The sequence below is a fragment of the Bubalus kerabau genome, chromosome 7 (assembly GCF_029407905.1).
Source record: "Bubalus kerabau isolate K-KA32 ecotype Philippines breed swamp buffalo chromosome 7, PCC_UOA_SB_1v2, whole genome shotgun sequence".
In the NCBI taxonomy this organism is placed as follows: Eukaryota; Metazoa; Chordata; class Mammalia; order Artiodactyla; family Bovidae; genus Bubalus; species Bubalus kerabau.
Window position 1 is genome coordinate 120,775,971 of NC_073630.1, and position 67,541 is coordinate 120,843,511.

General features: G+C 62.9%; 2 protein-coding genes across 4 annotated transcripts; one reads left to right on the forward strand and one right to left on the reverse strand.

The window, feature by feature from the left end:
* The first annotated feature begins 3,763 nt into the window (after positions 1-3,763).
* LETM1 (leucine zipper and EF-hand containing transmembrane protein 1) lies at positions 3,764-31,177 on the forward strand. 3 transcript variants are annotated; one of them, XM_055589281.1, is made up of 14 exons: positions 3,764-4,041; positions 8,184-8,244; positions 13,000-13,411; positions 14,622-14,765; positions 15,235-15,372; positions 15,929-16,132; positions 20,131-20,250; positions 20,762-20,893; positions 21,148-21,306; positions 21,634-21,768; positions 26,114-26,248; positions 26,968-27,158; positions 28,173-28,311; positions 28,878-31,177. In XM_055589281.1, exons 1-14 carry the CDS (start codon positions 3,963-3,965, stop codon positions 29,025-29,027), a joined length of 2,199 nt encoding a protein of 732 aa, XP_055445256.1. In that variant the 5' UTR covers positions 3,764-3,962; the 3' UTR covers positions 29,028-31,177. The 3 variants fall into 3 exon arrangements, with proteins under 3 accessions (XP_055445256.1, XP_055445257.1, XP_055445258.1); XM_055589282.1 differs by having other exon boundaries at positions 21,637-21,768; XM_055589283.1 differs by lacking the exon at positions 21,634-21,768.
* Positions 31,178-34,696: 3,519 nt separating this feature from the next.
* Positions 34,697-50,035, reverse strand: FGFR3 (fibroblast growth factor receptor 3). Its single transcript, XM_055589284.1, has 18 exons — positions 49,917-50,035; positions 49,345-49,555; positions 43,928-44,194; positions 43,783-43,836; positions 41,720-41,892; positions 41,486-41,609; positions 41,216-41,406; positions 39,627-39,771; positions 38,972-39,162; positions 38,523-38,671; positions 38,040-38,161; positions 37,847-37,957; positions 37,353-37,543; positions 37,144-37,266; positions 36,996-37,066; positions 36,696-36,833; positions 36,498-36,603; positions 34,697-36,409 (listed from the first exon to the last, which is right to left on the reverse strand). The coding sequence occupies exons 2-18, from the start codon at positions 49,451-49,453 to the stop codon at positions 36,263-36,265; spliced, it is 2,412 nt and encodes an 803-aa protein (XP_055445259.1). The 5' UTR covers positions 49,454-49,555; positions 49,917-50,035; the 3' UTR covers positions 34,697-36,262.
* Positions 50,036-67,541: the final 17,506 nt, after the last annotated feature.

Below are 67,541 nucleotides of genomic sequence, written 5' to 3' on the forward strand. Positions count from 1 at the left end.
TTTGTTCTTGTTGTTGGTTTTGGCTGGGTCTTCACTGCCGCATGAGGGCTTTCTCTGGTTGCGGTGCGCGGGGGCTTCTCACTGGGGTGGCTTCTTGCTGCAGAGCACAGGCTCCGGGGTGCCTGGTTCAGCAGCTGCAGCACTGGGGCTGCAGCTGGCGGGCTCCAGGGCGCAGGCTCCGTAGGTGTGGTGCAAGGGCTAAGCTTCCCCGTGGCGCGTGGAATCTTCCCCCACCAGGGACTGGACCTGTGTCCTCTGGATTGGCAGGCCAGTCCTTAACCACTGGACCACCAGGGCAGTTTGCTGAAGTGATTTTTGAGGTTGAAGTTATAACAGAGGTTATTTCTGAGAAGGGGTGACGTTGGAGCAGGCATGGAGAGGTGTCTGCAGGGCTGGTGCCCTTCTGCCTTGATTAGCGTAGGGGCCGAACGGGTGTGTGCATGATGGAAGATGCTTCAGACTGCACACTTGGGACTTGGACACTGCACTACACGCACGCTGAGGTAAAATTAAATTTTAAAATTAAGGCATTTGAAGATTTGTAGAAAGGTTTTCCAGTAAACCCAGGGCTTTGCTATGAAGAGGTGGGGACAGGGTGGGTGTCGCTGTCGGGAACCAGCAGGTGCGACTGCGGCCCCACACTTTCTACCCTTGGGTCTCGGGACTCAAACACACGTCCCTCCCATATCCAGCCCACAGCCACCATCCCGCCTGAGCAGAGGGTGCCCTGCTTGCGCGTGGCAGCCTGCTGCAGGAAGGCACACCTGGGCCCTCTCCCCAAAGGCCGTGCCCTCCAGCCTCGCCTCAGGCCCTTCTCCGGGGCTCACCGGTGCAGGCCACGCCCACCACCACCGTCTGCTGTATTCATAAGCAGGCCTCTTGCCAGCTCATCTGCCCTGGCACCCGACTCAAATTCCCTTCAGGTTCAAAAGGCCCCACAAGGCGGTGACCCTGCAACCTTCCGCTGTCCCAAGCCACCCCCACCTCCTCCAGCCTTCCCCTCCTCCCCAGTTTCGAGCTCCCTCAGGTCTTACATAAAGCCCCTGACTTGCACACACCGTGACTCCGCCCTCTCCCTTCATCACACCTCTGGGCAAAACCGCAACCTGGTTCAATCCAGTTCTGCCCGCCTTCACCTGGGGCGTGGCCGAACAGCACACGGTCCTGACAGTCCTCTTCCGGTATCCTGACCCCTAACCTGATTCCCTAAGCGGATCTCTATTCTGAACCTCTGATCCGATCCCTATTTTGATCCCTAACCTCCCGTGATCTCTAACCTGACTCCTTAACCCGATTCCTAACCTGATCCTCTACCTCCCCGAGTGGAGCAGGTGCGCTTCCCGGACGTCCCTCCTTGTTTTCTCTCCACTGTCACTTGAGTAAAAAGGTGCTGCTGCTGCTAAGGCGCTTCAGTCGTGTCCGACTCGGTGCGACCCCATAGACGGCAGCCCACCAGGCTCCCCCGTCCCTGGGATTCTCCAGGCAAGAACACTGGAGTGGGTTGCCATTCCCTTCTCCAATGCATGCAAGTGAAAAGTGAAAGTGAAGTCGCTCAGTCGTGTCCGATTCTTAGCGACCCCATGGACCGCAGCCCACCAGGCTCCTCCGTCCATGGGATTTTCCAGGCAAGAGCACTGGAGTGGGGTGCCATTGCCTTCTCCGTAAAAAGGTGTAAATTTACACAAATGACACTTGTGTAAATGTGCAGCGACTATGAAAGTTTATGTACAGTGTGTGGGGCGGAAAAGGGAGCCTCCCAAAGAGAAAAAAGCAAAAGGCAGAAAGAGCTCATTTTAAACTCACTGCACCAGCTTCTGCATTCTCGGACTGTAGCCTGAAGAGAGGCGGGGCAGGAAGGCAAACTTCATCTGGCATTAAGGGTGTTCCCAGCCGCCACCAGGACGCCAGATTTCTGTTCGTTTGTACTTGTTTTTATAGACTTGAAATGGCTACAGGGAGCATACATTCTTTCTATAGTAATCAGGAAACCCAGTAAAGCTATTGATGGTTGAAAAACGAGTTTCTCTAACACTGTACCCTGCCCAGTTTGCAGACAGCATCAGAGATGGTGCCCAGAGGCCCCAGACACGGCGCCCCCACCCCTCTATGACGACCCTCGTTTTGGTTTTCTCCTTTCCACTCCACCCGGCTGGGCCAAGGGTGCCATCCCAAGTGCAGGGGAGCAGCATTGCTGTTTGAAGTCCTGCAGACTGACTCTTGTGCCCATTGGCTGGCCACTGCCTCCTGCTCTGCCCGGTCTCAGGCCAGGTGGAACCCTGAAGCATTACCAAGAAGCAGCTTTGACTCTCACCCCCTCTGCCTCTCAACAGCTGGGGGACAGCTTTGGGGCAGAGCCCTCGGAAGCTCAGGGCCAATGTCAGTTCCTAGTACTAAGACACGCCATACTCCTACCCTTTGGGCGTTAAAAGCCCAGTCCTGTCCAACTCTGAGGGCCTGCTGGCCCTGGCTTGGGCCTAGCCCTCGGTTGGCAGGGAAGGGGTAGGACTATCCTTCCTTGTGACCCCCTTCTCCCCTCCCCATCCTGAGGCACGGATAGGAACCCGGCTTTATGGATTGTTGGCAAGGGGGTGAAGGGTCGGGGTGGGGCCTGGATTTCAAGCATCTGTGAGCTTAGATTAACCCTGAATTTAAGGCCACAGCACTCACCGCCCAGGGCCAATACAGGCACGTCTGACATCTTCAAGGTGCCCTGCACTGACAAGCATCACCCTCTCCCGCCTGAGGTGGGGACTGCGGCCAACCTGGCCCAGCACCTGGCAGCTCTGGAAAGCTATTTCCTCTTGACAGGAAGGGCTGAGTGTTGGGGGAGCCTCCTGGGGAGACTGCCATTCCAGCAGCTGCTGAAGACTGGGGCGCCGGCTTTGATGGGGAGCTCCCCACTCCTGCACTGCGGAGCACAGGCGCACACTGTTGCAAAGTGCAGGACCTCGCCAAGTGGCGCCCTCTGCGAACAGGATAGGCAGACAGAGGAGCGAGGACTGAAAAGATCTTCCAGGCGGAGGAGGGCCTGAGAGGGGCAAAGGCTGGAGGTGGGGTGCGGAGCAGGGTGGGGCCTCCCCGGGAAGGGCTGACGTGCAGGCCGGTGGGGCTGACCTGCTGGGGAGGCCACCCCTGGGCCCCGGGAGCCGCCGACCCCCACGGCCCCCAGCCTGCTTTTCTTGCATCACCTCATCGACCCCCCGACGACCAGCTGTGGGGAGGGGGAGGCGGGGCACAAAGATCGGGGGTGCGCAGTCTCTGCCGCCCGGGAGCAAGCGCGTGAGCGGCCAGCGGGGAGGACCCGCGTACCAGGGACGCCGCCCTGAAGCCGGGGTTCTTGGTGTGGCGTGCGACAGCCCGGACTGGGCCGAGCCCGAGCAGGGGGCTCAGCCGGACAGGCCCGGCCGCCGACGCCCCTCGTTCCCCGGCGGGGCCCGACCCCAGAGGCCCGGGAGGGAGGTGCCAGGCGACCCTGCGGAGTCCTCTCCAGCCGCACGGCCACCTCACGCCCGCGCTACCGCCGCGGGGGCGCAGACGCGGAACGACGCAGCGCGCGTGCGCCACGGTCAACCAGCCGGCGAGGCCGAGCGGCCAGCCCAGAATGCAGCGCGGCGCAGGGGCAGCCGGCCGCGGGGCACGCCGGGACGGGCAGGCGGCGGCCGGCCGCGGGGCACGCCGGGACCAGCAGTCCGCGGCAGCGTGGGCCCGCCCCTCAGCTGGCCGGCGCCGAGCGCCCGAGGGGCCCAATGGGAGCGACGACCCGGCCGTCCCGCCCCGCGCAGCCGGACGTCGATGCCGGGACAGGGCTGCTGCCGACGCCGGGTCCTTGAGCTGAGCGCCCGCCGCCTGCCCCCAACCGCCGCCCTCAACCGTCCGCAGGCGGGCCGAGGCGCTGCGGGCCGGCGAGGAGCCGCCGCCGCCACCGCAGCAGGAGGAGGCCGGGAGGCCGGCGCGCTGGGCACATGGCGTCCATCTTACTGAGGAGTTGTCGCGGCCGCGGGCCCGCTCGCCTCCCGCCGCCCCGCTCCGCCGCGCCGAGGGGTAAGCGGCCGGCGCTCGGCCGACGGCGCGGGGCTGGGGCCGGGGGCCGGGGGCCGGGATGGGCGGGTCGCCCCCTCAGACGGGGCGGGTCGCGGGGCTCGGACCCAGCCCAGAGCCGGGGTCCCACGGAGGGAGGGTGCCTTGAGGGGCCTCGCCCGTCCGCCCTGCCCTGGCCGGCCGTTCGCCCCGGGGGTGGGGAGCGCCCGGGCCGTGGGTGCGAGCGGGTGCGGGCCCGTGACCCATTCGCGCTGTGACCTTAGTCGCCCGGCCACCGGCCGCTGTGTCGGGAAAGTTTTGAAGAGAGCGCGCTGACAGCCAGCCTGGGGCGGTGTCGGCGCTCCCACCTCGTGGTCGAGCCGGGCGGACCTGGCGCCTACTCGCGAGGCCAGTCTTGCCCTCGGGCCGCGTTCGGGGCTGCAGAGATGGCGGGGGGCACAGCGGGCACTGGTTCCCGTCCTGGGGGACGTCCGTGGGACCGATACCCTTATGGCGTTCCACATGGGGCCCGGGCCCTTTCTCTCTGTCCTCAGGCAGGTCTCCTTGTCCCTGGAGCTTCAGAGACGCTAGCTGGGACCCGGAGACCGCACCTGAGGCCGGGCTCTCTGGAGCCCACATGCAGGGCGCCTAGACCTGCTCTCCGTGTCCCCTTTTATATTACCCTTTCTCAGTTTGTTGCTTATTATTTTGTCCAAAATAATATTGAGATTCTCGAGTAAAATTACCTGCTTCAAGGTATTTACCCTTTGTAAAGGCACCCTAGAAAACACGGTTCTTGTCATTTTTGACACTGATGGCTGATCAGCTGCTTAGACCTTTGGAGCCAGGAGGAGGGCGTGGAGCCGCAGTGAACACTCCTCTGGGAACCCAGAGTCTGGCTGCCCAGTCCAGCTTGTAGTCCTCGCCTCTCTCTCAGGGCTCTCTCTCTCTTTTCTTCCTGCTTAAGGATGGTAGTAAAGATACTTTGGCCGCACACATTTCTGTAGCATGATTTACAGTTTAAAAGTTAGCTGAATTTGTTTTGGGCTTGAATCATTCCAGGAACACAGGTGTTTCCATAGTAACTAAGCCATGAAGGGGTGAGAGGTGGTCGGGGCCCAGGGCTGGGCTGTAGGGAGCCAGTCCCAGAGCCCTGGAAATGATGCTCCCAGCTGAGCTCGGGGCAGCCTGTTTCTGAAGCACATTTCCCCCATTATTAACATCTTACATCAGTTTGAGTCTTGTCATAATTAGTAAACCCACAGTATTACATAATGCATAAGGTATTCAGGTTTCCCTTATTCCACACATAGTTTATTCTGATGTCCTTTATTTTTGTCCCAGGACCCCATCCAGGACACCCCATTACATTTAGTCACAATTTCTTTTTGGTCTCTTGGCTGTAATGGTTCCCCAGACTTTCCTTGACAGTTTTGAGGAGGTCTGGTCAGGCACATTGTAGGACCCACCTGTTGGGATTTGTCTGCTGCTTTTCTCATGGTTGGACTGAGGTTTGGGGTTTTGGGGAGGAAGATCCCGGAGGTGAAGTGTGTCCTTATCCCTTCTATGTAGGGTGCCTCCTGCAGCAGGACTTACATGGCCCGCTGGCCTTGATCAGCGGGCTCAGGTGGTGTCTACTGTAGAGTTACTTCCTGCCCTTTTGCACACTGTGCTCTTTGGGAGGAAGTTACTGTGTGTGGTGTGGACTTGGGAGTCGGCTGGGACTTGTAGAGGTGGGCTGACCCGATTTGCGGGGGACTGGGTGTGAGACAGAAGGCCTGGCCTCCCGCCATTATTGAAACAAGGGAGCGGGCTGGGGAGCCAGGAGTTCTTAGAGCTGTTGCGTGTGAGGTGCCCGTCGGACCTGAGGGCCTCGTGTACCCACGTGTGTTCAGGTACGGAGTGCCTGGGGAGGATCCTGCTGTAGCTTAGCAGGGAGAACCCAGAGAACGTGTTTCCTGGAAGCCAGGTGAATAAAAGTGTGAGACAGGAAGAAATGAGTTTGGTCTCTTTTCCCCATCCTGGGTTCCTGGCAGAGCCCCTAAAACCCTAGGAATTTCCTGAATGATAAGCAGATCTTTTGCTATTCACAATGAGCCCATTCCCCATACCAGAGTCTGCTTTAGCTGCGAACCTGTAACTAGAGGGTGGGGCCTTCCAGACCCACAAGGAGGGGAAGGGTCTGGAGACGGAGCTCAGCTGCCAGTGACCAAGGGTGTGATTGACAGTACCTAGGCCCTGAAGATAGGATAAGGCAATGGCAACCCACTCCAGTACTCTTGCCTGGAGAATCTCATGGACGAAGGAGCCTGGTAGGGTGCAGTCCGTGGGGTCGCTAAGAGTCGGACACGACTGAGCGACTTCACTTTCACTTTTCACTTTAATGCATTGGAGAAGGAAATGGCAACCCACTCCAGTATTCTTGCCTGGAGAATCCCAGGGATGGCAGAGCCTGGGGGCCTGCGGTCTATGGGGTCGCACAGAGTAGGACACGACTGACGCGACTTAGCAGCAGCAGCAGGTCCTGAAGATAGGGACTCGGGAACAGGAGGCTTGGGGAGCTTTTGGACTGGGGGTGCCTGCCAGGCAGCGGGGACAGGAGCTCCTGTACCCAAGGACTCTCCCAGATCTCACACTATATCCCTTTCCATCTGGTTGTTCATCTGTATCCTTTATAATAAACTGCAGTATTGGCTTGAGTACTTTCCTGGGTTCTGGGGGGCATTCTAGCAAATTATCAAAACTGAAGGGGTCATGGGAACTCCCAGATTTGTAGTTGGCAGAAGTGTGGGTAGCCTGCAGACCCCATTTGCAACTGGCATTTGAAGTGGTGACAGTCTTGTGGGACGGAGCCCTTCACCTGTGGTTCTGCACTCCCTCTGGAGAGTTAGAGTAGAATTGAGTTGTAGGAGACGCAGCTAGGGTCAGAGGTGGAGGGTGGGTGTTGGGGAAGAGACCACAGAAGGGCCCTCAGGAGGACCGAGTGGCCTGGCAGCCTCCTGCAGAGCCTGGAGCCCACTCTGAGTTTACTGTGAAGGCTTCTGAGTGGGGAGAGCAGGGGAAGGAGCTGCCAGGGCCAGGGGAGGGGCAGGCCAGGGGGCGCTGGGTGCTGTGGCAGCTGGTCTGGTTGTTGCAAGGTTGTGGGGAGGCTTCTGTTTGGGAGACAAGGTAGACCTTGGCTGGAGTGAGGGCTTGGGAACTAGAGTTAGAGAAAGCCTTAGAAGTGTATCAGAATCCTAAAATGTGCTGTGTGCTCATCAACATGGTTTATCCAAGAAACGGCTGACTCTTGGTTTTGGTTTTCCTGGTCATTCTCATAACCCCCACCCTTCACATGGGCATGGAGGCTGTTGGGTCATTTGGATGGGGCCCTTGCCATCTAGTCAAAGCTATGGTTTTTCCAGTAGTCATGTATGGATGTGAGAGTTGGACTGTAAAGAAAGCTGAACGCTGAAGAATGGATGCTTTTGAACTGTGGTGCTGGAGAAGACTCGAGAGTCCCTTGGACTGCAAGGAGATCAAACCAGTCAATCCTGAAGGAAATCAGTCTTGAATATTCACTGGAAGGACTGATGCTGAAGCTGAAACTCCAATACTTTGGCCACCTGCTGTGAAGAGCTGACACATTGGAAAAGACCCTGATGCTGGGAAAGACTGAAGGCAGGAGGAGAGAAGGGGACCACAGAGGATGAAAAGTAGAATTGAGTTGAGGAGACAACATGACTTTGAGTAAACTCCGTGAGTTGGTGATGGACAGGGAAGCCTGGCGTGCTGCAGTCCATGGGGTTGCAAAGAGTCGGACACAACTGAGCAACTGAACTGAACTGACCTGATGTGACCTTGCTTGCTCTGTGCAGCTGTCTGCCTGTTGGGGGTCACGTGTGCCCTGCCTCTTCCACCAGAGGCAGCTGGAGTGAGTCAGGGTGGTCCCACCTGGGGAGACCTGAAGGCCCAGGCTCCCTGGGCCCACGGCCACTAGAGTCTGGTCCCCCACTTAAGGTGCGTTCAGCCAGGGATGCTCCCAAGACACTGCATTCCGCCCGGGGCAGAGCCCTCACCTCACAGCACTCAGAGTGGGCTTCCAGAAGCTTGCTCCACAGAAGGAAGAGATGCCTGCATAAAGCCACTGTTTGAGACTGACTTTGTTTTTTCTGTTTTTGTCACAGGTCCTGCTGGGGATCTGGCCTGCCTCAGTGGTGCCAGCGCTGTGGGGTTGATGAGCTATGTGTGAGTAAATGAACGTCACTTTCTGCTTGTTTAAACGTGGGGGCTTGAAAGTGCTCAGGTGTTGTGGTTCTTGGCTTGTGTAGGTGGTATATCCTGCTTTGTTCTCTTAAACCTGTATCTTTGCATCTTGACATATGTAGCCATGTACTTTAGTGAATATTTGGGAAATAAACACTCATAATCCCATACCTGTTACAGGTATTATTAGCCTTTTTGGTGTATTATTCTGGTCTTTTTTTTAAGTGATTTATTAGGCTGTGCTGAGTCTTAGTTGTGGCATGTGGGATTTAGTTCCCTCTCAAGGATCGAACCCGGGCCCCCTGCATTGGGAGCGTGGAGCCTTAGCCCCTGGACCACAGGAAGTCCCTTGTATCTGTGCTCTAAACCTGCAGTGGTGTCTGCTGTCTGCACAGTTGCTGAGTCTCCTCCATCCTCATGCAGCTGCTGTTTCCAGGGGCTTCTCTGTGAACACACACAGACCCTCCCCCGCACCACGCTTGGTCCTTCCCAGAGGACCCTGTGGATTGATCATGGGGCTTTCCCTACTGGCTCTGAGGCCAGATCTGGAGTGTGGTGGGAGGTCTGTGGTACTGCTGAGAGGCGGGAGGGCTTCCTGGAGGGAGTGGCTCCTACAGGCTTCCCCGTTTCTTCCCGTGGGGCTGCTGCACTCTCCCTGTCTGCCATCACCCCTGCCTGCACCCCAGGCTTGGTCTCCTGACCCTCACCTGTGTGGCAGGGCGTCCACGTCCACCTGCCCTGGTGCCTGGAGTGGACACCCACGATCCTTCTTGTGTGAGAGTGTCCAGCCCCTTACAACCCCTTGTCCCTGGAGCTGGGGGTGCTTTGGGTTCTTTCGTTGATCTGTTGCCTCCTCTTGGCTCTGAAACTCCGGGAGGGCGCTTCCTGTGACAGATTTGATTCCCTAAAACAAAGACTGCACAAGTTGCACACGCGTGGCTGTTAAAGCACAAGTGTGTGTAAGCGTATTTTCAGTTTTTGGTTCTAACATCAAGTGCTAGAATGAGGAGCTGGCCCAGCCTCTCTGCCTGAGAGCAGCTCCTTCGTGGAGGGGCAGGGGTGCATGTGCAGTGTGTGATGGGGACATGACGTGGTGTTTTCAAAAGCCCCTCCCTGCAGCAGCCCCTGCCGGCCCCTCTTGCTGCCGGGGTGCTCCCAGCTAGCTCTGGGCTTTGATTTGATTAGGCTTCTCTCCTGACAGTCCCCAGACTTTGTTGCCATGAAATCTCTTTATGATGTGGAGGTATTAGCATACGAGCCTAGAACCTCTCTGCCCTTGCTAAAGTGCGCCCTTCCAGCTGTCAGAGCTCTCAGTGACCTCTGTAACCTGCGGCTGGCATTCCGGGGGCTGGGGGCCCAGGGAGGTGACTGGGGGATTGCTGTGCAGGGTGTGGTCCCGCAGGGTGAGCTGTCGGGTTTTGGCATGAAGTTTTTGGGTTTAAGGTAGTGACTGCCAAACAGGTTAGCGCTGCGTGTGGACTGGCCTCACCGTATGGACCAGCCCGGTGGCGGGGGCAGTGCCTTGGGTCAGCAACCCCAGCGCTTGTGGGGCTGGTGCGCCCGCCGCCCTTGGGCAGGGAGGGTCCACCCCTGGTGGCGCCTCTGTTCTCCACTGCCTTCCAGATGATCTGAATGAGTTCAGTTCTGAAATGGTCTTTTGGGGATTGTAACTGGTATGTCATTAAACTTGTAACATCACTTGGAATATTATTTGTAGTCTTTCCACGGTAAGTTGTTTTCTTTATTTAGACTTTCTCTCTTTGGGAAAAGAGTGTGTCCTGTTCTTTGCGTAGGCAGAGTGCGCGGCCTTTAAGACAGTTCCCAGATGTGCTCCATTTGGAGGTGCTGGGGCTCCCTCAGTGTTAGCTTTCTCGGTGACTGTTGGTGGCATGTATGTCACTCGCTTGGGTGTGGTCTCCGGAGTGGCCACCTTGCACAGCTCTGTGAGTTGTTTTTAGTTCATCTGCTTGTTAATCGCCAAGTGCACCGTAATGTGTTTTTTTGTCTTTTCCTTCCCAATGCATTTGCTTCTGTTGTAGTTTTTTCAGTCTCAGTAGCCAGGTCTGTTATCAGAGAACTGTAGTCATTCGTGCATTATCATGACAGCAGAAAATAGTGACTCTAGCGTCGTATAAATTCACAGCATTTAGAAAGTTAAAGTGCCTAACAAGGCTGTCCTGTGGCCTCCAAGGCTCCAGTGGGTGTTGTGGGCAGTGGTCCCCGGGTCCCAGCCGACGGGCACGTTGTTCTGTGGCCGATGATGGGGTCCCCTTGGGTCCCTGGGCACCTGTACTTTGGGGACAGCTCCTGGGTCATAGTGCCTGTTGCTGCATCCTGCCTTCCCTTTCCTCTTTGCCCTGAGGAGCTGAGGGGGCACAGAGGTTGGCACCCACCTGGCCTGACCTCGGGCCGCTGTCTTGGTACGCTGACCCCTGGGTTGGCAGGTGTGTACGGGGTCAAGTCGTGGCTGTGTGGAGAGCTGGTCAGGTCCCTGTGGCGGGCGCCTTGGGCGCAGGGATGCTCTTCTGGCCCTGCTTCACTTCTCTTCTGGAAGGTGTTGGCAGGGTGCTGGGCTGAGGTGGACGTGTGTCCGGGTCCTCAGGGCAGACAGGCAGGGCCTCCTCCAGCAACATGTGTTTCCTGTTGAGACACTGCTTTCACCTAGCGTGGTGTGTACACACACACACTCACTCTCTCTCTGAAGATGGTTTATCCCGAAAGAGAGAAGGAAAAGAAAGGCTGCAGGGCCTGGGGTGGGTGGTGGGTGGTGGGGTCCTGGCTCTGCACAGCTGAGGGGCCGACGCTTCCAGGACATGGACGCCTGGGCCCTGGCGGCAGGGGAGAGTGGGAGCTGCCCTCTGTCCACCAAGAGGCAGCGGTGCCCAGGTTAGTTTTGTTTTGATGGAGATTTTTTTAGTGATAAATTATATAATTTGTACTTTTTGAAAATAGCTGGATCTCCCTGGCTAGACGGTTGATAACCTCTCGAACGTGCCTGAAGGCAGCCAGATTCCTGGGCCCTCATGGCCCTCGCCCGATGCACCCTAGGCTGCTCTGCTGGGTCTGCCTTCCTGGGTCTCTGTCCTTGCCTCCTGGCTGTCCCTTGTCACTGATGTCACACCTCGTGGAAGCCACTTGCCTCCTAGGTAAAGGGGTTGGAAAAGTGGATAGTTAAGTCTGGTGAAGTTTGTGGGTGGGGGCCCTGCTGGGCTCTGGGCGAGGCCGTTCTCCAGCCACTGGGACTCGGGACAGGGCAGGGCTGAAGGACCGGTGGGACAGGACCGGCCTGGCCCTTTAAGGCAGAACCAAGGGCCTGGAACAGAAGAGAGGCCACGGCTGCCCCTGCCCAGCTGGCCAGAGCCAAGGCGGCCATGCAGTGCCCCTGCGTGCAAGGGCAGAGCTTCCTCCTCCCCGACCGGTGGCGTCTCCACCCCAAGCGTGCCCGAGGAGCTTTCCGGGGTTCATCCCCAAGGGATGCTCGCGAAGCAGGGAGGCTGCCTGTCCCAGGTCACATGGCAGTCGTCAGCGGAACTGGAGTTTGACCTGGGCCAGGCTGCGCAGACCTTGAGTCCCTGCTGCTGGCAACAGACCAGGTGTGCAGAGACGACCGGACAGGTGGGAAGAAGCTGGGGTGTGCTCGCAGTAAACGGCCGTGTCTCTGGGCCTCTGGCCACCCCAGGGTGGACTTGTGCGTGAGAGGGAGAGGTCTCTAAGGGACAGGGGAGATACGAAGACGTGAAACACAGAACTGTGCACGTAAATATTGTCTCAGCGATGGATTCCAAGAGGCCTTCTGCCACTGGAGGGGGGCCTCTTGGTTGTGCCCAGACCTGGGGTCATGCTAGGTCTGGATGGGCACTGAGAGCTGGGGAATGCCCGGCGCAGGCTCCACAAACTCAGGCTGCCAGCGACCCTCCTCGAGCGGCCGTCTGCAGGCAGACCCTGAGGGCACAGCCGCGTGGCTCTGGAGGAGCACGCTGGTTTTCTCTTGCTGCCGCAGGTTCGGGTGCCCTGCGGGCCTGATGTGGTGCCAGTGGAGACGGTGCCGAGGTGTGCAGGCAGCTCACCCGTTCCTCGCTGGGCCTCCTGGAGCCGGCGGTCTAGTGGGAGGTGGTCCACATGTGAGGATTTGAGACAGCGGGCACAAGGGTGGCCCTGCAGGTCAGGGGCCGAGGAAGTGCCGGTCAGAGCCCTCCCTGCGGGGTGTCCGGCGGGCACAGGCCTGGGCCTGGCCGAGGGGGCGGTGTGGGAGGAGGGGCGGGCCTGGGCTGCGGGCTCTACTCTGTGCGTTTGTCCTGCACAGAGGCATTTGGTCCACTGATGCACGGGTCCGGCTCACTCTTGACTGGAACATTCTCCCTAAATTTCAGAACTTGCTCAGGAGCCGTAAGGTCTTGGTAGAAACTCGCCTCTTAGGGGAAAGCACTGGCCGGCCCTCCCCCCCCCCCCACCCCGCCCAGAGGCTGGGTCTGTCTGATCTGGGGGTTGAGCCTTTGCTGGTTGGTTGTGTCTGACCTGCCCCTTTGAGGCTGCGGGCACCGGCCAGCCCCCCTGGCCTCCCGCAGGACCTCTGTGAGCGGCCCCTTCGCCTCTGACGGTGGGCGTGGCTCCCTGTCAGCAAGGGGCCGGGAGTCTGTCTGTCCAGCTGGGACAGTTGGCTGGGAGGTGTGACTGGGCCGCTGGGCCCTCTCGGCAGGCGGCTGGCGCCTCACCGGACTTCTTTTCTTCTTCCTCAAGGCCACTTCCGTTGGGCGGCTGTGCTCCCGTCCACCCCATGTACCTCTCCCTCCGCGCCGACCCCCTGGGCTGCTGGACGCTGAGGCCCAAGCGCGCGTGCGCGGTGCTTGCGGGGCCGAGGCTCCTCCCTGTGCGCTGCTGGCACTCCTCGCGCCCGCTGGGCGATGACTCCGTGGTGGAGAAGTCCCTCCGGTCCCTCAAGGACAAGAACAAGAAGCTGGAGGAAGGCGGCCCCGTGTACAGCCCACCCGCACAGGCGGCGGTGAGGAAGCCCCTGGGGCAGCGAGTCCTGGACGAGCTGAAGCACTACTACCACGGCTTCCGCCTGCTCTGGATCGACACCAAGATCGCGGCGCGCATGCTCTGGCGCATCCTCCACGGCCACAGCCTGACCCGCCGCGAGCGCAGGCAGGTAATGGGCGCGTCCGCACCACCCGCGAAGAGGGACCCGGCTCTGGAAGCATAGCTGACCAGGGCTGGGGCAGCAGGGCACTAAGACCCCCTGTGTCGGAGAATAAACAGTCGGGGCCCTCCTGGGGAGCCGTGGGGAGTCCGACGGGGCTCTTCCCTTTCTCCTCCGCAATTGTGTGTGGTTCCATGTTTTTTTCAAGATATTTAAATATCAAATTTTCCTTTATAGGAAAATACGCACCCTAAAATTTATTTTTAACCATTTTAAATAAACAGTCTGTGACATTGTCCATTCACATTGTGGTGAAGTCGGTACCACCAGAACTGTTTTCATCTTTTCCTCAGCTGAAACTGCCTTCTTTAAATAACATTTGCCGTCTCTTGCCCCCAGCCTCTGGCCCCACCATTCTACTTCCTGTGTCTTAATCTGACTCCTCTGGAAGTCAGAGGAGTGACACCGCATATCAATGGAATTGCAGAGGATCTGTCCTTCATGACTGGCTGGTTTCACTGAGCAGACTGTCCTAAAGGTTCACCCTTGTGGTGACAGGTGTCAGAATCTCCTTCCTTTTTAAGGCTGCATAACTTTTCACCCTGTGGATAGACCACAGTCTAGTTTATTCATTTATCCATCTGTGGACATTTGGATTGTTTCTGTATTTTGTCTATTGTAGGTAAATGGAATTTTAAAAACTTCATTTTCCATTTGTTTATTGAGAGTATAGAAAAACAGTTGATTTTTATCAGCGTGTGCAATACGAGGGGTGGCTGCAGGCCTCCTTGGGGCCTCACTGAGGGCCAGTCCTCAGGGCATGGTCTTGTCCAGCTCTCTGCCGAGCCAGGGGGCAACTGCTGAAGCCCTGGGCCGGCCCAGTTGCAGCAGCTGCTGGTGACGGGTCCTACTTCTCGTACAGAGTTAGCTCCCACCCAGCTTTTCTTTTCCTTTTTTAAACTCTTTTGGCCATATCCCACACAGCATGGGTGATAGATCCCCAGCCAGGGATCTGACCCGTGCCCCCTGCAGTGGGAGCGAGGAATCCTAACCACTGGCCTGCCAGGGGAGCCCCTGCACCCAGGTTTTCTGAAACTCCAAGGTTTGGCCCCTGGGGTGCCTGTGGAGCCTTGTCCGCTCCCCGGGAGGGCCCACCACCGCTCCCCTGGCCGTTATGGAAGCCGTGCTCCCCAGTCACCCTCGCCCTCTGCCTGTCCAGTTCCTCCGCATCTGCGCCGACCTCTTCCGCCTGGTGCCCTTCCTGGTCTTTGTGGTGGTGCCCTTCATGGAGTTCCTGCTGCCTGTCGCTGTGAAGCTCTTCCCCAACATGCTGCCGTCCACGTTCGAGACCCAGTCCAGCAAGGTGACCGGCCTGTTCCAGACCCAGCTTGAAGTAGTTACAAAGCTGCATTGTTCAAGTGTGTCATAGGTTACAGCTTCTCTAGAGCAGTGTTCCCCAAGCCACAGATGGAGACCCGTTCATGGGGGATGACACGGCTCTAGGGTAAGGTGGGCCGACCGAGGCCCACACCGGGCCCCCCCCCACCCCGGCACTAAGGCCTTTTGGGGACACACGTGCCCTGCTCTGTGTGTACTGTCTGATGGCCTTCATGTTTCCTGTGGCTCAGCCCACAGGGTCTGAAAAGCTTTACTGGCTGGCTGTTTATGGAATTGCTGGGTCCTTTCTGTGGTGGGGGTTGTGGGGGGCAGGAGTGTGACACAGAATTCCCTAAGTCATGAGCTGGAAAGCTTTGGAACACAGCTCAGCAGTGGAGGAGTGCTGTCAGGAGGCATCTGGGAGGCTGGGTGCAGTGCCCTCTCTGACCTCACAGGAGGAGAGGCTGAAGAAGGAGCTGCGGGTCAAGCTGGAGCTGGCCAAGTTCCTTCAGGACACCATCGAGGAGATGGCCCTGAAGAACAAGGCTGCCAAGGGGAGCGCCACCAAAGACTTCTCCGTGTTCTTCCAGAAGGTGCTGTGGTGCTTTGTCCCTGTGGCTGGGCCTGTGGTCCCCAGAGCTGGTTAGCGGCTGGGGCCCCTGCCTTCTCGGGAGGCGCTCCTTGTCGCCCTTCCCCCCTTTCACTGTGCGCGGTGTGGGTGGGGTTCAGGGCCAGGGCTGGAGGGCTGTAACTGGTCCCGCCCGCGCCTGTGGAGGCCACACCGCTGTCCACCAGCCTCGTCTGGGCCTCCAGACTGCAGCGGCCCTGGGGGAGGACCGGGGGCCCACAGTTGTGACAAGCGGGGCCCGGGCTGGGGAGGAGGGGCCTCCTGCCCCACATGGAGAGGCCCCGGCGTCTCCCTGCCGGCCGTCCCTGTCCCGCTGGCCCAGCATGCGAGGCCCGGGGCCGGACCCCGCGTGCTGCGTGGCGCCCAGGGGCCGCGCCCTGTGGGTCCCTGAGCGTTGAGCTGCCCTTCTGCTTTGTCCTGACTTAAGGCGTGTGCCCGGGAATTGTGGGGGTGCTGCGGGCACACAGCCTGCCTGCCGTGGGGGTGCCTGCTGGTAGTGACCCTTACGATGGCTCCTGCAGATCCGAGAGACGGGCGAGAGACCCAGCAATGAGGAAATCATGCGTTTTTCTAAGTTGTTTGAGGACGAGCTGACCCTGGACAACCTCACGCGCCCGCAGCTGGTGGCGCTGTGCAAGCTGCTGGAGCTGCAGTCCATCGGCACCAACAACTTCCTGCGCTTCCAGCTCACCATGAGGCTGCGCTCCATCAAGGCAGACGACAAGGTGGGCGCGTGTCCGGGCTCCGGGGCGAGTGCTGGGGTCACATGGGGTTCCGCCGCCATGACAGCCCATCTCCGTGATAGGAAGTAGTGACTGAGAAGGTGGGTTTTATGGCGGCCTAACATTTCATTATACAGCATATCATAATTTATTAACCGTTACTTTAACTAATCTTGTGCTTCCCTAAAGAGCACTCTAATTAACACTTTTTAATGTAGATTTTGCTCCAGATCTTTGATAGATCCTATAGAAATAGTGACCTAGAATTGGGGCCTCGCGACTAAAGGGCAGGAAGTCAAAAGCAGGTCCTGACCACGACCTGGTTGCCCCCTGGCCTGCAGCGCGCCTCGAGTGTGCGTCTCCCGGGGAGAGGTCCCGAGGAGCCCCTCGTCCTCTCTGGAGCACCTTCGGCCTTCAGTCTGTGGCACCTGGTGTCTGAGCTGCGCCAGCCTCTGCTGTTGACTTAACGGCTTCTGTCCTCACGGCTGCCGTGTGTGCTCACTGGTGTTCTGACCTGCGCGGACGGCCTCCTGTCTCACAGCCGGTGTGCTCAGTCCTGACTCGGCTCCTGGTTCTCCTGTCTGCTTTATGTTCCTCTTAGTCTCTTTCCTTGCCTTCTTTTGCATTAATTAGGTGTTTACTCTTACGTTCTCTTTCCATTAGCTTGTTATTTACTTGTTACCTGAGCTGTTTCTCTAGAGTTTACAGCTGGCTTCCCTGAGCACAGGAGTCTGGCAAAGTAGATGCTTTTCCCGCCACACGCGTGCTGGGGCCCCGCGGGGTCCCCGCCGCACTTGCCTTCTCCCTTGCAAGTGTTGCCTGCGTTTCTGCACCCGAGCTAATGTCTGTGCTCCACCGTGTGTTTCTCCTCCTGACCCCGGGCCTTCCTGCCTGTTTCCACCGGGCCGATTCCTCCACTGGACGAGTCCCCTCTGTATTAGCCTCCCTCCTGCAGGGTGTCGCTGGGCAGAGGACCCAGGGCTTACGGGTCTCTTTCACGTTTAAAGACGCCGCCGAGCGCATGTCCGCCGCCAGGCCTGCTGCTGTCCTCTGAAGACGCCATCTTTCTCTGCAGTGCCTCAGAGTTTGCATTTATCAGTTTCGCAGTAATGTCCCAAGGAGGTGTTTCTGTGCTCCTGTTTCCTGGTTCTGGTGCTTCCGTCGTCTCATTAAATGCCACTCCCCCAGTACATCTAGTTACCTAGCCTCTCTTCCTCTTGAGCTGATTACTCTTAAATCCATTCTCTGAGATTCCCGTTTTCAGGTAAAATCTTCTGTCTTGTTCTCCAGAAGCAGATCAGCACCGCTTTCCGTAAGCATGAAGAGACAGGGTGCTTCCGCTCTGTGGAAAGCCTGCAGTGTGGCTGCCCCCCTGGGGACAGGCGGCCTGACCTCAGTGCTGGGATTCCTGGGAGGTGGGGGGCGGCCAGACCTCTCCTGTTGAGAAGTGGACGGGGCATACTTTCCTCCTGACATGAGGTGAAAACATGCATAAGAAGCCTGGAAAGCAGGGAGAAGCCCCTGAGACCCTAGGAATGACACGGGAGGTCTTTGTGCCTCAGAGACCCAGCCTTGGGCCTGAAGAAGCCAGAAGTCACTGATGAGGACAGACCCCGAAAGCCCGCCCTCTGACCCAGGGAGAGGGGCTGCCTGGCAGGCAGAAGGCGCCCAAGAGTGCCTGTGCCGCTGCAGCCAGGCGCCACGGGGAGCCGCGTCCCCGCACGCGCCAGTGGTGGGGCCGACAGTGGGGCTCTGTCAGTGAGGTCTGCGAGGGCTGGCTCGTTCCCCCACCCCGTCCTCCCTGCTAGAGTGGCGTGGAGGGGCCAGGCAGCAGGCTCTCCTGCCCCTCCCAGCCAGCGAGCATGCTTACGGGGGCCCAGAGTCCACCCACCTGGTCCAGCCATCAGAAGAGCCTCTGCCCCAGCCTCAGTGGAGGCCACGTCGCACTTGTTCCAGAACACGCCCAGGATGCAATTTACGGGTACGACTGAGTGACCTCACAGAGAGCTCAGGGCCATTGGAGGGAGCGTGTGCTCACAGTTCCCAGAAACGGGGCTGGGAAATGAGGGGAGGTGGGGCCGTGGCTCAGGCCTGTACCCCTGGTGGGGTTGGAGTGGCCAGCTGGAGGCGTTGCTGATTGGCCAGGAAGGGAAACAGAGGTCGGGGTCTGTGGTTGGAGAGTTTGAAACACGAGTTCTGCACACCCAGGAAAGCCCACAGGGGCGATGCAGACAACTGTGGCTGTTAGTTTGGATTGGTAGATGCCAGCCTGTCCGTTCTGCGCCTGTGAACGTGGGATGGCACACCCCCGCCAGAGTGCTGTAGGAGGGAGCCTGCTAGGACAGAAGGCGAGAGCGCCAGGACCTTGTGACCCCAACCCGGAGTGTCCACCCTCCTTTGAAAATCACTCCTCGTGCTAAGAACCAGGAGGAAGGACCTCGGTGAGAAAAGGCAGTTGGTGGGCACCAGCACCGAGTGGACAGATACAGTGGGGCGTGTTGACCATTGGCTGTTTGCCAGATACAGTAAAAGACGTGAATTTACAGACTTAAGAAACCAGGTGAATCCCAGACAGGATGTACCACAGAAATCCACACGAAGACAATCAGATGAACAGACTTTAAAGACAATCTGAAGGTGACGAGAGAGACTGCAGGACAGACAGTTTGAATGAGAGTGCGTTTCTCGTCAGAAGCCTGGAGGCCGGGAAGAGCTGGAAAGTTTCTTTGTGTGCTGGAAAAAAAGAACTGTCAACTCAGTCCTGTACTCAGCAAAAATAAAAATTAAAAACTGAGAAAAAACTGGGATGAGGGGGAGGTCAGGATGTTCTCAGATGAAGGAAAACCAAGCTTGTGGTGGAGCATCAGGAAGCGACTATGTGTGACAAGCAACGGGCTTCGCTCCTGCTGGCGAGCCGTCCTCGTGAGGGGAGGCGTGACGGTGGAAGCAGGGACGGACTCTGTGTCCGGAGTGGCGTTGGGACGAGCTCAAGCCTGCGGGGGAGGGTGGGGTGAGGCCCCTGCGCGTCGCCTCGGGACGAGGTGGACGCATCCTGCCATCAGAGCAGCCCCTGGAGAAGGACGTGGTGGCGCACAGGGCGTGAGCGCAGAGGGGCACACGCACTGCTGCAGGACGGCAGGGCGAGTCCTCACGCTGCGTCTCATGACCACTCAGCGCTGGAGACAAGCCAGACGCCCCACCCTGGGCGAGCGGTGGGAGCAGGACCATTGTGGGTGCAGCGTGCTCACCAACACAGGGGCTGCATGGGTCTCCAGGGCCTCCCAGAAGCTTCCGCAGTGTGCGGACGACAGAGGGCAGAGCAGACTCATGCCCGGGGGTGGCTGTGTCTGAAGGGGCCTTGTGAGGTCCTCGTGGGCGCGGCTTGGCATTGCCTTCCGCCTGTGCCCTGAGACCACCCGTCAGGTGTGATGGGGACTCGCACAGCTGCATGTGGTGCTACGGCTGTCCCCGGGTTGATGGGGGGCACTGTTGCCCATCATCCTTCTCTGCCGTTCCTCATCCCTGCACAGGCTCCTCGAGACCCTGGTGCCATGCCGTCTGCCTCGGGCACTCCTGTGTGCTTCCTGCTCGGGTCACTGCAGCCTCAGGCTGCACAGGGAGGTTCAGGAGGCATCTTGAGCGCAGTTCCCCCCAGTCCAGTCCTTCCTCTCCCATTCCGGGAACACAGAGGATGCTGGCTGGGTGGGGGGACGAGAGGACTGCGGGGCTCAGGCAGGCGGGGCCTGGGCCTGGTGAGCGCCTTTCATCCTGCAGTGGGTCCTGCCCTTGACCTTCAGGTCCAGCCCGCTGTCAGACTGTCTGGTCCCTGCAAACTCAGAACTAGCACCTTGGGTGGGTGGGGGGGTGTTTGTCTCGTGTTTGGCAGAGTGTGTTAGGAAGGTTCTAATCACACACTTAGACTTGTGTGTGCATGCAGACAGCGTAGAGCCTCCCTGAGGAGGGTGAGCCCTCCAGAGGTCACCAGCTTTTTCCTTTGACAGCTGATTGCTGAGGAGGGCGTGGACAGCCTGAACGTCAAGGAGCTGCAGGCGGCGTGTCGGGCGCGAGGCATGCGGGCCCTGGGCGTCACAGAAGACCGCCTGCGGGGCCAGCTGAAGCAGGTGCGTGGGCAGGGCCCTGGGCCACCCTCACGGACTCTGGGTCGCCACTGGAGTCTTTCCTGCCGCTCCACCTGGTCTTGTGAGGATGCCCAAGGGCCAGGCCAGCTTCCTGTGAGATTCCCGCGTGTCCCTCTGCTGAGGCCGGGGGTGTGGGCAAATGAGACCCAGGCCAGCACGACCTCTGAAGGCCCTGCTCTGAGCAGCCCCTGGAGTCTCGTCCTGCTCAGTGTTTCCCAGTTCCCACGGCTTCGCCGCAGGGCATCTGTCACTCGTGGGACTGAGGGGGGCAGCGGGTGTGAGTGTGGCGGCCGATAGACCCCTTGTAGGGCTTGAGGCGTTTCTGGAAAAGCTCACTCGGGTGACGGGGTCCACTCAGGTGCTGCTGTGGCTGTCGCTGCCAGCCTGCACCCCGCTCCCCTCCCCAACGCAAACCAGAGCAGGGGAGGGTTTGGCCAGGCCCTGTGGGCGCCCAGGCCGGAGGTGAGCCTGGGTCTCGCACTCCCGCTTGCAGTGGCTCGAGCTGCATCTGCACCAGGAGATCCCGACGTCGCTGCTCATCCTGTCCCGGGCCATGTACCTTCCCGAGACCCTGTCACCCGCCGACCAGCTCAAGTCTACCCTGCAGACCCTCCCAGAGATCGTGGTGCGTGTGGCCGGGCCCTCTGCTGCTCGCTGTCAGGCCCCTCACTGCTCGGGGAGACGCCCCCAGCTCTCTGTCTTGTCTGTCTTTCTCCCCCTGAGGGCCCTGCGTGACATGGGAAGGTGGCCCTTGGGGTCCTCCTTGGGAAGCAGGCCTGGAGGGGACGACGCCCAGAGGCACTGGTTGGGCCCCGGGGCTGCGTTGGTGGGGACACCTGCCCCATGTCAGGGCACGCTCACGGGCTCCCCTCCCTGAAGGCCAAGGAAGCCCAGGTGAAGGTGGCCGAGGTGGAAGGTGAGCAGGTGGACAACAAGGCGAAGTTGGAGGCCACGCTGCAGGAGGAGGCGGCTATCCAGCAGGAGCATCGCGAGAAGGAGCTGCAGCGGAAGAGCCAGGCGGCCGTGGCCCAGGCAGCGGTGAGCAGGCAGGGCGGGCGTGGGCGGTGGGGGGGTAAAGCAGGCGCTGCCAGCCTGGCCTGAGGCCCTGAAGCTGAGGATTGATGCCCTGTGGACGCTGGGGCCTGGAGGAGCGGCGTGAGTGTGCCTCACCCCGCTCGGCACTGGCTTGGAGCGTCCTGCAGGGGAGCCTCGTGAGGTTGGGCTTGCTGCCAGCCGGCCAGGCTCCGCAGACCTCCACCCTCACGGAGACGGCCCTCTGGCCTGCGGTGTGTCTGCCAGTGTGGACACCCCAGAAGGCTGCGGTCCTGCAGGGGGTGCTGAGCCGGCAGCGGCCTTGCGTTTCAGAAGGAAGTGGAGCCCGAGGTGGTGGCCGAAGGTGCCCCGGGGAGGCCGGTGGCTGAGCTGCAGCCGGAAGAGTCTGCTGTGACCCTGCCTTCCGAGGTCCTGAAGGACAGCGCACCCGTCCTGGAAGGCTTGAAGGTAACAGCGCTCACCAGAGGGAGCGGTGTGCAGCCACCGGACGCCAGTGGCTCCAGGGGCTCCCGAGGACGCGGGCCTGGACGGCTGCAGCCTGGCTGCGGAGGGTGATGGTGGATGGTCGCAGGGCGTGGAGAGCGAGCCCGGAGGGGAGGCGGCCTGGCCTTGGCTCAGACCGTGCTCCTCGGGCAGGACGCCCAGCAGGGACGCTGGTGTGGTCCTTGCGGAGGCCCACCTTGCTGTCACCTTCCGACGTGCTGCGTGCTCGCTTCTGGCAGCCTCGCCGTCCTACCGTGACCCACACTCGGGGACGCCCCCGCCGCCCGGTGGGCCTTGGTACAGGGGCATGGGAGGCGGAGCAGCTTCTGAAGGCGCTGGGGGTGGGGGGGGGGGGGGGGGGCGTGCTCACAGGCAGGTGCAGCGTCATCAACAGCTGGAGTAGGAGAGAGGAAGCAGGGCACAGGTTGTGTCTGGGGGTTGGGGTGGGGGGCCCTGTGAGGTCGCGCCTTCAACACCTGGGTGGGGCTGGGCTTCGTGAGGTGTGCTGACGGCCCAGGGGGTACGGTATGAGGATGGAGCTCTGAGGGGCAGCATGGGGTCATCGGAGGTGGAGGGGAAAGCCCCACTGCAGGGCCTCGGAGGAGCTGGGGGACGTGAGCCCTCCAGGCCGGTGGGTAGGAAGGGCCTGTGATGGGGCACGGGGTGGAGAAAAGCTGTTTACGTGACAAGAGAAAGCATGAAGCATCAGTTTGGAGCGTCCTGCTGAAGTGAGCTGTGTCTGCAGGCGCAGCTTTGTGGGGGCAGTGGTGCACGGGGCTGGCGTAGCCTGGCATATGCCCAGTGGGCTCTGCTTCACCTGGTGATGGCCTGGAAGACAGGTGAAGACCAGCACTCCACGTCACTGATGTGAGGCTCGAGGAAAGAGGCTCCTGGGAGCCTGGGCCGACCTCGGCTCAAAAGGAGACCTGGGAAGGGTCAGGACCAAGGAGCCAGGGTCATTGTGAAGGCAGTTGGGGGCTGAGGCGGGAAGCGAAACAGAGGTGGGGTCTGGTCGGGGCCGCAGAGCGTGGCCTGGAGGAAAGGCTCACCAGTCCGCGCTCGGGCCAGGACGGTTGGCTGTTTTTGTGGAGAGAGAGGCATCCCGTTGCCACCGGATTAAGGATTGAGACAGAGAAGGATGATTCAGCTCTCAGGAGAGCTTGTGAACTAAGGGTTGCCAAGGATGACTTAGCAGGAAGCACACAAAACTTCAAACAAAGAACCTCAGTTCGTGAGAAAGATGCATCAGAGAGCAGGGCAGCACTGTTTCCTGTCTGCAGTGCAGGGGTCTTGGGGTGTCGGCCGTCTGCAGGGACAGAGAACCTGAGGAGCTCCAGGAAACTGTTGCTGAAAACCTCACCACAGGGACAGGCCTTCAGGGCAGCGGTGCTGGTGTGCGCATGGAGGGCAGAAGCCCTTCCTGCGCCGCACACGCTCTCGGCAGGAAGCGGAGGAGGAGGAGGACCCTGAGGTGAGCGCCTCCCGGGGCCACGCCAGGGCCATCAGAGCTGCTGCAGCAGGGCTCTGTCCTGAGCAGAGTGCGGCTCTCCGCGAACTCCAGGACCTGAGGTGCGCCTGCTCTGTAAGAAGGACGGTGCGTCGCGACCAGCTGCCCTGGCAGTCAGTGGTCAAGAGTCCGCCTGCCTGTGCAGGGGGCGCGGTTCCATCCCTGATCCAGGAGGGTCCCACATGCTCAGCCCGCGAACCGCCGCTGCTGAAGCCCACATGCTCTGGGCCTGTGCTCTGCGCCAAGAGAAGCCAGCGCAAGTAGAGAAGGCCCGCACGCGGCAGCAAAGACCCAGTGCAATCAGAATGATTAACCAGGTGTTCATGAATAAGGATTAACGTGACCATAAAGTTAAGTTAGAAAATGCATCGCGATCCGGTGGGGTTTGTCTACGGAATACAGAAATATTAGTGTCACGAGCACATTAACAGACTCAAGAGTGAGACCGTGAGCGGTCATCTCAGCAGACTTGTGGAAAGCACTGGGCTGATCTCAGCCCTGTCCTCAGCTGACATGGGGGTGAGCCTTCTGACCGCAGGGCCGTGAGGGGCGCCCCTGATCAGAGGACCCCAACAGCTGGGGGTGTCTGCACCCCACCTGCTCCGCATCGGCCGCAGGGTCCGGCCAGGATGGTTAGACGAGGAAAAGATGAAGTCGCGTGGAGGTGGACTGTTCACAGATGACATGACCACCTGAGAGTGCATAGTACTTAGTGCTAGAGATGAACAACCAAGTTGAAATTTTCAGAAACATATCACGGGTAGATCATACCCCAAAAGTGAACTACTTGGGATAAATTTGGAAATAGGCATGAAGACTTGTACAGGATGCTATAAACTGTTGTTGAGGTAAATCAGTAAGTAGCGAGCTTCACTGCACTCTTGGACATGAAGACTCGATGTTGGTAAGACGTAATTCTCCCCAGCTAATGCTCAAAATTCTCCAAGCCAGGCTTCAGCAATACTTGAACCGTGAACTTTCAGATGTTCAAGCTGGTTTTAGAAAAGGCAGAGGAACCAGAGATCAAATTGCGAACATCCGCTGAATCATTGAAAAAGCAAGAGAATTCCAGAAAAATATCTATTTATGCTTTATTGATATGCCAAAGCCTTTGACTGTGTGGATCACAATAAACTGTGGAAAATTCTGAAAGAGATGGGAATACCAGACCACCTGACCTGCCTCTTGAGAAACCTATATGCAGGTCAGGAAGCAACAGTTAGAACTGGACATGGAACAACAGACTGGTTCCAAATAGGAAAAGTACGTCAAGGCTGTATCTTGTCACCCTGCTTATTTAACTTACATGAAGAGTACATCATGAGAAACGCTGGGCTGGAAGAAGCACAAACTGGAATCAAGATTGCCGGGAGAAATATCAATAACCTAAGATACGCAGATGACACCACCCTTATGGCAGAAAGTGAAGAGGAACTAAAAAGCCTCTTGATGAAGGTGAAAGAGGAGAGTGGAAAAGTTGGCTTAAAGGTCAACATTCAGAAAACTAAGATCATGGCATCCGGTCCCATCACTTCATGGGAAATAGATGGGGAAACAGTGGAAGCAGTGTCAGACTTTATTTTGGGGGGCTCCAAAATCACTGCAGATGGTGATTGCAGCCATGAAATTAAAAGACACTTAATCCTGGAAAGTTATGACCAACCTAGATAGCATATTGAAAAGCAGAGACATTACTTTGCCAACAAAGGTCCGTCTAGTCAAGGCTATGGTTTTTCCAGTGGTCACGTATGGATGTGAGAGTTGGACTGTGAAGAAGGCTGAGTGCCGAAGAATTGATGCTTTTGAACTGTGGTGTTGGAGAAGACTCTTGAGAGTCCCTTGGACTGCAAGGAGATCCAACCAGTCCATTCTAAAGGAGATTGGTCCTGGGTGTTCTTTGGAAGGACTGATGCTGAAGCTGAAACTCCAGTACTTTGGCCACCTCATGCAAAGAGCTGACTCATTGGAAAAGACTCTGATGCTGGGAGGGATTGGGGGCAGGAGGAGAAGGGGACGACAGAGGATGAGATGGCTGGATGGCATCACCGACTCGATGGATGTGAGTTTGAACTCTGGGAGTTGGTGATGGACAGGGAGGCCTGGTGTGCTGTGATTCATGGGGTCGCAAAGAGTCGGACATGACTAAGCAACTGAACTGAACTGATCTGTGGATTCAAGACCACCACAATCCCAGCATCCTTTGTTGTTGACATTGACAAGCTTATTCTAACGTATATGGAAATTAAAGGGACCAGAGGATGAGATGGTTGGATGGCATCACTGACTCAATGGACGTGAGTTTGAATGAACTCCGAGAGTTGATGATGGACAGGGAGGCCTGGGGTGCTGCAGTCCGTGGGGTTGCAGAAAGTCAGACATGACCGAGCAACTGAGCAACAACAGAGAAGAGCCGTGGTGGTGGGCGAACAGGCTCCTTGTGCTGGCGGATGGAATTGTACATGGCAGTTAAAGGAACACGCCGTCACGGTGAATCTCAGAGTGATGGAGCTCGAGCCGTGTGACGCCGTTTGTCAGAATCCCAGCAATGAGTCTGTCGTGACAGAAGTCCCAGGGTGGGGGGGTTCCTGACACGAGGAAACCTCTGGGGTGATGCTGCTTCTCGGTCGGGCGGTGGTGGCTCTGTGGGTGTCTGCCAGACATGCCTGCACAGGCGCCCTCAGACGTGGGGGGCGCCACCTGCGTGGACACGGCTCGGAGAGAAAGGTGGCCAGCCGTTCCAGGGAAGCCAGTTACTCCCTTTCACATAGGTTTTTTTGGTTTGCTGGTTTGTTTTGTTTCCAGGAAGAGGAAATAACTCAAGAGGAAATTGACGTACTCAGCAACGCGTGCTCGAAACTGAAGGAGCAGAAGAAATCCCTGACGAAGGAGAAGGAGGAGCTGGAGCTGCTAAAGGGGGACGTCCAGGACTACAGCCAGGTGGGGCGCGCTCAGCACCTGGCCACGCCTCCAGCAGGCTAGGCCCGCTGGCCCACAGGTCTTCGGAGGGAAAACTGAGTTTCAGGAAATCCTACTCGGCAGCTCCTCCAGCATTCCCGTGGGCCACATCCCCTGGAATGCTGGCCACTCGCCCTTGTAGGCGGTGACCAGGCATCTTTTCAGTTTCTAAACATGCGAAGGCATCAGGTGAACAGCCTGGTCGCTTGGTATGTGAAACCTTATGTTTGTTCCTGACTTCCCAAAAGGGACTTCCTTACATCCTAGTTCTTTTTTTCTTTTTGAGATTGGTAAAAATAATTTGCCATTTTCTCCTCCTCCTTGTGGTAGCCCTCTCATTGTGGGGGTCCTCTAATCCCCATGTCACCTCCCATTGTTCCCGGTAACACTTGCTCATAGGGAAAGCAGACATTCGCATTCCTTGATTGTTTTATCCATTAGGAAAACAGTCAGGGTTCAGAAAAGAGTCCGAATTTCCTTTGATATGAAAACTGTGTTTGAGTTTTCAAAGATGAGAGCAGACCTGCGTGGTGGACAGGCATCAGTGGACAGCTGAGTGGCTGGAGTCGGCGGGCCTGCTCCACCACAGCCCAGACCTCTCCACCTCCATGATGTGGTCTGGACTGACCCACTTACTTTAAAAAAGTCAAGTTAAGGTTTCGCCTTAAGATGGTCTATTTACAACTAAATAATTTTATTAGGATTTACAGGAGATCAAGAAGGAACTTTCAAAGACTGGTGAGGAAATGTATGTGGAAGAGTCTAAAGCCAGCAAGAGGCTGACCAAGCGTGTGCAGCAAATGATCGGGCAGATGGACAGCCTGCTGGCGCAGCTGGAGGCCGACCAGAAGGCGGGCAGGCTTGGCCCCGCCGCCGAGGCTGCGCCTGCAGGGTGAGTGAGCGCCCTGGACTCTGGCCCGTGGCCTCTGACTCGGTGCCGTTCTCAACCTGGGTACCCACCAGCCACCCCTTCCTTCCCTCTGATCTAGCAGCTGCAGCTTCTCCACGATGCTATCACTGAAGCGGCTCTGAGTCAGGTCTTCCTAGCACACTGCGTGCGTGCACACGTGCAGACACAGTGTACACATGCAGATGTGCACAGGCACTGCACATGCGCAGACACGTGCACATGCAGACCCATGTGCACACATGCAGACCCATGCACACGTGGAGACACTGCACATGCAGACACGTGCACACACGCAGACGTGCACACACAGGCACTGCACACGCGCAAGCACTGCACATGCAGATGTGCACATGCGCAGACACTGCACGCACACAGGCACGTGCTCACATGCAGGCACTGCACACACGCAGACAGTGCGCGTGCACAGTGTGGTGCTGCTGACGCGTGGGGAAGGCCTCGGGCAGCTTGCCTGGTCTCTCTGCATCCGCCCCTCCCGCCCCTCTCTCAGGCCGCCGTCGCCGGTCATTCAGAGCCTCTGTGGGTCGCAGCGCCCCCAGCCTCAGCCCTGCTTGGCGCCCTCAGAGCATTGCGCTGCCCCCTCCCTCAGCCACTGCAGTCATGACCCCGTGCAGGGGCCAGTGTCCCCTCAGGCCAAACTGCTGAGCGCTGTGGGCGCACCTGCCTTCATGTGTCAGAGGGCAGTGTGGCTCCTCTGGCCCCTCCCACCCTGCCCCAGGCACAGACAGGCCTGAGGACCCCCTGTCCTCATCGCCCCGGAGAGGCTTGGCGTGCCAGGCGGCTGTGCGCAACCGGCGACCACCCAGAGTGGTGGCTTCTGCCCGTGTCCGTGCTGGAGTGGCGGCCTCGGCCCCTTTTTCTGCGCTGGCCAGGGGTCCCCAGCTGACGGGGCAGGGGGCCCTGGGTGGAGGGCTGCCAGGTCAGGTCTGGGCTGCTGGCCCACGGGGGTGAGGTGCCATGTGCAGGCTGTGTCCCCAGGGAGACGGTGATCAGCGTCTCTGAGCTCATCAGCGCCATGAAGCAGATCAAGCACATTCCCGAGAGCAAGCTGCTGAGCCTGGCCTCAGCCCTGGACGACAACAAGGATGGGAAGGTCAACATCGATGATCTCGTCAAGGTGGGTCACGGGCCCCTGAGGCCTGAGAGGCACCCGGCCTCCAGTGCTGGGGCTCCACCTTGGTCAAGAGCCTGTGGGCTCTGGCGTCTCTGTGGCTCCTGTGTCTCCAGACCAGTGGGGACTCTCACCCAGAACACCAGCTGCCGTGGCCCAGCATCCTCATCCTGGTGCTGCAGGACCTGCCCGCAGCCCTCCTGGGTGCTCCTGGCGCTCTGCCCCGCGGGGCCTGGCCTGCAGCCTCTGGGCTGTGCAGCCCACCTGCCTGTGGCCCTGGGTCCCGGGAGGCCCAGCTGGCGCCCTGCCCAGGCCTGTGACCTCGGGCCTCCTGCCCCCCCGAGCCCCTTTGCCGGCCGTGTGTGGCCTGGGCTCTGGAGTCTTTTGGCTCCTTGGGGTGGCGGGGTCTGGTCCTCAGAAGGCCAGGGTGGGTGGAGGACCCCAGCCCCCAGGGGGACGGTGCCGAGGGCCTGCCTGGCCAGTCGCCACATCTCGCTGGCTGTGCTCTCAGGGGAGCCTCTGCCGTGAGGGGCAGAGCAGCCTGAGCCCTGCGCCCCCTCCCATGTGCACAGGTCATCGAGCTGGTGGACAAAGAAGATGTCCACATCTCCACCAGCCAGGTGGCCGAGATCGTGGCCACGCTGGAGAAGGAGGAGAAGGTGGAGGAGAAGGAGAAGGCCAAGGAGAAGGCGGAGAAGGAGGCGGCCGAGGTGCAGAACTAGGGCCGGCCCAGCCCTCCGGCACACGGGCCTCCACGTGCTCCCTCCCACCACAGTGGTCCCAACATTATGCTGATTGTTTTGAAGTGATCCTTAGTGACGGAACTAATATTTTATCAGGAATAAATCAGAAACTTCACAATCAAGTGATTTTTAACATTCATCATTCCATGAAGATTGAGTCAGCCCGGAGCCCCCGTGCCCATCCAGGGAGGCTTCTTTGGGTCAGCGGGGGGCCCAGCGCTGTGGGGTCCCGGCCGTGGCAGGCAAGGGTGGCGGCCAGTGGGGGTTGTGGCCCTGCACAGCCCCCCGGCTCCTGAGGTGGCTCGGGCCTCCCTGCTCGCCCCTCGGTGGCGTCTGCCTCGGAGGAGGGGACCTGCCGCAGGGGTGCCCCAGGCAGACACAGCCTTCTCGGCCTGGAGAAGCTGCTTCGTGTGTCACAGACTTGGACTCCTAAGCATCGGCGTGAACCAGTGAGCAGACCATGCCCGCCATCTCCACGGCTCCTGGGAACCTCATCTAATGCTCTCGTGTGGGCATCCATGTCCTTTTCTGAGTGACCTTGGATTCTCACCTAATCCTTCAACTAGCTAGCGTGGAGCTTCCTCATGCGCCAATCTGCCCAGCTGAGCAAAGTGAGCGTCAGTTACGCCGGGAGAGGTGCTGATGAAGCCCTTGGAGATGAAGCCTCCCCTGTGCAGGAATCAGTCGTGCTTCTAGACTGGGATGTCATCGCCTCACCCCCAGCCCCGGGTGTTCAGATGGATTTTACCGCGTGTCTCACCCCAGAGGCTGTGGGGGCGCTTGAGGGGCCTGTGTCCGCCTGAGGCCCCTGGCCACGGGCATGTGGCAGGTCCAGGAGGCGGGTGGCTGTCGCCCAGCACCGTCTGGCTCTTCCTCTGGAGGCTTGGGCAAGGCCGGCCTGAGCGCTCCGTGGTGAACCAGCGTGGGCCCTGGGAGACCTGGGGCTGGTGGGGCTGGCGGGGCTGGCGGGGCTGGCGGGACGAGCGAAGGGGACAGCTTCCAGATGACTTGAAACCTTGTGCTCAGCCGCTGACGGACCTTGGACGAGAGGAGTACCTCTGAGTCCTCCAGTGGACACCCTTGTGAGCGGGCAGTGGGCGCTAAAGGGTTTTTATTTCAGTTATTTAAGGGGGCGTGTTCTAGACGCTTCCTTGGTATTTATGAATTATCTCGCGTGTTTAGTGGCCTGGTTTTCCGCTGCAGTAGTCTGCTTGCTGTGACCCTCGCAGTGGCCGGCATGCTTGAGGAGAGGCTAGTCTTTCCCGGCCCTGTCCTCACCTTGCCGCCTTCGCCTGGCACCCAGGGCAGCCCCCTCATGCTCTCAAGCCCCCGATCCCCCGGCAGCACCCCCACCCCGGCACGGCGGGACCCTTCTCTGGCATCTGTACCTGGGCCTGTCTGCTGCAGGCTTCCCCTTCGAGTCGCTTGTTTTTACTGTCCTGAACTTTATTTATTGCAGCTGAGCTGAGTGCCCGGGTGCAGCTGTACGGGTGAACAGTGCTGGGAGTGAGCGTGGGGTGTGACGCGGCGTCGGGGCGGCTGTCTGTCGGCTGGGTGCCCGGGGCCTGCACCCGCCTTCCTGAGCTTTCTCAGGAGCATGCTCAAGTCCCCGGGGCTTTGACACCATGCCCGCTGGAAGCACGGTTCTCCCTGCTTTGCACACCTGAACACCCCCCGTTATTAAGGATTCAGGAGACTGACGTAGCTCCCAGAGTCGCTTTGGAATATCCAGTTCCGGATTTTAAAAGCGAAGGACACCGTGCAGTTTGTGCAGCGTCACCTCCAGGCAGCGGCCCTCACGGCGGCCAGGACCGGCTCCCCTGAGGGCCTCCTCCTCAGGCTCTGTGTCAGCGCCTTTTTTAGAAATAGCATTTTTTATTAAAATATCAAACTCATGTTCGGGTAACAGCTCAGAGCACGATTTCTGAATCATGTGGCCCGTCCACAGTTGGGGTGGGAAGTGGCAGGGCTGTCTGAGCGTCTGGCTCCGGCTGCGCTCCAGCCCGGCCTCTGGGGTCGCCTGCCCTGGGAGCGCGCGTCCCGCCTGTCCCCGCAGACTGTGCTGGAGACTAGACCCTCGATTTCATGTGAGGAGAAGGGTGAATAAAGTGCTGTCTTGTATGACTGGACTGTCACGGGATCCTCTGTCTGACCAGGTTTCTGCGGCAGCCTCTCCTCCCCACAGCCCTCAGTGGGCCTGGGGGGTGGTCCCCAGTGGGCAGGGCTGGGACCCTGGCCAAGGGATCACCAGGAGGGGGAAATCCTGAGAGACGGAGGGCCCCTGGGGTCGGGGGAAGCACCTGCCAGGGCCTACCCTTGTCTGAGGGGTCCCGAGGCCCTGCAGGCTCCCCAACACCTGGGCAGAGCCAAGAGAACCAGCCAGGCCTGCCACCCCCAGGCCCACATTTCGGCTCCAGGGGTGTGCCCTGCCTGGGCAGACAACTGACGCCCAGCCAGGAGGGCCGCCGGGCAGATGGTTCAAGGAGCAAGACAGGCCCCGTCCTGTCGCCCTCCCTCCCAGCGGGGAAGTCTGGCCTGCCGCAGGCGGCCTCCCCCCTGCACTGGCTGCAGCCCCACGGGGGGTTCATTCCGCCTTTGCTGATCCCCAACACCCTGTGCCCCTGAGCTGGGCCTTGGCCACTTATTTCCGCCCCGTGGGTTCTGCACTCACGTGCGGCTCGTGACCGGGTGGGAGGAGGATGGTCCCTGCGGATGCATAGACAAGCGGCTGCTGGGCTGCAGTGGCTCCCGTCCGAGGTTCAGCTCACCGCAGCAGGCACCAGACCCCCTATGCTGTGCACTGAATGTGTCCACTCTGCTGGGAGGTGGCCAGGGACAAGGGCTGCATGAGCTGCAGGCACAAGCTGGTGCCCTGGGGCAAGAGGCTTCTCACGTGCGCAGTTGAGAAGGCCGCATGAAGGGGCACCAGGAGGCACAGCTGACAGAGGGTGGGGCAGGAGTGGCTTACGGAGTTGGGGCTGTAGTCAGGGGACTCTGCAGCAAACCTGAAGGGATGCTTCTGGCCAAACTGAAGTCAAAATGAGTATCCATAACAGTGAAGACTTAATCGATTGTAAAAAAAAATCCACACATCCAGGTGACCGCTGAGGAAGCTCCGTCCTTGCCAACAGAGTGACAGAACAGGTGATGGACGGGAAGGAACTGGGGGCACCCGGCCTTTTCAGGAGGAAGTGGAGCCCATCCCAGGAAGCTCTTCAGGGAGAATTCCAGCCCGTGGACTGGCTGGGAGAAAGGCTGGGAGCCACCTGTGCTGGGTGCAGCCTCCCAGGATGACCGTCATGGGGACAGGGAGCTGGAGCGGCCGGTGGGGAGCTGGGTGTGAGGGCTGCCAGCCGTGTGCCCCAGGCACTGCCTCATGCCCAGCCAGGGAAGTCTGACCCACAGGAGCCACCAGCGTGTCCATGGCCGTGCCCCTCCACAAGCCACATGCAGCAGAGGAGGGCAGGGCTGTTTCAGATGAGGCCTGGGGAGGGACAGCCAGATAGGCTCCTGATTTACAGCCTGCTCTCAGTGGCTGGGGACCTTCGTTCCCGGTGGGGGCACATGTTTTTACATGTGTGATGCCGCAGCCTCCCCAAGACGGCGGCGGAGAAGTAGCTGTGGCCAAGGGCGTTCATGCACCTGCCTGGGGAAGAGGACACTGCGAGGTCGGTGTCCAGCCTGGCAAGGTGGGCAGGCGGCCTCCACAGGGTGGGAACAGGATTCCGAAAGCGAGGGGGTCAAGACGGAGGTGCAGACACACCAGCCAGGTGATGCATCCCAGGGGCCCTGAAGGGAAGGCAGAGGGCGAGGCCAGGCCAAGAGTCCAGGATTGGAGACTGGGGGCTCTAGAGCTTCCGAGAGCGGGCAGGTGTTTGTGTCTTGCACCTTAAGCACTGCGGCCCGCCCCGGGCCTGGGCGGGACCCCCACCTGCTTGCCGCGGGTGGGGACGGGGCCAGGTGGGCGAGGAGCGGAGCAGCGATGGAGGCGGGGCCGCGGGTGGAGGTGGGGCCAGGCTGGCGATGGGCGGGGCCAGGCTGATGGGCGGGGGCGGGGCGGGGGCTTGAGGGGCGTGCAGGTGCGGGCGCGCGGAGGAGTGGGCTGGCCACTGTCCGGCCCCGCTGCCTGGCGTCCCAGCCTACCCGCCGGGGCCCGTTTCTCCGGTCAGAGGCCAGCCATGGGTCTCTGTCCTGTGTCCCAGGAGGCCGCCCCCGCGCCGGCCCCCGGACCCCTGGCTGTTCAGACAGCGCACCGAGCCCCCAGCCCCGGGCCAGGCTGGAGAGGAGCCCGGGGCGCGGCGGGGACGCTGCCCGGCCGGCGCTAGAGGGCGCGCCTCGCCCGCGCTGCGCCCGTCCCGGCCTCGCCCGCGCCTTCCGTGCTCTGGCCTTCCCTGGCCTCCTTGCCCTCTCCGCCGCTATCGCCGCGTGTAACCCCCGAGCACTGGACACAAACACGGGGTCTCTGGCAGGCTGGAGAGGCTTGGGAGGGGCCGGAGGCGCTTTCCCGAGTGGTCAGGCTTTGGGCGGCGCCGTTATCCAGAGGCAAGCCCCTACCTAGCAGCCTCTCCTGGTCTCCAGAAAGAGGGCCCAGAAACCCCTCACTTGAAAGTTGAGCTGAACACAGCGATAAAGGGAGTAAGTTTCTTTGAAGCCAGAATAAAAATTCACAGTGCCCAGCGGCTGGCTTGTCCCTCAAGATGCTGGGACATGAGGGACAGAGGGGCACCAGGTCGCACACCAGGGGTGCAGTGGGGAGCGACAGCCAGCCCTGGCCAGTGCTCAGTCCCAGGAGTCCGCACAGCCACCTGCCCCTGAACCCACCCTAGCCTCCCCCTGGGCACCACCGTAGCCTCCTCCACGAAGCTTTCCCAGACTCACCCCCACCACTGCTGCATGGGTGCTCTGCTGTCGTGCCTCCCTCAGTCTCTGAACTCTGCAGTAGGCGGGCCCAGATCCTGTTACTGGGCCTCAGCTCCCTGACTGACCAGCTAGAGTACTGGCATACAGTGCCTGCTGGAAGTTGTGCAGGGGGCGATGGTGGGGCCCAAGAGGGTGCCAGGCCTGGGATGGGGAGGGAAGCCAGCCAGGAGCAGGAGTGTGGCCAGGACTGCAGATTGTCGGAGCCCTGGGCTTTGTTTACATGGGGTTCCATGGCCGGGGGTGGGGGTGGTGGGGGCAGCCACCTCGAAGCCTCCCTTTCCCCAACTGACTGGGTCAGCAGACAAAGGGGACGGGGTGGGGGCGGGGGCCTTGGAACCAGCAATAGGTACCTGGACTTGACTCCCCAGAGTCCCTGAACTCCATGAGCTGGGGACAGACAGGATGGCCAGGCCCAGCCTCTCCTCACTGCCCCTTCCCACAAACACATCATCTGCATCCCCTGCCCTTGAAGACCCCAGACCAAGACAGTGAAAACCACCAGTGACCTCCTGTGGCGGGCCCCCGTGCCAGAGATCTGGGCCGGAAAGCCCCGGAGAGTGAGACCCAGGCAGCCAGTCCAGTCTGGAGGCCCCCCCCCCACCCCGGTGCAACCAGGGAACCCACCCTCCTCAGGGGACAGATGATGGGACCTGTCCCAGGAGGGTAGGGAGGACCTGGGAGCTGCCTGGGACCCCACGACAAGAAAGACAAGAGAGACAAGAGAGCACGGATCTGAACCAGGTGTCTGTTTATTTTTTGGAAAGCACGTCTGCCGGTTTGGCCCCCACAAGGCAGGGGTCCCTGAGAACAGAGACCACGCTGAGCCTGCTGACAAGCAGAGAACAGCCGCCCAAACTCAGGGCCATTAACAGTACAAAAAGTAACAAAACTGAATCTGTGGCTTTCTCTCCCAAGCTTTGAAAGGTAGCAGTCTGAGCTATAAAAGTCTAGAAGCATTGCGTAAGAAGTGTTAAATCTACAGCAAATACATCTTGTAAAAACTCAATAAATTATATATATAGATATATATAAACTTGTAACATCTAATAACATCTGAACCTGCATTCAGGGGTGGCCCCCCCTGAAATTGCCTCCCTGCCTGGAACACATGGCAATTAGAAGAAATTGTATGAAAATACCAGCTTGCTTTGAAGTCTAAAAAAATAAATCTCCTAGAGAAAAATCCTATAGAAATCTACTTCTCCTGCAAAAGAAGGCCAAAGGAAATAAAATATCCTCATGGAATCATCTCAAACTATTAATGACCCTTTAGGGTGCCTGGGGGTTGGCTCCAGCCTTGGGGTGCAGGCTTGGAGGCACCCTCAGCAATCCCCTAAACGAAGCATAAACCTTTTCACTGTTAATAAGTTAAACCTCTGCCATGCGGCTGGCTAAACACTAGGGCCCTGGGGAGCGACGGGACATGGCTCTGGGGGTCGATAAATAACTTTACAAATATACAGGTCCAAGGACAGAAAAGCCCCTCCCTACTCCGTGGTTTCTGCGTTTGTCTCAACAGCGAGTCCCCTGGGCCTCCCCAGGCTAAGGGGCCCCGCCCCCTGCCCCTGCCCCCTCAGGGTCCCGAGCCTCAGTTGTACCGGCCTGCCTTCTCCCGTATAGATATTTATATATATATGTATGTGTATATCATATACACAGCATCTATTTATATAAATGTACACTCATTTCTGGAATAAACCTTTCAGATAGAAGTTAAAGGCTCCCGCCTTCAGGTACCCGTAATTTCAGTCTCTGGGGGGGCAGGGTGGGGAGTGGGGAGGCCTGGAGGTGGGGGCTGCTAACACCCCAGGCGGAAGGTGCCACTTGTGGGGGGAGGTGCGCCACACGGGGGCTTCCCTGTAGGCTCAGCTTGGGCGCTTGGAGGGGGCCTCGGCCCGCTCTGGACACAGAGCCTGGCCAGCACCCCCCCACCCCGGTGCTCCCTGTGGGGGGCCGCGGGCGGGGCAGGGAGCCTGGAGAGGGGCCACATGGGAGGAGCCCCTTACATTCTACGTTTGGTCCCTGGTGCTGCCAGTCCAGGTGGCCAAGAGGTCACCGCACAGCAGGGCGAGCACCCCAGGGACCCCAGAGCACACATGCGTGCGTGCACGCACGCCCACACACACGCACACACACACACGTGATGCTGTCTGTCCATCCGTCCATCCGTCCACCCGTTCCAGGTCTTGGGTCCGGGCCGGCGGGACCCGGTGATCATGGCACGCCAGCGGCAGCACGGTGGGCTGGGGTCTGTTCTCACATTGATGGGGGCTCGGCCGGCTGGCCGCGGCCCTTCACGTCCGCGAGCCTCCGCTGCCAGGTGGGGCCGGGGGCAGCAGGTCGTGAGCGAACACGGAGTCGTCCCCCGAGGAGCCGGAGCTGGGGGTGTCCTGGCCGCCCGGCGAGTACTGCTCGAAGGGCACCGACAGGTCCAGGTACTCCTGCGGGCGGCAGGCGGGCTGCGGTCAGCGCGGCACCGGCTCCGCACGGGAGCCCTCGCGGGGCGGGGCGGGGCGGACCCACACTCACGTCGGTGGACGTCACGGTGAGCACGCGGTCCAGGTCCTCCACCAGCTGCTTGAAGGTGGGCCTCTGCGAGGGCGCGGCGTGCCAGCACTCGCGCATGATCATGTACCTGAGGGAAACGCAGGTCGGCCCCGCCCTGCGTTCCCAGCGCCCAGCCCTCGGGGCTGGCCTCCCCCTCCCCCGCGGCGGGCGCGCACTCACAGGTCATGCGTGCAGTTGGCCGGCTTGTCCATGCGGTGGCCTTCCTTCAGCAGCTTGAAGAGCTCCTCCACGGGGATGCCGGGGTACGGCGAGCCCCCCAGCGTGAAGATCTCCCAGAGCAGGACCCCGAAGGACCAGCTGTGGGTGGTGGGGGGCACGGCCGCGTCAGCCCTGGAACAGACCCCACCGGAGCGCAGGGCTCGGGCCAGGGGGCTGCCCCCAAGAACTTCCCGGTGCCTGACCCCAGCGGCCTGTGCTCCACCCCCCGCCCATGCCCCTGCCAAGTCTGGGGCCACATACACGTCACTTTGGTGGGTGTAGACGCGGTCAAACAAGGCCTCGGGTGCCATCCACTTCACGGGCAGGCGGCCCTGGGGGAGGAAGGGGCGTGTTGGCTGCCAGGCGCCCTCCTGGCTCGAGGGCCCCCACCTCCTCGGGCTGAGCTCACGTTTGTGGTCTTCTTGTAGTAGTCGAGGTTGTGCACGTCACGAGCCAGGCCGAAGTCGGCGATTTTCATCACGTTGTCCTCGGTCACCAGCACGTTGCGGGCCGCCAGGTCCCTATGGATGCACTGGGGGTGGAGGGCGCGGGTTTGAGCCAGTCCCACAGCCTCTCCAACCACCGCGCCCTGTCCCCCCACCCCCCGGCCCCGCTCACCTTCTGTGAGGCCAGGTACTCCATGCCCCGCGCCACCTGGTAGGCGCAGGACACCAGGTCTTTGAAGGTGAGCTGCTCCTCGGGCAGCCGGCAGGTGTCGAAGGAGTAGTCAGTGCCCGGGGGCCGCCGCGCCCGCAGGTATTCCCGCAGGTTGCCCTTGGCCGCGTACTCCACGAGCACGTACAGGGGCCCTGGGGGCGGGGGAGGGGCTCAGAGGGGCGCCCTGCCGGCCTCCCACCGCCCCGCCCCCCGCGGCCCCGCCCCCGCGGCCCCGCCCCCGCGGCCCCGCCCCCGTGCGGCCCCGCCCACGGCCCTCACCGCCCTGAGTGCAGGCTACTCCCACCGCTCCGCATGAAGCCCACCCACCTCCCCGCGTGCGGCCCCGCCCACGTGCAGGCCCCGCCCACCGCCTGCGTGCGGCCCCGCCCACGGCCCTCAGCGCCCCGAGTGCACAGGCCCCACCCACCGCCCCGCCTGCAGAGCCCCGCTCTCACCGCCCTGCGTGCAGGCGCCTAGCAGGTTGATAATGTTCTTGTGTTTTCCGATCATCTTCATCATCTCCATCTCGGACACCAGGTCCGATAAGTCCTTATCCGTGGCGTCATCTGTGCGGGGATGGGCAGCGGAGTCAGGCAGGGCCGTCCAGCCTGGCATGGGCCCCCTGGCCACATCCCACCTAACCATCACCTTTCAGCATCTTCACGGCCACCGTGACAGGCTTGGCAGCTCGGTCCTTGTCGATGCCAATGGCCTCTGCCATGACCACCTGGCCGAAGCAGCCCTCCCCGAGAGGCTTGCCCAGGGTCAGCCTGGTAGCAGAAGCAGAGGGGCCATGAGCACACCTGCCTGCTTGAGGCCGTCTTCCAGGCAGCGCGAGGGCAGGCCGCCACCTCCAGGAAGCCCTCCACACTCGCCCCGGCAGCCCTGCTAATGCTGATAAAGGACACTACCCCCTGACCTCTTGACTGTGAGGGCACTTTTCCAAGAGTGGGTCCCCCCTCACCCGTCTCAGAGGGGGCGTCCAGCCCCATGTTCATCAGAGGCCTAACTGACTCCCATCTGAATTCAGTCAGGCCCGAGTGGGAACCCCTCCCCACCGTGGGACCCCCACCCTCTGTGCCCCCACACCCCCCACCGGGGCAGGGCCCCAGGCCTGCGCACACTACTAACCGGGCCCGGGACAGCTCCCACTTGGGGTCGGCGGGCAGCTCGAGCTCAGAGACGTTGGCCAGGGTGGGGCCCTCGCCCGAGGACAGCCGGGCAATGCGTACCAGCGGTGTGTTGGAGCTCATGGATGAGCTGGACTCCAAGGACACCTGCTGGGTCAGCAGGGGCAGGTTGGTGCCGCGGGGCCGGGCAGCCAGGGCCCGGAGTGCGGCTCCCACAGACCACGTGCCTGAGCAGGGCCTGACTTCTGCCCCTGTGGTGCTGAGTGGGGGTTTTTAACACGTTTTGCCTCGGAGTAACCTGGCTCTGCGGAGTGACTGTGAAGACCAGGGAGGGCTCGGCTCACACCCCTATGTCCTCAGACTCTACAGACCGGACGCACTCAGGGGAAGGGGCAGCGGGCCGGGCAAGGGCACGGGCGGGCTCGGAACCTGGTATCTACTTTCTGTTACCTGTCGTTTGAGCGGGAAGCGGGAGACCTTGTGCACCGCAGGCGAGCCCAGGCCCTTCTTGGGGGGGCTCCTCAGGCGGAAGAGCGTGACGGCGGCCACGGCCAGGATGAAGAGGAGGAAGCCCAGCCCGTAGCTGAGGATGCCCGCGAACACACCACCAGCCTCACTGGCTTCCACCAGCTCCTCCTCAGCTGCAAAGACACAGGTGTCGGCGGCCTGGCCCAGCATCGCGGGAGCCCGCGCGCTGCCCCAAGCCGGAGCTGCGGGCACGGTGTGGGGCCCAGGACAGGGTACAGACCCCACCCCCGGTGGGGTTGGGGGGAGTGCCAAGGCCTCATTGAGTCTTCAGCAGCCAGAAGTGCGCAGGCCACGAGGAGCAGACAGACCCAGGAGAGAAGAGAGCCCAGCAGAGCCAGCGGCACCCTCACCCGCCGCCCGGGAGACGCCAGTGCCACCGCATCAGCTGCCGGGGACCCCACTGGGCCGGGGCGCTATGGGCGGAGGCCCGTCTGGGCCGAGACAGGGCCGAGTGGACTTTGCCCGCAGGCCGGGTGCAGAACCCGGCCGGAGGGCTCTGCAGTCCCCTGGCCTCTCCGGCAGCACTGGCGCGTCCCGAGCCCCAAAAGGACAGAGCGAGAGCGGCAGAAGCTGGTACCTGGCAGCACCACCAGCCACGCAGAGTGATGGGAAAACCCGATAGAATTGCCCGCCAGACACGTGTACTCCCCCGCGTCCTCAAAGGTGACATTGCGCAAGGATAGAACCTCTAGCTCCTTGTCGGTGGTGTTAGCGCCCGCCGTCTACAAAGAGAGAACACAGCGCGATAGGAGAGTGCCAAGAGCAGCCCACGGGCACCGCAGCCAGAGTCCACTCGGCGCCGATCCGGCCAGGCTGCAAGGAAAACGCCGCCACCACCACCAAAACTGCGGCCACCACGGCCGAGCAGCCTCTGCCCCGCGCGTCCACACCGAGCCCGAAGCCAGTCCCTCCACCGGCGAGTCCTCTGTCCCAGGTGAGCCAGACGTGTTGGCCGTCAGCATAGCAGGCAGGGCGAGCGTGCACCGGGGGAAGGGGGCAGGTTGGGGGGGCAGGTGGGTGGGGGGGGCGGCAACAGAGCCGGGCAGAAGTGAGCAGCCGTGGGAGCCGGGGCCAGAGACAGAGGAGGGGACAGAGAGACGGACAGACAGAGAGAAAGAGCGCACGTGTTAGAGCAGCTGCAGGCGGGAGCTCAGGCCCGGCCCTGGGGCAAGAGCATCGGGGGCACAAACGGGGTGCAGGTGGGTCAGCGCAGGCCGTGGGGGATCAGAGCAGGCAGTCACAATGGAGGCCGGGGGGGTCAAGGTGCAGAGGCGGCCACGCCGGGAGCACAGTGTGAGCCAGGGACGTGGGGCGGGAGTGGTGGGGCGTGCGGGTGGGCACAGGGCCAGGGCATCGGAGCTGGAGCTCGGCGTGCCAGGCAGGCATGGGACAGAGCTGTTACCTGCTGGGGGCCCGTGAACACGCAGCCAAAAGGCCTTCTCAGCCACGCCTATGAAATTGGAGGCTCGACAGAGGTACTCGCCCCCGTCACGCTCGGACACATTGGCCAGGCGGAGGCGGGCGTCGGCCTCCGCACTCTCACTGATCCACGACTGCAGGGACAAGAGACCCGGCTCAGGCGCGGGGGCCCCGCCGGACACACGGGCGTGACTGCTGAGGAGCTGGCCCTCGCCCGACCCCGAGGAAAGGGTGGGCAGACCAGGCGGCGCCAGCCAGGAGGGCTGCCTGGAGGAGGCATGGAGACACCTCACGGCGGGCGCTGTGCTCACACTGGACACAGCTGCCCGTCATGCACCCCCGCCGCCCACTGACCCTCAGAGAGGCCCTCCTCGGGTCGCTCAGGCCACCCACCCCTGGGGTCCCAGCTGCAATGCTGCCAGGCCTGAGAGCTCCGGGCACCACCCCGCCCCCAGTCTGTACTCCCAATCCCGCCCCTCAGCCCCATCGTGTGTCTTAACAGATGTTTCTCTTTGGGCAGCAAATGTCGCAATCGCCCCAACTCGGGTGGCCCACACCCCTGGGGCCGTGGGAACCGAGCGGACACAGCCCTGCCCTGAGGGCCCAGGGAGGCGCCTGGGCAGACGGTGGAGAGCTCCGCTCTGGGTCTGCAGGCCAACGTGGACAAACCCTGCCCCCCAGGCCCAGCCCGACAGGCCTCCGGCCTGGCACACCCTCCCCGCCCAGCCGGCCGGCGGCAGTGCCCACCTTGAGCACGGTGACGTAGGGCGTGCCGTCGGGCCCCACCTTGCTGCCGTTCACCTCCACGTGCTTGAGCCACTGGATGTGGGGCTGGGCATCGCTGTAGACCTTGCAGTGGAACTCCACATCGCTGCCCAGCACGGCCGTCTGGTTGGCGGGCAGCCCGGCCTGTAGGATGGGCCGGTGCGGAGAGCGCTCTGCGGGGCGCGGGGAGGGCTTCAGAGGCTGCCGGCCTGTGCGCCGCCCCGGCCCCCGCCCCCACGTCCGGGGCCTCACCCAGCACGTCCAGGGTGTAGGTCTGCTGGATTCTGCCCAACTTGTTCTCCACGACGCACGTGTAGTTGCCGCGGTCCGAGGGCACCACGCTCTCCATGACCAGGCTCCACTGCTGGTGCCGCAGCTGCGGGTGGACTCGGGTGAGCGGGCGCCGAGCCCCGCGCCCACCCCCGCCCCGCGCGCCCGCCCCCGCCCCCACCCCCCGCCCCGCGCCCCCACCCTCCGCGGGCCCACCTTGATTCCCCCGATGCGGTGCTCGCCCCGGAACTCCTTGCCGTTCTTCAGCCAGGTGATGGATGGCGTGGGGTTGCCAGCAGCCGGGCAGCGGAAGCGAACCGTGTTGGCGGCCGGCACCGCTAGCAGCTTCTTGTCCATCCGCTCAGGCCGCGTCCAGTAAGGGGCCCCAGCTGTCCGGGGAGGGAGGGAAGGCTGTGACGGGGTGGGGTGGGTAGAGACTTGCCTGTCCCCCTCCAGCCTGTTTCCCGCCTGCGGAGGGGATGTCAGCCTTTTGAAGACCCCCGTCCAGGGCTGGACGAGCTTCCAGTAGCCTGAATGCCACCTCTGGGCATGCCCAAAGCCAGGTCCCCTCACCTCCCTCAAACGCCAGCTCCAGTTGGGGGGTCCAGGGCACCGCACTGTGACCCAGGATGCAGAGGTGTCTCAGGATCACCACCAACTGGCACAGGGACCAGGGCACACCAGGTGAGGACGCCCGGCTTGATGGATGGGCACCACCCAGCCACCCAGAGAACCCAGAGCCTTGAGGCCGGCTGGGAGCCCGCAGGCATCTGCGAGACCCCAGGCCACGCTCTGCCCCGTGGGTGACAGGACATTGGGAGGCCCTGCTCCCCACCCTGCCTTCCGGGACTGTCCAGCCCCACCCTCACAGCCCAGCTGGTTTTTCTCCTTTGGGCTGGGGAGGCCAGCAGCCCCACCAGCTGCCTGGCTCCCTGTGCTGAAGCCACAGGGGAAGACCACCCCCAGAGTGGGCGGGACCCACCAGGGTGGAGGGAGAAGACGGACAGGGCACCCACTGGGTCCCCTCACCTCCACCCCACCCCACATCTCGTGGCATCGCAAACTCAGTTCCTCCAAAAGCAGACAGCCCACCTCCCCAGACCGGCCCCTCCACGCTGGGCAAAGCCCCCTGCCACTTGCTGTTCCAGGCCCAGGTACCTGGGTGCTGGCACTCGCAAGCTGCCACGAAGAACCACTGCGGCAGCCCCTTCCCAGTACACGTACCTGCGCCCGACACCCACGGCCCCGCTGGCACCCACAGCCTGCTGGCACCCAGACACCCTGATGCCCACGGCCACGCTGGCACCCAGACACCCACAGACACCCTAACACCCACAGCCACAATGGCACCCACGCCCACGCTGGCACCCAGACACCCACAGACACCCTAACACCCACAGCCACAATGGCACCCATGGCCACGCTGGCACCCAGACACACTGACACCCACGGCCACGCTGGCACCCACGGCCCCGCTGGCACCCAGACACCCTGATGCCCACGGCCATGCTGGCACCCCGACACCCACGGCCACGCTGACCCATGGCCACGCTGGCACCCAGACACCCTGATACGCACGGCCACCCTGGCACCCATGGCCACGCTGGCCCTCATGGCCACACTGGCACCCTGACACCCATGGCCACATTGGCACCCAGACACCCAAACACCCACAGACACCCGGACACCCCGACACCCACGGCCACGCTGGCACCCATGGGCACGCTGGCACTCACAGCCACGCCGGCACCCTGACACCCATGGCCACGCTGGCACCCAGACACCCCGACACCCATGGCCACGCTGGCCCTCATGGCCACGCTGGCACCCTGACACCCACAGCCACGCTGGTGCCCAGACACCCAGAGACACCCTGACATCCATGGACACCCTGATGGCCACATGGACACCAGACACTTACAGCCACTCAACACCCATGTCCTCCCCCTTTTGCCTAGGCTATCCCAGGTGCCTCCCATTTGCCTGAACCCGTCTGCCTCCCCCTGCCCTGGTTCACGCACACATGGGAGTGACCCCAAGCCTGGCCCCCCAGCCCTGGCCACACCAGCCCCCTGGGTGCTCCTGGAGCCCTGGCCCCCGGCCCCGCAGCACAGTGTGCCCCCCACGCCTCACCTGCCCCCAGAGCCTGGGGTAGGCACCCGTCACCCCACACGGAGGTGGTCCCCAGGCCTCGGTCTCGTGGGGCGGGCGGGGCGGGGCCCCAGTGGGCAGGCAGGCCCCCACTTGCGCAGCCCCATGCACCTGAAGCCCGGTCTCACCTGTGTCCTCGGCCTCGTCGTCCCCACCTTCGTCGTCCCCCGAGGACGGAGCATCTGTAACACAGGTGAGAGGGCAATGCGAGGAGCGGCCTACGGCCGGGCCTCCCCACGCCTCCCCACTGGAGCGCCGCGCCCTCGCCTCTACCTGTCACGCGCACGCTAAAGAGGCACAGCAGCCGCTGGGAGAGGCGCTGGCGGCAGCCGTAGGCCCCAGCGTCCTCGTGGGAGGCGTTAAGCACCTGCAGCCGCTGCGGCCCCACCAGGACGCGGTCCGAGGGCACCAGGCCCACGCCGTCCTTCATCCAGATGGTGGGCTCTGTGGGCACCCCCGCCGGCAAGCGGCAGCTCAGCTCCACGGTGTCCCCGCTGCCAAAGGCCCGCTCCTGAGGGCTGGGCTCGGGGCCTGGGACCTCTGCGGGCAAGATGCGGGTGTGAGGCAGGTGTCCCCACACAGCACCGGACGCACCGGGCCGTTTGGGGCCTGGAGGCGGGGACTGGGGAAACAGTCCTGCCAGCCGTCCCATAGGGCGGGCTGGGGCAGGGATGACCATCAGCGGTGCCAGGGCCGACCCTCCTATGTTGGCGACCCGCAAAGAGACGGGTGGGGGCCTGCGCCAGTCAAACGCTGCGTGGACATGGGACACTCCGGAGTGTCGTGAAGTCCTCCTGCTTTTTTTCCAACCACTTGGAAATGTTAAAGATCCACGCTGACCTCACAGGCTCAGCGTGGCGGGAAGTGGGCGCGCGTGCGTGGCTGACCTCGTGGAGACGTCAGCTGGGGATGACACGGGGAAGGGACAAGGCAACTTATCCCAGGAGGGGGTGCCCCTCACCCCGGGACCTGAGAACAGATACTGCCCAGCATACAAAGGAGCAGCCCAAACTTCCCAGAACGTTTGGGTGCTGAGACGGGAAAGGCCAGCCTGGGGTGGAGGTCCTCAGGGGCCTGGCCGGTCTACACGCCGATCCAGAAGGGAGCGTCTTGGACCTCAACTAGCCTCAGCAGTGAGCACCAGGAAAGGGATCAGAAATGCATGCGGGTGTGGAACCGGGTCTGGCTGGTGGGATGAGGGGACTGAGAACCCCACGTTACAGACGGGGACGCAGGTGGGAGGAGGAGGGCTCCAGGCTTGGCCGGCGGAGGGGCCAGCATAGGGCCCCCAGGCCAGGCAGGCAACCCCAGCCCACCTCCCCCGCAGGTGCCAAGAAGCTGGGCTGGAGGGTCCTTGTGGATGTCCGCTAGGCCCCCGGGCCCTCCCCCTGCCCAGCGCCCACCCAGATCCCAAGGGGCCAACAAGGCCCAAGACCCAGGGGCTGACCGCCCGCCCAGGTCTCGCTGCCAGGGCGGACAATGCCTGGGCAGCCTGGGCTTCAGGCCCGGGACAGGGCTGGGTGGTCCTGCCGCGCAGACCCAGCTGGGTTCGCCGCACCCTTACTTGTCATTCTGCTGACGCGTGGCCTAGATTCGAGGCCCAGCTGCCCACTCTGGCCACGCCAACTCCTCGGACAGGCCCTGCTCAGCCTGCCCACCTCGGAGGCCCACCGGCTCAGGGCCCACCAGGGGGGTCCTTCAACTGTCTGTGGCGTCTGCATCCCCTGGGCCCCCAGGCAGGGGCTCCCGGCCTGACAGGCAGCCCCCAGTCCCAGCCACGGTGTCGTGCGGGGACCACCCAGGGCTGGGAGCCGGCTGAGGCCCCCCAGAAGGCCAAGAACAGGCTAGGTGTGGCCGCCTCGGCCTCAGGCCCCGGCCCAAGGGCAACAGCGGTTGGTTCCGGGTTGGTCTGGGAGGAGACGGCAGATCAAGCCACCCGCACAAGTATCCGCTTCAACCCGGTCCAGCAGGGGCTGGGAGGATTCAGAACGGACCCCAGGCCGGACTCGCCTGCAGCCATCGCTGGTGGGGGGGCGGGGGGAGGGGGGGCCTGGACCCAGCCGAGGGCCAACCTCTGACCTGCCCACCATCCTGCCCCACCACATGGCCGCAGACCCAGGCAGGGATGATGGTGGCATCACCCCTTCCTGCAGGTCCAGCCCACCAGGCCCACCCTGCGCCACAGGGGACCCGGGGAGACCAGGAAGGGCCAAGAGGATGGTCAGAGAGGAGATACAGAGTGACGGACAGGACACAGCGGGCAGTCTGCCTTGGGGTCGGGGGGAGGGGGCATGTGCCGGAGACTACTCAGCCCCCTGTCCCCAAGGACTTCGGGAAAAGCCTTCCTTGATCCATACAAGAGGGCCTTCCCATACCCGCACAGCCACAGGGGCCACACCTGGCGGACAACAAACGTCATCTGTGCCTGGTGGGTGCCCGGGTGCCACGTGCCAGCGTCTGTCCCCGAGGGCCCACAGCACCTGCTCCCGCCTGCACCCCCAAAGCCTAAGCTAATTGAGGGGCGCCAAGGGGTACCATGCCCTGGAAAAGCCACACCAGGCCCTCCTCTGGCCCTGTCTCCCAGGCCCAGAATCCCTGTGACCCTGCCACTCACCACCGGTGACTCAGTTTCCCCCGCTGTCAGAACAGGGAGGCCACCCAAGTAGGGGACTTGAGACCCATTCTGCCCTGGGGCTACACCCCAGGATTGCTGTCCACCCGGCCAGAGCTGGAGCCCATCTGTGGGGAAGGCCGCAGCCTCTGCTGGGGGAACTTGCTCCTGGTCTGGGGTCACTTCAGGTTTGGAGTCACTTCAGTTGTTCCGTCGCTCAGTCCTGTCCAGCTCTTTGTGACCCCAAAGACTGCAGCACGCCAGGCTCCTCTGTCCTTCACCATCTCCTGGAGTTTGCTCAAACTCACATCCTACAGTTCACTCATTCACTACAGCTGAGGCCCCCTCAACGCATGGGGGTGTGCCTGGGTCGGGGGAGACCAGGAGAACAAGGATTGAATTCAGACCTGATTCAAAGGAGCCCCCTGGAGCTGCTGGAAGAGACGAGCCCTCGGGTCCTGGACGCGCAAAGCTCTCCGCCACCAGGTACATGCTTTCAACAGCCCAGAGGGCACCCCAACAGGGGCCCTGAAGTCAGGGCCTTCCCCTTTCTCCCCTGGCCCCACCCAGAAAGAATCTGAAAGGTTTGGTAACAAAGTTAGAAAAAGAAAGGGGTGGGATTCGGAGGCCTGACTAATTCGGAGGCTAATGAGGGTTTACAGGATTATCCAGCCTAATCCTCCTACAACCGGCCACCAGGACTCCTGGACAGGCAAGGAAACTGAGGCTTCGGGCAAGCACCCGACCTGGGGCCCAGCAGGGCCTGGGGCTAAGGGCCCGCCCCTGAGAGAGGCTCCCCACCACCAGCCATCATTCCCTTTGGAATCCAGGCCGCCCCTCCCCCAAACCCCTGCCTCGCACTGTGTCCCCACCTCCTCAACGAGACCCCAGCTCCTCTCTGGGCCCAACTGTAAAATAGGGTGTGCTGGGCCCCAGACACGGCCCCACATGGGACTTGAGGGCCTGGGGGGTAGGGCGGGGACGCTCTGCAGCTCCACGCAGGGGCTCAGAGGCCAGAAGTCCAGCCTCGGGCTCAGCCCAGGTTAATGAACCACCCAGAGGCCCGTGGGGCTCAAAGTCCAGCCCTGCCGAGGAGCAGGCAGGGGAGGCTGCCACCAGGGCCTTCCTGAGACCTGCCCTGAGCCTCCAGGGACCCCTCCCTGAAGGGTAGGGGCCCCTGCCCATGCCCTCACTGAGAACCTGGCTCCACGTGGAGAGGAAGGCTCCCGGGATGGCCGGGGCAGTCCTGCTGTGGAACCTCCTCCACTGTCCTTGACCTCTGCCGACTCCGTGCCATAACTTATGGTCCTGGGAGAGAGCCAGGCTGGGACCTTTGTAAATTTCACGAGGCCTCTGCAGCTCCTTCAGGAACCGGATTAAGTTTATTGATCTTTCAACTGGCTACCTGTTTCGCCAACTTTCCTGCGGAGGCAAGGGCCCGGTCCTCGGTCTTTCCACCCCAGGCCCGCATCTGGTGGGGACGCCGGCAGTCCCTTAAGGTGGGGCGGGCGTTGGCGGGGCCCGCTGCTCGTCCCCCCCCTCCAACCCCCGCCCAACTCTGCACCGCAGGGGGTCCAGGAGGCCCGGGCCCCGCCCCCCGCCCCTCCCCCGGGGCTAGTTGACATTCCCCAGCCGTAGGGAGTAATATCTTTATCTGAATGCGAATGCTAATTCGCCCCCCCCACCCCCCGCGGCCGCCTATTCGGCGCCCCTGGAAGCGGGGGCCGCCCTAGCAGGCGCTAAAAGCGCGCGCTGACCTCCCGACGGCCTCTGTCACGCCGCTGAATGACACGCACATTCAAGCGCCGGGCCCACTTTCATTCATAAAAAAATGACATTGTTCCGGGAGGCCGCCGCCGCCGCCGCCGCAGGAAGGGGCGCGGGGGGCTCGGGGAGGGGCGGGCCGCCATCTGCCTGCGTCCAGCCCGCGGCCGCCGCCTCCCTGGCACCGCGCGCCCGCAGCCGCCCGGCTCACACCTCCCCGCGAGGCCGGGCCGCCATCAATGCGCGTCTGTGGCCGCGCCGAGGTACAAAGGAGCGGCTGTTCGGGTCCCGCCCGGGTGGGGCGTGAGCTCACCGGGCGAAGGCCTCCCTCTGCGCGGCCGCCCGGCTGGGGACCGGGGTGCGCTCAGCCCTCGCACGCGCCGACCCTCTCCAGCGCCCCAAAGTCGTCGGTCTCCAGGCGGGCGGGCTCCCTACGGCCGCCCCCCGGGCCTCCCCTCTCTGCCCGGCCGCCACCGGGAGCCTGGCAGAGCGCGTGCCGGACGTGGGCACCCGGAGCGCTCGGCCGGGGGGCTGTGCGCGCTTGCACCTCGGGGGGCCCGGCGCGTGTGCGGGGCGGGGCCCGGCGCCAAGACGCGCTTCAGACCCTCCGCTGCCGACCCTCGACGTCCCGCCGAACCTTGGTCGCCAGAGGGGGACCACAGCCCCACGCCGCTCGGGCATGCGCGCTAACCACTTCCCAGCCCGGCCTGGCGCCCCAGGGGGGCAGTCATCTTAACTCACGGGGCGTGAGAGCTGGGATGGGGGGAACGGAGGCACCAGAAGGTGTCACCTGGTCGTGCAGGCCACTGAGGGGCTGGGGCCCAGCCGCGGGGCTGACGCACTTTCATACCCTCCCTTCAAAGTCCAGAGTCTGCTTTGGCTGCAGCTGGCCATGAACTGGGGCCCGAAGGGGGCTGGGGAAGCGGCACCAACAACAGCAGGAACTTTCTGTCAGTGCGGACCCCGCAGAACAATGGGAATCGTGGAGACGCAGCCCCCAAGCCCTCCCGACCGCGCCCGGGGGGCCGGCTGGGGAGCGGCGGGGGGCGGGGAGCGCGGATGCCACCGCGGTGCCCAGCTCGCCGCCACAGCCTCGTACTTGGGTGGCAGCCCTGCGGCTCCAGGCGCCCCACAAACTGCCGCGCCAGCTCTGGCCCCGATCCCCGGGGAGGGCGGGCGGCAGAAACCCGGACGCCGGCCCCGCGATGCCAGCGCAGAGCGTGCCCTGGGGCCCACTCAGACATCCAACGCCCCACACCCACCTCGGCGCCCGTTCCCCGGCCCCGCCGCCGCCGCCCGCCGGGTCCCTGCGTACCTGCCGCTCTCCGCGCGACGCGGGGCTCCACGCCCGGGGACCCGAGGACGGCGCCGGTCATGACCGCCACTGCCACGCAAAACGCGAGGGCGCGAGCCGGGGCGCCCATCGCGGGGGCGGGGGGTGCGGCGTCCTCAGGCGGCGCGCGCCAGCATGCTGCCCCCCATGGCCCGGCTCTAGCACCGGCGGGAGGAGGGCGCCGCTGCGGAGTCTGCGGGAGGAAGCAGGCAACTCGTTACGCGGGCGGGCCGGGGCGCGCAGGGGCGGAGGCGGCAGTGGCCGGGCTCCCGCGCCCCGGCCCCTCCGATCCCCGGCCGCCCCGCCCGCCCGCCGTCGCCGCCCAGGGCTCCCGGGCCGCTTGGCGCCGGCCGCCGCCTCCCCACCGCGGTCCCTCCTCCCCCTTCCCTCCCTGGCTGCTGCAGAGCCCTCCCAGGGCGGCGACGGCGGCGGCGGCAAACTTTCCAGAGCGGGAAGCCCGCGCCCCGGCCGGGCCCCACCGCAGACACCGCTTGGGATCCGAGCCCGCCGCGCGCTCCGGATCCCTCGCGCCCGCCGGGTCCCCACGCACCGACCTGGCGGCCCCGGGCGCCCGACTCGCTGAGCGCGGCTCCCGATCGCGCCCGCCGCGCGCCGGCCCAGCGCCTGAGCCTCGTTCCTCCGGCCGTCCGCTCGGCAGTGCTTGGTGCGCCCGGCCGAGCTGGACCGCGCGGCGTCAGCTGCCCACGCCGCCGCCGTCGCCGCCGCCGCCGCCGCCGCCGCGCACTGAGCCCGGGCGGCCGGGCGCGCAGCAGCCAGTGGGGGCCGGCCCGCTCCCGCCCCGCCCCGCCCCGGCCACGCCCGCCCCGACTCGCGGGGCGCTGGGAAACGCCCCTCCCCTGGGGCGGTCCGGGGGCGGGGCCGCGGCCGGCCTGGCCCCGGCCCGCGGAGGGGATTAGAGGGGGCGGGGCGGGGCGGGGGCGCCCGGCGGTCTCTGAGGGCGTGGGAGCCGGCTCCTCCGCGAGGCCCCCCGTCGCACCGTCGGGCCCCCCCGCACAGAGAGGCCGAGCGCGGGTTTCTCTGCACAGCGCGCTGTCCCGGTGGCCACCGGGCTGCCGACCAGGGGCTCAGGCCCGGGGAAGGCTGGGTGGAGAGGGGGCGTAGAGAGGGGTGGTCTCTGCGGGTGAGACTTGTCAGGGAGGCTTCACCGAGACGGAGCCGCACAGGCTAGGTCCCGCGGCGTGAGCAGCCCAGAAAGCCTGGAACCAAGGCCAGTTCGGCCTGCCCGCCTGGGGTTGGGTTGCTAGGGGCCTGCACTCCCGGGAGCTGGGGGCCTGCTGCTGCATTTATGAAGCGCCTGCTGCGTGCTCGCAGAGCTCAGCTGCCTGAGTTCCTGGCCTCACCCATGCACACTCCACCCCGGGGAAAGTTTGGAGACAGGGTGCTTGCTGCACATGAGCGTGGAGAGCGGGGCTGGGCGGCCCTGGGTGCAGGACCTCGACTCTAGGGCTCTGAGGAAGGCCGAGGCGGGGGGCTGGTGGCAAAGCCTGAGATGCCTGGAGTGGGCAGAAGGGGACCTGGGGCACGTAAGGCAGGAGGGACCTGCAGGAGCAAGACGGGGGAGAAGGTGACCCCTGGGCCTGCCTCTGGGCCCCGCAGCCAAGCACCTCTGGCTTCTCAGACTCCGTGTGCCCATCAGCAAATCGGTCAAGGAGAGTGCCTCTGACCTGCTGCTCCAGCCATCCCGCTGTTCCAGGTGCAGCCTGGAGACATCCCAGCCTTTGGGGCTAGACCTTGGGACCCTGAAGTGTCGCAAGGAAAAGTCAAGTCTGACTCTATGTTGGAACTATTTGTTTGACTTGCTTGCCGTTCCTTATTTTTTTTATTACAATCATACAGAATGACCTGCCTTGGAGAATCCTGCTCCTCTGCCTGTTAAAAAGTGCCTTGGTTGAGAACCCTGTCCACCTTCCTCCAGATGGCAGGGAGGAAGAAATCAACACATCATCCTGCCTAAGGCTTGCCATTCTAGGAGGTATTTGCAACATTCATGGACTTTTTCCTTTGCTTCCTCACCTCCCCCATCCCTGATCTGTAAAAGAAGCTGGCATCCAGACCCCAATGAGATCGCTGTTGTGAGACGTTACTGTGCCACCTTCTCAGTCACCTGCTCTCAACCCCTCGTCTCTGGTTCACTGACCTGCCGCGCGGAGAGCAGAGCAAGCTTGGACTTGCTCACGGAAGGGCCGACTGCTCTGTGCCCGCCCGGCAGATCAGCGCCTGTGCTGTGTGCCGCCTGGCTTGCCTGCTCTGGTCAAGCCCACATTCCCCAGACTGGCCAGGGGCACCATCCGCTTCCATGTGGGTCTGGCTGGTGGGCATGGCTAACAGGCGAGGGTGGAGGGCACTCCCACTGTGCCCCCCAGAGTGGGCCGTGAGCCCCCGCTCCCTCCAGCGAAGGGCCCTGGTTGACCTCTGGGTGCTCGACACCCTGGATTCCCTTCCCAGGGCTGCTGCACAAATTCCCACAAACTGCTTGGCTGAAATTTCATCTCTCCCAGTTCTAGGGGCCAACAGTCTGAAATCAAGGTGTCAGTGGGGCTGTCCCCTGGCCCACACTCCCCAGCCCCATCTCAGACTCTAGGGGAGGGTCCTTCCCGCCTCTTCCTGCCGCTGGCGGTTCCTGGCTGTCCTTGGCTTGTGGCTGCATCCACCCCAATCTCTCCCTCCATAGCCACATGGTTTTTCTTCTGTTGTATAAGGACACTTGTCTTTGGATGTAGGGCCACCCAGATAATCCAGGGTGATCTCTTGATCTCATGAGCTTAATTTAATGACTGTAAAAGACTTTTTTTCCAAATAAGGTCGCATTCCCAGGCTCCAGGAGCAGATCTCCCTTTTGGAGGCCCCCTCCTGCCCTTCACCACACCTCCCCCCGTGGTGGCTGGTACCTTTGGTGCTGCCCACGGTTTGAAGTGGTCGCTCCACTGCAGCCTGTCTCCAACGGCACCATCGGGTGGCATCTAGGTCAGAGTTCAGGAGCATTTTCATGGCTCTTGGCAGAGGACTCTGCCAAATTGCTTCCAGAGGGTCTGACACTGCTCTTGCCAGCCCCGGAGGAGTCGCTGCCCACTTGGCCCCACCCTTGTCACCAGGGGAGGGCACTGCTCGAAGGCATTTTTATTATTCTTGACAAAATAATTTTATTTGTTCACAATTATTGTTTCCAAGTCAGCACGCTCAGCTGGAGCAAGCCGTCCCCTGGGACCTTCTTCAGACGGCGGGAGTGCCCCCATGCCGGTTCCCTGGGATGGCCAATGGAGGTGGCCTCCAAAGTGCCCCTGGTAGCCAGGGTTTCGTCACAGCCTGTTGACAGGGCATCTCCCCCGAGACCCCCTGCAGCTCGGCCAGGCTGAGTCCTCCTCAGGCCCACTGGAGCCCAGGGCTTGCTGTTGACCCCTCCCTGCCCACTCCCCACCCCCCAAACACTGACCCCACCTCCCAAGGACCACAGCACTGGGAAGGAAGGTGGGTGTGGAGGCTGAGGGCAGCCGGGCCCAGCCCAGCCCGGTGGGTGAGTCAGAGCTGGGTGGCCCTGCGTGCTGGGGCTTGTGCGGGTGAGCGGGCTGCCGTGGGCCCTGGGTGCGGATCCCAGCGGGCTGTCAGCACCCAGCAGCCCCCTCCGCCCCTCCTCACCCTCCAGCCCGTCCTGGGCTGACACTGGGTTCACGGTGCCAAGGTGCACTCAGCTCGGGGCAGTTTCAATCCCTGCCCCGCCTGCATCCACAGCTCTCCTGCCCACTGTGGCCGCCACAGAGCCGGGGGCCAGAGCTAAGCCGGGGACCCGGGCAGGGGAGCCCCAGCCAGAGCCTCCCACTCAGCCCCCTCAGGGACTAAGGCCCAGGGAGGGGCTGCCGTGAACTCGGGACTGGGCTCGGGGAGACCGAGGCCTTCAGGTGTCCGGTGCCCAGCTCCTCTTCCAGGAGGCTCTGGGGAACCCCCGCAGGGCCGGCTCAGTCTCCGAGCTCCCCCCTTCTCCCAGCACACGTCCCCACCGTCTTTGGAAGTCACTGCCACCCCTGCCTGCTGTCAGGGCCCAGGACCTGGGCCCCAGGGCTCAGAGCAGGTAAACAAGGGATGAGCAGGGGCCCCTGGGACACCCTGCCGGGCTGGGCTGAACTAGGTCCCTCCCCCCAAGGAAAAACAAGCGGACCTGAGAGAGGTCGTGTCTGACTCTTTGTGACCCATGGACTATAGCCCGCCAGGCTCCTCTGTCCATGGAATTCTCCAGGCAAGAATACTGGAGTGGGCAGCCATTCCTTTCTCCAGGGGATCTTCCCAACCCAGGGATCAAATATGGCCTCCTGCATTGCAGGCAGATTCTTTACCATCTGAGCCACCAGGGAAGCCCTGTTGTACATCGTGGGTGATTTCTGCCTTTTAAATTCATTCTCTGAAAATAAAAAGCACAGTTGACTTGCTCATTATAGCAGAGATTTTAAAGAACATGGAAAAGAGAAATTCCAAGGTCTGCTGGCCAACACTAACTGTTGTACAAGGTCCATAATTTTAGCTCCGAGCTTCCTGGCAGGCTGAGCAAAAAGGGCGACACCGTGAATCACGTGTTGTTGGAGGCTGTCTTCTCGGATGTGCGCTGGCAGGGTGCAGGTAGTCCTGCCCTTGGTTCACGCTGAATGCTAGACCTCAAATCCTGACTTTGGGTTTGGAAAATGTGGTTGCTCCCAGAGGAGCAATAAAAGAGCAGTGCTGTCTGTAGACAGGAGAGTGACGGTGGTGGGGGGGTGTGGCGTGGGTTCTCCTGGGTGCCATCCCAGCTAGGGGGAGGGGGCCCAGAGAGGTCTACCCCCCAACCCCTACTGGAGCCTGGCACAGAGGGCTGCCTCAAAGCGCACAAGGGCAGGAGGTGCTGGCTGGGGGAGAGTCTGGCCGGGGAGGGCCAGCCCGGCGCGCCGGTGGCCCCCAGGGGGGTGGGCTGGGGAAGGAGGGCGGTGGAGAAGGACCACAGCTGGCCAGGGAGGGGTTAAGGCCTCCACAGCTCCCGGGGCTGGCGGGGGCCAGGCCGGTAGCCGCTGAGCAGCTCAGAAATCTATTTTCCTAAGCGCTTGGCATTTGCCTGAAACCTCAAGTGTATTTTCCCTAAGTTTTATTTTTTCTTTGACCCCAAACTCTGGTAAATTTAAGGGAAATTTAATTATGGTGTTTTGGGTCCATTTACACTTAAACCTTCTCAGCATTTTTTCCAGGACCCTTTTGGAGTTCAGCACGTCTTGGGAGCCTTCTAAATGAGCGTTTTTATTATTATTATTTTTTGAAAAGGCTTTACTCCCCCTGCCCCCACCCCCCAGGACCAGCCTTCCTGCCAAGAATAAACAAGGCTGACTCCACAGGCTCCGGCTGAATTAGGAATCCATCCCCGGCCGCCAGGCCAGCCCCACAGCACGTCACGCCCTCCTCCGTCCGCCAGGCAGCCTTCGCCCTCCGAGCAATGCCCCTTCCCCTGGGTCCTGTTGGCCCTCCCGGGAGGGGGGTGTCACCTGCTCCGGGAGCCTCAGCCACACGCCCTCCCGGGGCGGGGGGACCTCAATCCTTTGCTCTTGGCCCTGCCGGTCCCTGCACGGGTCACCCACGGACCAGCCTCCGCCTGCTGCCAGCCAGAACCCAGGAGTTCTGAGTGGCCACAGGATCCCACAGGTGGCAGTGGCCTCAGCATCTGTGGCTGGAGGCTGTGGACACTGTCTGGTCCAGGCTGGGGCCAGGACATGCCCCCCAGGAGGCAGACTGGGGCACCCCACAACTTGTGGACCTGGGGACAGAAGGACCGAATTCTGGGGTTATGTGGTCCCTGGCAAAGAGCCCGCAGGGGCCACCTGCTCACACCGGCTGTAGTGTCGGTCCTGTGTGACGGGGGGAACCCGGGGGCGAAGAGCCACAGCGGGGGCAGCCCAGGGCGTGGAGCCTCAGGGGAGGACCCTAGGGTGTGGAGCTGAAGCTGGCAGAGCCTCCCTGGGGACGCAGCGGCCAGGCGCAGCTGCCCACTGCGGGCAGGTTTCCTGGCCTTGGGGAAGGTGCGTGTTCCCTGCGCTGTGTGGCCCTGGGGGTTCTGGGAGAGAAGGCTTTGGCTGGACTCTGCTAACCACAGACCCCACGGCCTCCTATCTCCCCCAGTAGCCACTGGGAAGGAGGGATGGGAGCGGTGGTCCCCGGGACTCCTTCCCAAGCCCAGGTGTTGGGGCTTTAAGGAGAGGGACTGTAGTTCGTGAGGGGTCTTGCCCAAGAACATGCTCCTGCGGGAAACCTGCTCTAGTCACACCCCCGCCAGGGAAATGGGGCTTCTCTGGGCACCCCCAGGCCTTGAGCAGCCCCAGGCCCCGGTCCCTGGATGCTTGGAGCCCCAGGAGCCATGGCGCACACGGGCTCTGGGAGGCACGTATTTAAGCTGAAGAGCTGCCTGAGCGGCCAGCACGGCCCGTTTTACACAAGGGTACGCTGAGGTGCAGCGGCGTGGAGCGCCTCCCCGGGGTCTGCCCCACACCGTCTGCCGAGCGCTCGCTCAGAGCCAGGCCAAGCGGTCCTCCCAGAGGGAGATCTTCCAGGGCCGGGGCGGAGGATGCCCTGGCCTCCTCCTCGCCCCCCACCCCCGGCCCCCAGCCTCCGGGGGCTCCTCTGCCTAACGGCCAGCCCTCCGGGGCCGAGTGCAGGGGCCAGTGGGGCCACGGCTGCTGGAGGGTGCGCATCCAGCCTGCGTTGTGTCTGAGGGCCACCTCTGCCCGCGCTGGCCCCTCCCAGCGCTCAGAGGCCCCCTAATAGAGACATCTTTGAGGGGCCTCCTGAAGCCCCCCGCCCCTGCCTGCCTGCCCCAGAGCCCAAGTCCGCTGACAACTTTATTGTCCTCCCAGCCTGGCCTGCAGGCGCTGAGGGCGTGGTCCAGATAGACCTGGGGGACTCGCAGACAGCCAACCACCGCCCAGGCAGAGGGTGGCTGAGTGAGATAAACGATCCCCACCCCCTGCCCGCAGGGCCACGCCCATACCTGCTCTGTGCCCAGATCTGACCGGACCACCCAACAGCCCACCGCCAGGGAGTGGCCTCCTGGGGACCCCCAGGCTTGGGGTGAAAGTGGGTGGGGGCGGCCTCCCGGCCAGGTGAGACCCCCCAAAGCTCTGGGGCCGGGGTCGCCCCAGGCTCCCCTCCTGCTGCCACACTGCTCCAGGGAGCACCCCCAGGGCTCGGCCGGAGCCAACCCTGCCCCAGTTTCCAGCCACGCCTGCCCTGAGGACCGGTCACCCCCACCCTCCCTGGGCCAGGGTCAGCCTCGAGCCAGACTGGGTGGGGGTGGAGTGCCCCAGGCCAAGGTTATCTCAGGATGAGGGTCTGGGTTGTCTCAGCTCAGATCAAAGAGCCTTATCTGGCCAGCGCTCCCTTCCCATCCCACCAGCCTCCAGTCCTGCCTCCCAGCCTAACCCTCCCCCACCCCGCTCCAGATGCCTCCCAGGCCGTCCAGCACAGCCCTGATCCACAGCCCCGCAGGGCCCTGGTCTCCGACGAGGCCCTGACTAGGCTCCCCAAGCGCGTGGCCAGGGAGCGCCCTGCCCGGTCAGCAGTGGAGGGCCATGGGGCTGGGTCTCTGGACCGTGTGGTCCACCCCCAGGGTGGGCAGTACAGCGAGTGGCTGCGACAGCGGGCAGGTGGCCCGGCGGCCGGGGGAGCCAGGCATGTGCACACTCGCGTACGTCTGCACGCACGTGTGTGCGTGTGTCCGCCAGCCTCCTGGCTCCTGGGGGCAGCCTGGGCCCAAGCCCTCAGCACGGAGAGCCAGCAGAGGCCCATCAAGCTTCTGTGGGCCCCAGCCTCCCGTCCTGCTGACTAGCCCTGCAAGCTCCTGCTGTGGATGCCGCCCGCCCGCCCGAGCAGTGAGGGCCCAGCCGGACCCAGCCAGGCCCAGGAAGCTGGGTCAGAGCAAGACTGGGCGGGGTCCCCACCGTGCCCGAGTGCGCGCCCTGTGAGGGCAGGGGCTTCAGATCCCAGCACGGCCCGGCCCAGGCTCGCACACCTGTGTCTGCACGTGTGTGTGTGTGCTCGTGCGTGTGTGCCCTGCCGCTCCAGCCGACAGTCTCCGCACAGGGATCTGGGTGTCCCCGTCCCCACAGCCGCCCCCATCACCTGGCCAAGGGCCACCTTTGGCCTTGCAGACTCTGAGCCAGCCCAGTTCCCAGACTAGCCACAAAGGCGGGCTGCCCCTGGCCCTGTGGACCTGTGGGGCTGAGAAGAGGAAGCTCAGGTGGACAGAGACGCTGTCTGCCCGCTCCAGAGGAGCACACAGCTCGTCAAGGAGGCCTCCCCACGTGCTGTGGCTGTGAAGTCCTGCTGCTCCCAGGCACCCTGCCCTGACTTGCACAGGTTGCCTCCTGCGATGCTTGCCCTCAGAGAAGCCCCCAGGGCTTAGGCCTTGGGCTGGCCTTGGTGCTCAATGTTTATCGTTCTGGTGGGGGGCCTGCTTATCCTGGCCGAGGGCCAGGCACCCAGCCCCAGGGCGTGAAGAGTCCAGGGCCCCAGCTCACACCCCTGCCATCGGCGGGCCACATTCTGTGCCCATGGACAGGTGCAGCTGGGGGACAGGCCTCACCAGGGCTGGCTAGGAGAGGGGCTGTCCACACTCCTTGCTGGGGTGAAGCAGCCCCCCCACCAGGTACTTGGGTGGCCCCCTAGCTGCATCCAGCCCACCGAGGGTGGGGCATGTGCACGCAGTCATCCAATCCTGTCCAGTTCTTTGCAACCCCGGCGGACTGTAGCCCCATGAGATTGTCTAGGTAGGAATAGCGGAGCAGGTTGCCATTTCCTTGTCCAGGGGATCTTCCTGACCCAGGGATTGAACCCACATCTCCTGCAGCTCCTGCATTGCAGATGGTTTCTTTACCACTGAGCCCCCTGGGAGGGCTTCACCAAGGGTGCGTGAGTGTGTGCGTGCATGCGTGCGTGCATGCGTGCATACTGGTCGCTTCAGTCGTGTCCGACTCTTTGCGACCCTATGGACTATAGCCCACCCAGCTCCTCTGTCCATGGGATTCTCCAGGCAAGAATACTGGAGTGGGTTGCTACTTCCTCCTCCAGGGGATCTTCCGGCCCAGGGATTGAACCTGTCTGCTGCTGCTGCTGCTGTGTCGCTTCAGTCGTGTCCGACTCTGTGCAACCCTGTAGACGGCAGCCCACCAGGCTCCCCCGTCCCTGGGATTCTCCAGGCAAGAACACTGGAGTGGGTTGCCATTCCCTTCTCCAATGCATCAAAGTGAAAAGTGAAAGTGAAGTCGCTCAGTCGTGTCAGACTCTTCGCGACCCCATGGACTGCAGCCCACCAGGCTCCTCCATCCATGGGATTTTCCAGGCAAGAGCACTGGAGTGGGCTGCCATTGCCTTCTCCTGTGTCTTCTGAGTCTCCTGCATTGCAGACAGATTCTTTACCCACTTAGCCACCTGGGAAGCCCCCTACTGAGGTTGCAGAAAGCAATGAATCTTCAAAACCAAGAGCTGGTGGAAAGCCTCAGACATCCCCTGGTCCCCACGCCTTCGTCCCTGCCCTAACCCTGTCCAGCCCCGGCCCGTCCACCGTCACCGCCAGGACAGCCTTAGTCCAACCCCCAGAACAAGGTAGCTCCCCCCAGGGGTCACAGGCGGGTGGCAGGAGCCCTCCCGTCAGCTCCCTGTGACTCTGCAGCGCCCACTCCAGGGAGGCCCCTGGACACCTGGCCTCGTGGACCTGGGGGCTCAGAGTGTCTCTCCTTCCCCTAAGATGTGCTTACCTGCAAACACACACAGACACGCATGCTCACACCCACCACGCAGCCCAGACACTTCTCGTAAATTGCTCCAGGGATTGCAGGCTGCTCTCTGCTTTGAGCCCACAGAACTGGTAGAGCCAGAAACCCAGCTCCTAAGGCAGGTGGAGACTCGACGGGGGCCGGCCCACCCCCGGGGCCTCTCGGTTCGGGCCCTCCCACCCCCAGATGACCCTCAGCAGTAGGGGGCCAGGCCCGAGACCACCTGCTGCTTTGCCACAGGCCTCCATAGAGGTGCCCTCCAGCCCCGCCCAGACCCACCCTCCCCGCCCCAGAGGGAGATGGTCCCGGCTCTGCGGGCTCCTGAGGGGTGGCTGCGGCCTGTTCATGAAGTGAAGACGGCAAAGGGGAGAAGAGCCATGGGCCGAGGTGACCGGGCAGGCCAGGGGCGGGCTGGCCCAGGTCCCTTCCTGTGCCCCCTGCAGTTCCTCCATAGAGGGGGCTCCTCCAGAACCAGGTGGGCCCCCACCAGCAGCCAGCTGACTCAGAGACCTGGGCCGAGCCCCTGGGGACAGAGGCTGCGAGGTTTCTGGGATGTACATTTGTGACCCACAGAGCTGGCGCTGAGGGGTCAGGGGCTATCCCGGGGGAAGCTGTAGCACACAGGCCACTGGTGCCAGCCTGTGCCCGGGCAGACCTTGCTAGTCAACTGCAGCACCGTCTCTGCCGCCACGGCCGCGGTCTCAGCACCTGTCCTCCAGACGGCTGCCCCCTACCCGGGGACTGGAAACCCACTGCCGAGTCTGCCTGCAGCCCCCCATGGCCAGGCCTGCAAAGGCCTCAGCCGGGCCCTCTCTCCCCACGCCATCCAGCCTCCACCCAGGTCTTTAGTGCTGCCCCCCAGGGCTCTGCCCTCTATCCTGGACTCCTGGGAGTCCCCGTATTCGAGGTGCGGAGGCCGAGGTGACCGGGGGACAGAGTCCGGCTGAGTCTCCTGAGCCCTTGCCAACCTGGCGTTGGGCGCTGGGACTGGAGGCCTCTGGCCCCAAGAAAGCAGGCCCTGCGGCCCCAAGAAAGGCGAGGGCTCTCGGGCCAGAGCAGCTGCGGGGCTGGAGCCGGCCGCCGGCCCTCCCTCGCGGCTCGGAGCGGAGCCTGAGGGACAGCTGGCCACATGCGGGGCTTCCTCTCTGCTCGGGTGGGGCTCCCACAGCGCCCCCGGGATGACCAGCACCCCCTGGTCGCGTGCTGCTGCCAGCTGGGGCTGGGGCCGGCCGGCAAGGCCACGTCTGTCTCGCCAGGTGGTCAGGACTAGCAGAGCACAGCGCCCGCTGACGGCGTCCCAAACAAAGCCACCTTCCCGGGCTCACCCGCCAGGCCCCGGCGCCCACCGAGCCCCCAGCCACCCGCCTCCGGCCAGGGCCCTGCTCTCCGGGAGCACCCGGGCAGGGCAGACCTCAGGGAGTCCAGTGGGATGCCAGGCGTGTCCCCTGCTCAGGGCAGGACGCGTCACCAAGTCCAGCACTCACCATGGCTGCTCTGCCCAGGTCTCCAAGGCTGGCCTCCGCTAGAAGCTCTCAGGAGCAAAAAGGGCACCCCTCCTCCTAGGAGGCAGCTCAGACTCAGGGAAGAGCCCAGGTCCTCGCCCTTGCAGACAGGTGGCCTGGGTGCTTGTATGGACAGGGCAGGATCTGGGCTGGCCAGCTGGAAGAACAGAGTGGCTCAGAGCTGCCCCACCCCGGGTCCAGGAGCCGTCCTGATGAGGGCTAGGACTGCAGGTTCAGGGGCGGAGGCTCTGCTGGGGCTGAGGGGGCGGGGGCCTTGGGTCCCCATCCAGGCATCGGGGCTGAGACAGAAGGAGATCGTGTCTGCGGGAGCAGGCCCAAGGGCATCTGCTGTGCAGGTTTGAGCTTCAAGCTGCTGAGAAGACACACCTTTTTCACAGTGGATTTATTTAGGCCAAGAAAAAAGGAGCATTCCTAAGCCCGCGTGTTGCTGTTGTTCAGTCGCTCAGTCGTGTCCGACTCTGTGAGCCCACGGACTGCAGCACACCAGGCTTCCCTGTCCATCACCAACTCCCGGAGCTTGCTCAAACTCATGTCCATTGAGTCGGTGATGCCATCCAGCCATCTCATCCTCTGTCGTCCCCTTCTGCTCCTGCCTTCAATCTTCCCCACCATCAGGGTCTTTTCCAATGAGTCAGCTCTTCACATCAGGTGGCCAAAGTATTGGAGCTTCACCATCAACATCAGTCCTTCCAATGGACATTCAGGGCTGATCTCCTTCAGGACTGACTGGTTTGATCTCCTTGCAGTCCAAGCAGCTCTCAAGAATCTTCTCCAACACCACAGTGCAAAAGCATCAATTCTTCGGCGCTCAGCCTTCTTTATAGTACAACTCTCACACCCATACATGACCACTGGAAAAACCATAGCTTTGACTATATGGACCTTTGTTGGCAAAGTAGCATCTCTCCTTTTTAATATGCTGTCTTTGTTGGTCATAGCTTTTCTTCCAAGGAGCAAGTGTCTTTTAATTTCAAGGCTGCACTCACTGTCCCCAGTGATTTTGGAGCCCAAGAGAATAGTCTGTTTCCATTTTTTCCCCATCTATTTGCCATGAAGTGATGGGACTGGATGCCATAATCTTAATTTTTTGAATGTTGAGCTTTAAGCCTACTTTTTCACTCTCCTCTTTCACTTTCATCAACAGGCTCTTTAGCTCCTCTTTGCTTTCTTCATAAGTGTGGTGTCACCTGCTTATCTGAGGTTATTGACATCTCTTCCAGCAATCTTGATTCCAGCTTGTGATTCATCCAGCCTGGCATTTCTCATAATGTGCTCTGCATAGAAGTTAAATAAGCATGGTGGTAATATACAGCCTTGATGTACTCCCTTCCCAATTTGGAACCAGTCCATTGTTCCATATCCTGAGCCTTTGGGGGGCAGATTTTTTGCACTTTCCTGGATCCTGAGTTCCCTGGCAGCCAGGGCAAGGAGAGAAAGAAGATGCTGCTATGGGCTGTGGCTGGCGAGATGGGGAGCCCTTGGGCATCTGTGGCCTCCTTTCCTCCCAGAGCTGAGACCAGGGCCCCACCCTGCAGGTGGGCCCCAGAAGGGACTGGAGAGCCACCTCGTGACCTCAGAACAGGGGCTGAGCCATGCTGGTCACCCCTAGCTGGGGCCCGGACCCCACCCCAGGCAAAGTGGAGCTGAGGGGTGCCCGGGGTTATCTGGGGCTCAAGGAGCTGGCCCAGGCCTGGGCACGGGGAGACAGGGGTGGGGCAGGGCCTCCGGGGTGGGCCGAGCCCTGCTGACTCCTGTCCCCTCCCAGAGCCGCCTGACAGGCCTCCCTGCCCCGCCCCACCCTGACCCCTCCATCCCTCCTCCTCTGTAGGCAGATAGTCCTGCCCAGCGTGGGCTCCCAACTGAACCCCCACCAGGCAGGGGGCTTGCCCAGCACCCTCCCTGACCACCCTCCTGCCGGCCACTCCTCATGTACCTTGAGACCACCACCACCCGGCAGGGCCTTCCTCTCCCCGGAGCCCAGCTCCCTCACCTCCCTGGCACCCACCTCACCCGCTCAGGGCTCCTGCGGGGCCAGCTGTGCCCTCTCAGCCCCGGGCAAGCGCCCAGAGGAAAGCTCAGCTCCAGGGAGCCCCTCTTTGGCCCCACAGCCTGGACACGGGCCGTGGTGTGGAGTTGCCCCGGGGCTTGGGAGGGCGGAGGGTGAGGGGTTGGCAGTGAGGAGCCTGGCTCAACCCGCAGGCCGCAGAGCAGGGATGGGCCTTGGGCTGTGTGGGCCCCCAAGGCGAGGCCCACCAGGCTGGCCACAAGGGCAGGGCCCACCAGGCTGGCCCCAGGACAAGGCCACCAGGAGGCTGGGCCCCAGGGCAGGGGCCCCCAGGCTGGCCCTAGGACAAGGCCCACCAGGAGGCCAGCCCCTGGGGCGGGGCCATCAGGAGACCGGCCCCCGGATGGGGCCCATCTGGAGGCTGGCCCCCAGGGTGGGCAGTCCTAGAGCTGCCCCAGCAGCATGTCCTTGTCCTCTGCACACAGCCAAGGCCTGGCTGCCTCCCCAGCGCCACCCGCCTGACGAGGAGCGCGAGATGGAGGCCAGCAGGGGCCCTGGGCAGGCGGCCCCGGGCCTGCATACCCCACTCCGCTGGCCCAGCCTGCCCCGTGCTTCCTGTCAAAGGCAAAGTTGGCGAGGGTTCCCACGAAGGGGCCGCCGGCAGGCCTGTGGGGCCGGCGAGGATAGCTGGGCAGGCCCTGGGGGTCCTGACTTGGATGTCCTCTAGACGTGGGGCAGCGAGGGGCCAGGCCTGGGCTCCGCAGCCACACCGAGGGCCTCCCGTGCTGGGCCCCGCCCCGCCCTCAGCCTCAGCGCCAGCGCCGGACACAAGAGTCAGCGCTCCTGCCCTGTAGCCGCCCCTCAGCGCCTCTGTGCACCCGGCGCTGCTTACAGCCCTGGGGGCTCCCAGGAGGACACAGACCAAGGCCGGCCTCCAGGGCTGGATGGTCGCGGGACACGCCCCGCGGTGGTGCGGGCTGGGGGTCGGGGGCCCCTCCACGCGAGGACGGCGGCCACACGGGCTGACCATGGGTGTCCACGGGCGACAGAGCAGAGCCAGGCAGGGGGATGCGCGGGGCCGGGCCGGGGGCCTAGCGGCCGGGGTGCGGGAGGGGAAGGCAGCCAGGGGGCTTCCTTCCAGCAGGGTGTCAGCTGCGGCAGGGTCCCGAGCTGGGGTGGGGCTGATCCGACCAGGGTCTCAGGGCAGAGGCTGGAGCCTGGAGGGGCTTCTGGGGGGCAGTGGGCTGCATTCTGGATGCGTTGTGCAGGCAGAGGGCCAGTGGTGCCTTGGGCAGCTGTCCCTAGCAGCAGGCTTCCTTTTCCCGCCTTTGGCCCTTTGGCCCTGGATCAGGTCCAGACGGTGAGGATGACTTGCTCAGGCCGCTCTTCGGAGCCCTGGGGCGGGGGCGGGGGTGGTCCATGCAGTCAGTGTGGCCAGAGCCTGCGGGGAGGCCTGCCTGAGACTTCCCCCCAACACCTCCCTGGAGGTTCCCACAAAGCCCAGACCCCGCGCCCCACACCATCCCACCTTACTCGCCTGGGTGCCCTGACACCTGTCTGTCTTGGGGAGGGAGGCCCCTGTGACCACCTGGGGTACACAGCAGACCTGGCAGGCTGCCCATCCTGCCCAAGGACACCCCTACTCTCTCTGGACCCCCGGCAGCCCTCCCACCCCAGGCCACAGTGGGGGAGCTCCTCTTCCCAGGAGGAAGGAAGGAGGTGTCCGCCCCATGCCGCCCGCAGGCCCCGTGCCAGCCTGTCCGGCCCGTGAGCTCTCGCCAGTGAGGCCAGGCCGCCAGCACTTTGTGCCCGCTGGGCTCCCCCGCCTCCTGGGACCACCCCTCCCGGGCTCAGGTTCCCTGGCGGCCTGCCCGACAGCCTCCCCCCGGGGGCCCGAGATGAGGCCCCCGGCATGGCCTGTAGAGAGGAAGGGCTGAGCCTGGCCTCAGAGGACCAGCACCCCGCCCAGTGACCCTGTCCGGCTGGAGGTGGACGTTGACAGGAGCCCCCTGGCCCGCCCCTGACCTCTGCAGCTCCCTGGGGCAGGGGGGCCGGGGGGGACCCCAGATCCAAGGAGGGGATGGTCTCAGGGCCTCACACCTCCCCAAGGGGGGCCAGACGCGCCTCCCCTGCCCTCCCCTCTGCAGGGCTATGTGAGGGCACCGTGCCCTCTCTGGGGTCCTGGGCACGTGGCCAACGGCTCATTTGCATGGAAACCTGGATTCCTCGGCTGTGTGAGGACACCCTGAGGGCCGGCTCAGGATGGGCACCGGGCACAGAGCACCTGCAGGGCTGATGGTCCGGGTGATGGACGCGGGGAGGCACACCCAGGGGAGACCGCAGGGCAGGAATAGGGCAGCTGGCGGGCAGGCCCGCTGGGCGCCTCCAGGCAGCGAGGGGGCGGGGAAGGGATGGGCGGGCAGGGCGAGGTCAGCTGGCTGGTGGACGGAGGAGGAGCTGGCCTTCGATCCCCATCCCGGGGCGGGGGCAGCCCCCAGGCTCTGGGCGGGGGCGTGACATGATCCGATTAAGATGCCACTCTCTGACTGTGGTGGGGCAAGTGAGGAGACTGACTGGCCCTGCGGTCAGTGGGTCAGTCGAGGGGCCTGAGGCCCACGTCCGCTCGGGCCCGGGGTGGAGGGGGGCGCGTGCGCAGGGCCCATGCTAGCAGCTGACGGTGGCGCTGGAAGGGGGCTGGGACGGAGGAGGGGTCCCGAGCGGAGGGCGCTGACGGCTCAATCCCGCCCGTCACCGCTCAATGGCCCCTTGTCCCCGGCCATTGAGCGCGGCGTTCGGGCCCCCTGGCGACGCCCGGCCACGGCCATCTCCGGGGAGGCAGGAATGCAGCGGGCGGGGCCCGGGCTGGGGGTGGGGGTGCCCGTTCTCACGCCCGGGGCCACTCAGGCTGACTCAATTGGAATTTAAATGCTGGCCATTGTTGTCCCCAGAATGGCCAGGAGTCAGCGCTGCCCTGGGGCCTGGACCCGGCCTGCACTGGAGCAGCAGCCAACCCAGCAGGCCAGCCCCGCTCTCCTGAAGGGCTGTTCCTTGCCCCCTCCTCCAGGCAGCCCTCCTGGACTCCTCTAGTCCTCTCTACCGGTCCTCCAGCTCCAGCTCTGCCTGTGCTGGGGGTGGGTGGGCAGGGTCCCCTCCAGGGCTGGGCCCTGACAGAGACATCTACACTCCCCAGGGAGCCTTGCCCATGGGCTGCTGTCTTCACGACTGGCCCCGAGCCCGGCCTCTTCCTGGGCTCCTGGGCAGGGGGTGGAGGTGTGCAGGGCTGTGCTCTCAGTCAGAGCAGCTTTCTGAGCACAAGCCCCCTTTTGGCTGGCACCCTGGTGACAGTCACGCACACCCTGAGCTCTGGGTTTATAGGGTGGGGCATCCAGGGTTAGGGCTGACGGCACGTGGGAGCCCCCAGATCATGAATCTCAGACCCACCAGCAGCGTCACTCCTCTGGTTGTCTCCTGGTTCAAACTGGGACCCTGGGAAGGTACAATCAAGGCTGGCACCTGGGTTGTGGGGGGACACACACGAGACCACAGGCTGGCCTGCACCCCCATCACTCAGGCCCGGGGCCGCGAACCCCGTGTCACCGCTGGACACCCCAGTCTGCAGCCTGAGCTGGCCCCCTGCCCCTGTGGAGCCTTCCGGGTGAGACGCCCCCAAGGCCCCTGACGCAGCTGGGTGGCCGTGTCCCCCGGCTCTCCCGCCATCCGGCCTGTCCCCAGCCCCGGCTCCCTCCCAGGGCGGAGGACGCTCGGCTTGCCCCCCAGCCCCTTCCCACCACCTCTTCCTCCGCTGAGACTTCATTCATTTATTTATTTGCTGAACCTCTGACGTCCCTGAAAGAGGCCTTTGTCCGCTCAGACAATCAATGGCACAAATGGAAATGAAGTTGTGTTTGAGGAAAGTCTAGAGTGTGTTGTGGGGGGGGAGTGGTCCAGGCTGGGGGGTGGGGGGACCCTGGGGGTGGGGCACGCGGCCAGAGCGGAGGCTGCCAGGGGGACCCTGGGCGTGCTCACCCCAGGCCTGGCCGCAAGCCCTCTGAGAGCTGCACATGCCCACAAGGAGAGGACACGGATCAGGGAGGGCAATAAGGACCAGTCCTCGCAGCCACCTGGCAGCACCGCCTGCGCCTTCTCGGCGGCCGAGCTGGGGGCGGGGAGCGGGGACCCGAGCACACGGCCCTCTGCCCGGGCCCTGACCGCCCCACGCGGGACCCTGCGAAACTGCGGGGGCCCTGAGGCTGGGCAGAGGCTGGGCAGGGGTGGTTTAACTGTAAGGACTTTTTCACTGCGGTGAGACAGGAAGGTTATGCGGGGCGGAGGGGGCTTCCAGGCCAGGGAGGAGGTGAACAGGGTCCCGGTGGGAGGCGAGGAGGCTTGGATCGGGTGGTGGCTCCGAGGCTGAGAAGCTTCTGGAATGTCTCGAGGGCAGAGCCCAGTGGACATGCTGTGGGTGTCAGGGAGAAGGTGAGGGGTTGGCTTGAGGTTGCCTGAGTCCTCCCTGCTGACCCCGCACCCTCTCCACCCTGAACCGCCCAACAGAACGGAGTCCCTGGGTCAGGACCCACAGCACACCAGCTCACACTCAGGACTGATGGTGCGTGAGGGCCTTGGTGGCCACCAGACAAAGCTGGGACCCCGAGAGCATCTTTGCAGAGGGTTTCCTGGTGGCGGTGTTTGTGGTCGGATGGAGAAGCCTGGCTGACAGGCTGGGGCAGGAGGCCTTCGTTCTCTCAGGCTGGGCCTGGGCCTGGGCCCTGGGCCCGGTGGGGATGGGGAGGGGTGGGAGGGGCGCCCTGCCGCCCTGGGCGGCCGGCAACGCTGAGCCAGCACCGGCCACCTCCTCGCGGC

What these genes read in the sequence shown, in the direction of transcription:
- FGFR3 (XM_055589284.1), bottom strand. Translation starts at nt 49,453, where the DNA reads ATGGGCGCCCCGGCTCGCGCCCTCGCGTTTTGCGTGGCAGTGGCGGTC. An exon ending in CGACGAGGCCGAGGACACAG is followed by an intron (nt 41,893 to 43,782) that starts GTGAGACCGGGC and finishes CTCCCCGGACAG; the next exon opens with CTGGGGCCCCTTACTGGACG. An exon ending in TCACCGTGACGTCCACCGAC is followed by an intron (nt 36,410 to 36,497) that starts GTGAGTGTGGGT and finishes TGCCGCCCGCAG; the next exon opens with GAGTACCTGGACCTGTCGGT.
- LETM1 (XM_055589281.1), top strand. Translation starts at nt 3,963, where the DNA reads ATGGCGTCCATCTTACTGAGGAGTTGTCGCGGCCGCGGGCCCGCTCGC. An exon ending in AGACCCTCCCAGAGATCGTG is followed by an intron (nt 20,894 to 21,147) that starts GTGCGTGTGGCC and finishes CCCTCCCTGAAG; the next exon opens with GCCAAGGAAGCCCAGGTGAA. An exon ending in ACGTCCAGGACTACAGCCAG is followed by an intron (nt 26,249 to 26,967) that starts GTGGGGCGCGCT and finishes TAATTTTATTAG; the next exon opens with GATTTACAGGAGATCAAGAA.